At 52.0% G+C, this 68,079-nt stretch overlaps 3 protein-coding genes and 1 long non-coding RNA gene across 13 annotated transcripts in view; 2 read left to right on the forward strand and 2 right to left on the reverse strand.

Annotated features, from left to right (window-relative positions):
- Window positions 1-2,379: 2,379 nt before the first annotated feature.
- LOC308189667 (lymphocyte antigen 6E-like) lies at window positions 2,380-6,632 on the reverse strand. 2 transcript variants are annotated; one of them, XR_013946502.1, is made up of 4 exons: window positions 6,454-6,632; window positions 4,934-5,053; window positions 4,029-4,283; window positions 2,380-2,604 (listed from the first exon to the last, which is right to left on the reverse strand). XR_013946502.1 is itself a non-coding variant. In XM_080579950.1 (3 exons), the coding sequence occupies exons 1-3, from the start codon at window positions 6,506-6,508 to the stop codon at window positions 4,126-4,128; spliced, it is 333 nt and encodes a 110-aa protein (XP_080436076.1). In that variant the 5' UTR covers window positions 6,509-6,632; the 3' UTR covers window positions 3,975-4,125. The 2 variants fall into 2 exon arrangements, 1 of the variants encoding a protein (XP_080436076.1); XM_080579950.1 differs by lacking the exon at window positions 2,380-2,604 and having other exon boundaries at window positions 3,975-4,283.
- Window positions 6,633-6,864: 232 nt separating this feature from the next.
- On the forward strand, window positions 6,865-20,248 carry LOC308189668. Its single transcript, XR_013946503.1, has 3 exons — window positions 6,865-8,487; window positions 13,449-14,771; window positions 15,342-20,248. It is a non-coding gene; the product is annotated as an uncharacterized lncRNA (long non-coding RNA).
- A 146-nt stretch (window positions 20,249-20,394) lies between these two features.
- TOP1MT (DNA topoisomerase I mitochondrial) lies at window positions 20,395-42,008 on the reverse strand. 5 transcript variants are annotated; one of them, XM_080579940.1, is made up of 21 exons: window positions 41,884-42,008; window positions 40,700-40,810; window positions 40,339-40,426; window positions 40,146-40,219; window positions 39,901-39,991; window positions 38,104-38,162; window positions 35,044-35,116; window positions 33,972-34,894; window positions 31,539-31,654; window positions 29,443-29,564; window positions 28,622-28,744; window positions 27,901-28,088; window positions 27,016-27,160; window positions 25,986-26,129; window positions 25,285-25,470; window positions 24,615-24,683; window positions 23,556-23,670; window positions 22,961-23,088; window positions 22,104-22,198; window positions 21,044-21,193; window positions 20,395-20,666 (listed from the first exon to the last, which is right to left on the reverse strand). In XM_080579940.1, the coding sequence occupies exons 2-21, from the start codon at window positions 40,741-40,743 to the stop codon at window positions 20,564-20,566; spliced, it is 3,036 nt and encodes a 1,011-aa protein (XP_080436066.1). In that variant the 5' UTR covers window positions 40,744-40,810; window positions 41,884-42,008; the 3' UTR covers window positions 20,395-20,563. The 5 variants fall into 5 exon arrangements, with proteins under 5 accessions (XP_080436066.1, XP_080436068.1, XP_080436067.1 ...); XM_080579942.1 differs by lacking the exon at window positions 41,884-42,008 and adding an exon at window positions 41,537-41,869; XM_080579941.1 differs by lacking the exon at window positions 41,884-42,008 and adding an exon at window positions 41,512-41,869.
- Window positions 42,009-43,728: 1,720 nt separating this feature from the next.
- The window catches only part of RHPN1 (rhophilin Rho GTPase binding protein 1), a 26,650-nt gene continuing 2,299 nt past the window's right edge, over window positions 43,729-68,079 (forward strand). The window contains exons 1-14 of one of the 5 annotated variants that reach the window (XM_080579945.1): window positions 43,729-43,928; window positions 52,105-52,223; window positions 55,964-56,138; window positions 58,231-58,306; window positions 58,685-58,762; window positions 59,899-60,023; window positions 60,311-60,477; window positions 60,962-61,149; window positions 61,271-61,427; window positions 62,778-62,897; window positions 64,867-65,061; window positions 65,227-65,303; window positions 66,537-66,683; window positions 67,622-67,780. In XM_080579945.1, coding sequence (XP_080436071.1) covers window positions 43,753-43,928; window positions 52,105-52,223; window positions 55,964-56,138; window positions 58,231-58,306; window positions 58,685-58,762; window positions 59,899-60,023; window positions 60,311-60,477; window positions 60,962-61,149; window positions 61,271-61,427; window positions 62,778-62,897; window positions 64,867-65,061; window positions 65,227-65,303; window positions 66,537-66,683; window positions 67,622-67,780 — 1,959 coding nt within the window. In that variant the 5' untranslated portion in view covers window positions 43,729-43,752. Of the gene's footprint in view, window positions 43,929-52,104; window positions 52,224-54,109; window positions 55,734-55,963; window positions 56,139-58,230; window positions 58,307-58,684; window positions 58,763-59,898; window positions 60,024-60,310; window positions 60,478-60,961; window positions 61,150-61,270; window positions 61,428-62,777; window positions 62,898-64,866; window positions 65,062-65,226; window positions 65,304-66,536; window positions 66,684-67,621; window positions 67,781-68,079 lie in introns of those variants that run through there. The other 4 variants (XM_080579946.1, XM_080579947.1, XM_080579948.1 and 1 more) reach the window with 4 other exon arrangements.

Raw genomic sequence — 68,079 nt, forward strand, 5'->3', positions numbered from 1 at the left:
AGGCTTCCAGCAGAGCCCTCGCATCCCTTGCACGGCTGCTGGGTTTTTTTTTTTCATCCCTTGCAAATCGCTCCGGCAGCTCCAGCTCTCCGCATTCGGTAGCCAGTCCGGCGCCGCGCAGAGGCACCAGCTCCCTCTCGTGGGCTCAGCCCGGCTCTCAGCCCGTCCAAAATTTCCCAGGAAAGTGGTTTTCTTTCTTTTTATTCCCCCCTCAATTCTGAATAGCCAAATAGAAGTTTTGTCAGAATGGGCCAACTTCCATCAAGCTTCCTTTTGATACTTACAGGGTGTTTTATTTTTCCCCGTAGTTTTGCTGCCCGTTTATTTTTCCCTGTAGTTTTGCTGCCCTTTTATTTTGTCACTGATTGAAAGTAGCTGATTTGGGGAATCACCCTGAAGTGCCTAGCTGTCTGTTAATGGGCTCAGCATGGGCTGAGACACCCAACACTGAGATACATCAATGAAGGCTGTGGCGTGAGTTCCCAAAGGTTCCTTTGCTTCATAATGTTTGAAATTGAGTTTTATGAAGTCAAAAATTAAGGAAGAAAAGGAAATAACATTGCAAAAAGCTTTCTTGATCTGTGCAACAAACAAAAATGTGGCTTGGCCCCATCCAGTTCTTGGGAAACGCTCTCGTTCCAGCTTCTGACTTTGGTTTGGAAAGCTCTTGGTTTCCCTAAAAAGATGGAATTACCCCCAAAATCTTAATGTCCCAGTGGAGTACCTACACCAGCCTCCACTGGGGAGATGGCATAAATCTGGGGAGATGCCCTGATGCCTGCTGGGGACCTGCTACCTGATCTCTCCTCCCCATGTTGCAGGACCCAGCAGGTCCCACCAACATCCTGGTGATGCTCACCACCCCACAGAGCAAACGAGGTCCCAACCCCGCACCCCTCACCCTGCAAAGAGTTGGGCAACAGGTCAGTCCCACCGCTCTTCAGAAAGGTGGTTTGGGGTTTTCCTGCCTGCTGCGACACTCATCTCGGTGGCTTGGGAGGTGGTGGGACAACAGGGGCGGCTGCCAACCACGGGGAGGCTTGGATGCCCTCATCTTTGCAAGGCTTGACGGCTCCTGTTGGCTTCTAACACTCCTCCAGCCTTGCCCACACATGCACAGCTTGGCGCAGAGATAAATTTATTGTGTGGGTTTGGCTGCTGGAGGCATCAATCTGGCAGCACCGATACCGGAGGAGGAGGGGGACAAGGAGGAGGAGGGGGACAACGGCACGCTGTGGGTCTGGCCGTCCTACAGCCCGGACCCAAAGCAGCTACGTCACAGCTCCCCCTTACACCCATCTGACTAGCTCCTTAGGTATTTAAACTGCTACTAATTACCCCCAATCAGGCGTTTATGACATCATTTGTAATTGCTTATTGCTTCATGTCCCTGCTGCATGTGTGTGCCAGCCCCAGCCACGGGAAGGACTTGGTGTTTGTTTTGTGCTTCCTCTAAGTGCTGAGCTCGGGCACTTCGTTTTCCAGAGACCTCTCCCCAAAACCTTGCACCGGGCTCTGCTATCCCTTTGGGGGATGCCTGCCCCGTGTCTGGCTGGTTGGCTGTCACAATCTGTAGCATCTCTCAGCCACAGCCTGGAGTGGTCCTGTTTGCACCATGCATTGGCACAGCAAGGGGCGCAAGAAAATGCTGAAATCCCGTGGAAATAGCAAGAAACCACAGCGGGATGGGGAAACAAACTACACTACTAAGGTCCTTCTCTACCCCAAAGTGCTCTTCCCCTCCTGTCCATGTTTTTTGCTCGGACACGAGGGGATGGGTGCAGCAGTGCCCATCCTAATTTAAGTGCCCATTCTAATTTAAGTTCTTGGGATCCACCGGGTAATTTTCTGGACAGCCTCATCCTCGTGCTAACGATGGCCATCTCTCTGTGGTCCCCACCAGCTCTAATCCCTGGTCAGAACTGGTGGTTGGAAATTGCACCTGAGTCTTATTTCTCCCTCACATCACAGAGGAGGAATTGCCACCAGGGTGGTTTTGCTCTGTGGGAGGAGGGAAGGTTTGGGTGCCCTGGAGCTGCAGTGCCCTTTGCTCCCCACCTACGGCCAGGATGATTTATATGATTTATGTCCCCTTATATTCACCATAGGGTGCAAGAAAGCTTTTCTGCAGCAAAGCCAGATCAAACCAGGCAAAAACAGCCAGTTTTGCTTTAAAATAGAAAAAAAAAAAAAAAAAAAAAACAAAAAAACAACTGTGTTTTCCTGCAGGCTGCAGGGGACTCTGCCTCCTCTGCTGCAGGACGTGTAAATCCAACGCAATGAAATATTAATTATTAGAGTCTGTCCAACTGGGATTCTTCAGTGCTTTCAGAGAGCTGAATAATTCTGGCACACAGAGAAAAAAAAAATGCACACACAAAAAGTCCTTCTTTTTTAATGTGAAAATATTGTGTGTGGAGTAAATTAGAGCTTTTGAGAACTCGGACTGAGAGGCGGGAGGAGGCTCTGAGTGCTTCGGGGAGAAAAATGCAAATTCCTACACAGGCACGAAAAAAAGATCACGGTCTAATGAAGAGGTAAAGGGAGGTGCATCGCCAGCACAGCTTCTTCGGCGTGGAGATCTGCCCTCGCAGCGCGGCGTAGCTGTGAGAAGGAGGGGGCAAAGGAAAGCAGAAGTCGATTAATAAAAGAGGGCACGCATCTCTGAAGGCTCCCGTTATGCGGCTCGTCAGGAGGAGGCATTCATCCGGAGCAGCCACGGGCACCAGCCCAAGGGAGCCGCGCTTGGCACGGCTCAAAGCCCCTTTTGTCCCCCCTTGTTTACCGGGGCTGGGCTGGAAATGTCGCACGGCACCGAGCGTCATCCTTTGGCTGAGCAATGCTTGCTGATTTGCAGGCTCAAGGGGTGGTTGGAAACCAAGCCCTGGGCTGCAGCCGTGCCCTGTTTTGCCCAGGGGACTTGGTACATGGGTTCGGCATCCAAACCACAACCCCAGCTCTGAGAAGTGCTCCTCTGCCCTCTCGGCCCATCCGAGTTTATGTATTTACATTTTCTTACAAAGAGTGCTGCATGGGAGGAGGGAAAGGCATTCAGCAGCGCCTCTGGCAATGAGGAATCCCTGAGGTCCCATCATCACCATCCATTTTTCAGCTTCCTTTTACCCTCCATTATCTGCACCCTCCGGAAACATCTACATGAAATGCTTGGCCTCTCAGAAATCTGTATTCCTCTCTTATAAGCCCCTCCACTGTTCCTCACCAGCCTGACCCAAATACTTCTCATTACCCTGCAGTTGCTTTGGGGGATGTCTGAGGGATGGGTAAATGAATGACTCGGAGGAGGACACGTTGCCAAGAGGAGGGTCCTGGTGGGTCGGGTCACTTGGCTCAAAGAGCAGCAAGAAGCGAGCAAGGCAGCACGAAGAAAGGGAGGACCAAGGGCAGGGGAGATGGGGACAAAGACTGCAGAGAATATGTGAAGATAAGCATAATTCTGATAAAAACACAGCACCGTGGGCAGAGCCAACAGGAACAGGAGTGTGCCTGGTGTGTCCAGGTGCTAATGGGGTGGTGGCACCGGGATTGTCACTTTCACTACCTGGGGGCACGGAGCATGAGGCTGTATGGAGAAGGAGAGGGGTGTAAGGGAGGAAAGCTGTGGCTGAAACCTATCACAAGGTCAGGATTTTACAATCAGGGCAGGTTTTTCCTTTTCCCAGCAGCGAGTTTGCACAATTTCCCTTGAATTGGCACAGAGGGGTCATCATTTTTGGTCTCCCCTTTGCCCCTGGGCTGGGAAGCTGATGCCTGTTGTGTATCTTCCAGCTGTGCCCGAGGCGAGGTGAGGCTGCAGGAGAACCCCCCGTGAAGCTCAGCACATGGAGGAGCAGCATCGCCCTCCCCCTGGCTGCAGGGGACACAGCTCAGCCACTTCTCCACCAAGCTGCTGGGGCAACAGAGCTCAGACATGAGAAGCAGGTGAGAAGCTACAGGTTGAGAGGCAACACAGGGCAGGAGGTGGTGACCATAATGCTTTATCTACTCTGCAGCGTGCTTGGTGGCCGTACCCTCCTGGGGGAATCCATCCACGCTCTTCAGGCCATCAGGAGCCCCTTTCTCCCCACCACCAGTGAAGAAGGACACTGACACAGGACCCCCAGCATCTCAAGGACGAGCTAGCCTGGGCCCCGGGCAGGCGCTCAGGTTGCACAGGAAGGTCTGGCAGCAGTACGAGGTGTAGGTGGCCAGACCCAGGCTGAAGTTGTGGTACGGGCAGCTCCCAGAGCACTTCTTGGTGATCCTCTTCCACAGAGACAAAAAGCCTGGCCCAAAGGAGAGAGTGGTGTTAGCAATGAGGGTTTCCCAAGTGCTCCTTGAGATCATAGAGGATGGGGATGGACTAATGGGTCCTTCTGTCCCAAGGACCACACGGCCAGTGAGACCCATCCCCATCCCACCCACTGCAGCTGGGACCAGCTACACAAGGCATTCAATATCTCTGCTGGGCATTCAGCACTAGCCTCATGGCATGCATGAAACAATATTCTTGCCTGGGCTGAAAATGCATTTCCAGGCTTCTCTGGGAGAATGAAGTGGTTTTATTCCCTTCTGCTTCTCTCTAGACCTCCTCATCCATCTTGGTTACCTGCTTCATTTCATCTCCCTGTCTAACTAAAGTCTGGATTTCTTTATTCATCCCCTGAAGACTGCTTGCTTTATGTCTCAGTGTCCCCTGCTGCTTCCGAGCAGGCATAAAATAAGGAGGAAGATCCCAGCGTGTGTTGGGGAGGAGGATTTCAAATCCTGCAAACTTCAGCACTGCCATGTTGGACTCACCAGGTCTCCACCTCTCACGTGCACTTCCCAGTGACTCCTCATCCCATCCATCCACAAAGGGCAACCATAAAAACCCAGGCAAAACCCCACAACCCATTCCTGAGTCCCCATGAGAGGGGGCCCCGCCAGCACATACCGATCCCTACGGAGGCAACATTTGTCACACAGTACTCATCCTTGTCCGAGCACTTCTGGGCCTTCAGACAGCTCCAGTTGCTTTGCTCCCACTCGCAGGTGTAGCAGTACAGGGCATTTGCTGCAGGAGGAGACACGGGATATGGAAGATGAAGACAAAATGCCACCACTCCCAGCAGCAAAGATATCACCTTCTTTCCATTGACTCTTGAATGCCCAAGGGCCAGGGCACCAGGTTTGATATGATGCAAGGAGCAGGAAGGCCAGGGTCTGCTGTAGGAGTCTACAGGGATGTCCCAAGGCTTGGGTTCACCCTTTTCAGCTGCTGGAGACCCTACAAATTACACTGCTAACCAATTGGGCAGTAAGCACTTGCAGTTGCTGGTCCCATTAATTGGGACCTCCTTGGCCTGAAGAGGTCAGTCTGCCACACCTGCATCTTTGAGTGGGATTTAAAGCCCCGAAACCTGGGTTAAAACACTGATGAGAAGACTGGCATTTAACTCTTAGCTGTGTGAATTCACCCCTAAGACCCGTGCAGTCCAACATTTCATTTTTACTGCCTAGGTCTTCTAACCCGAGTTAAGGTGCTCTTGGTTTTGGTGCTGAAGACAATCTCTGTCCCTTGGGCCTTGTTAATGCTAGGAAATTTGTCAAGATCACTATTCTGGAAATTGAACCATGTTAAATGGCAGAAAAGTATTCTTAGGCCACAATGAGACAGAAATAACTATTCCAAGACATTATTTTTCCGCACCAGATAATGTGGCAAATCTCCAAGAGCTGGCAAAGCTAATTCCTCTCTAGAAAATGACGATAACATTAATTCTCTTTGGCTGCTTAAGTGACTTGTCTGGAGAGGCTGTAGGACCATGTACTTTCAGAGGGCTCAGATTTCACTTGCAATCTCTTTGTGAAATAAACTATATAATCTGTAATGCAAATAATATGTAAATGTTCCTCCCCACCCAATATCCCAGCATAAGGCTGTTGACCCCATATAACAACTTCTCCCCATCTTGACAAAAAAGCCTCTGGAATCACCACTGTAGGGTCTCTGAGATGGGAAAACGTAAGGGGCACAAGGGCAGATGCTGTAGGTCTGGCCCTGTCCCACTTCTGCTGCTAGAAGCAGTGCCACCACCTGCAGAAGCCAGGAGCTGTTGATGTGTTTTGTGATAGTGGGCTGCAGCACTTCTTCATCAAGATTTAGAAATAACCACAGTCTTACATCATCTGAACAAATAAACCCACAGGAAAATCTTTTAACAAAGACTTAAATGTGGCAACTGCTTCCTTTTTTATTTTTTAAAGTCGAGTAGTACATGAGTTCATAGAGAAATTTCCCTTGCATACGAGAAACCCTTGGCACACCCAGGCTGAGAAACCCGAAGAGAAGCACCAAGTCCTTCGGCAAGCACCAATGCAACCCCTTCCATGACTTCTTTCCCTGGCTATGAGGCCTTCTTGGCCTTCCAACACGCAATTATTCTTTGTCTAGAAGGAGCCATAATACCTTACCTTGCTCTGCACATAGGATCAAAGCCAGCACGGCAAGGAGCAAGGCCTTCATCATTTGCCAGTCGTGTCCGCAGCCCAGGAAAAGCACCCGCGTCTGGGGACAGGATATATATCTTCCCTGCGTTTGGACTGAGTGATTATGAAGACAGCAATTTTGAAAGAATGGGCAGGGATCATGTGTTATTTGACAGGATAGGAATGCATGTGGGTTGTTTTCTCACCTCGGCATTGCCTTCAGGCTGGTCAGATGGGGCCGGAGACGAGTGAAAGCACTAAGGCAATTCATTCCATTTATTGCTTTTAATACTTTGGTGTCTCCATGGTCAGACTAGCAGTGCTACTGATGTCCGAGTGGGTTTTTTTGTACTGTTCATCTCCGATCTGATCATCACGTCTGCGGCCAGATAATTCAGTGAAGGCATCTACTCAAAGCAAAATGGCAGTAAGTTGCACAAATTGATGGCTTCTTCGGGGTGGATGACTGCCAAGAGCCTTTCCAGGGTCAGATCTGGAGAACTCCCAGTACCTATAGTCAGGACAGACCTAGCTGTGTCTCCATGGTTGGCAATACAAACAGCAAAGGTTTTATAATTTCCCGTTGCCTATAAAAGCTGCTGGTTAGTTACAAAGTCCTAAATGCTCTACATCCTAGTTTTGAGAGCAGCTGCAGCAAGGAAGCAATGTCTTTGGGGTCCACACGCAGGAGCCAGCATGCTGGAGGGTGGTTTCCAGCTTTGTTACATGTGAGCAAAGGGTAAAAACATCTTTGTCATGCTTCTACATGGAACATTCGATACAAAGTCCTGCTGGATAGCAGTCAAACGTAAGATTCCCAGCCTTTACCATTTCTCTGCATGTTTATCTACTTGGGTGGAGCTGGAGATGGTAATTTCAGCCCTCCTGGGGCCTCTGGTTGACCGCCTGTCCCACTTCTGCTTCTAAGGAACAAGCCATCAGGAGGTTTGGTGCTGCAAATCAGCAGATGTCTCTGTGAGTCACCACACGCCCAGGCACCAAAGAGCAGAGAGGACAAAGCAGGAGCAGCCCCTCTGAATTAATCTGAATAAATCTGCCTGGGCACTCATCTCTCTGGTCTCCCCTTCTCCATCCTGCAAATGTTGGTCTGCAGGAAAGGGATAACAGGTATCCAGCTGTATCTGCACAACCTGGGGTTTATGAGATAGAGCTGCAGGATAAGAGACAAAGAACGTGTGAAAAGAAAAAAAAAAAGGAGCTCAGATGGACTAGAGGAGGGCAAAAATGCCTGGGGGTGAGCTCTTCAGGTCCTGGGCAGGAGAGCATATGGGTGAGGACCCCCGAAGCAGAGGTCATGTGCATCTTGCACATTCAGGGCAGCTGATAGGACTAATCATTGCTCATCATGGTGAAGGCATGACCAGAGGAAGTTCAGAAGGACAGCAAAACACACGGTATCTTCCATTTTAAGGAAAAAAAAAAAAGCGGGGTGGGGGTGGGGGAAGTATGGGTGTTTAGGGGAGGGTAATTTTCAGTTACTGTTGAGGTTTCTGCCACTGGCTTTAAACCACCGGGGCTATCAGTACTGCTGACATAGAGCAGGATTAACAGGATGGTGAAGTCAGCCCTGATAACCCCACGAAGCATTCCCCATTCCTTTCCAATGGACATTCATCTCCTGGGCGTGGAGAGGATAAGCCACATCACTTGCCCAACAGACGAAGTTCTGCCAGACTCGGGGGCTGCATGCCACCGTGGATGCCAGAGGAGGTGTGTCAGTCCTCCCAGGTGTCACAAGGCAGCAACCCAAGAGCTAGACCCATTCCAGGGAGCAAGGTTTGCCCAGCATGATTCACAGCGTGGTGTCCTCCTGCAGGGACAGCTCTTTGGCAAGATCTGGAGATCAGCCTGGGCAGCCAAGGCTGAGCATCCTGCAGCAGCAGGAGCACCCTGGCAAAGGTCTGCGTGGACAAAGAAGCAGCTTGCTCTAAGCAGATTTGACTGTTTTTTTGAGGAAGAAGGGAAAAATAATTGTTATTCTTCAATATGATTAACAAGGTACGTTAATGAATTATTATTATTATTATTTTAGGAAATAAATGGTTCTGACTTAGTTTATCCCCTCACTCCCAAAGAATGATGTTGTGAACATTTCTCTGATGCAGAACTGGAGCAGAGTCGCCTGGGGAAGGATTTCAAATATGTTCTTCACTGACTGCAGGAAGGGGGGCTGCAAGGCCATGGGAAGTGGTCTATGGTGGTCCACCAGCAGGAGTGGTTTGAGGGAAAAGTGTGGTGATAGCCAAGGGAGCACAATGGGCCACTTGGCATTCGGGGGGCTGCCCGTGGCCCACTGAGCCAGATATTTGGGAAATCACCAGCCTGGCCTCAAGTATTTCTGATGCGTATGTGAGAGGTGTGGGGGTGCCAGCACATGGCTGGCATTTCCTTGGTGGCACACGAGTGACTGAGGTTGGCATTGGCACCTGGGGTGGCCAACACATAGAGGCAGAGTGGCTGCGGCATGGAAGACAGAGCTGGGCTGGATCCAGGCAGAGAGCTGCAAAAAAGTTGTCCTGGTGTCCACCACTACAGAGCAGAAATGAGGAGGTAGAGCTGAGTTAAAGGCTTCCAAGGACCATCTCTAGCATGGATCCAAGAGGTGGGTGTAAGAGGGCCCCTTGTCAATAACCCTTGTGCCATCTCCTCTCCTGTTTCCAGACACTGCATGGGTGGTGGTAGCTGGCCCACGTTAAAACCCTGCCAAGAAATGTGCTAACAATTATATGATTAAACAATTAAACGGTGTGGATGACAGCATCCCAGACCGGGAAACATTTCCAAGCACTGTTTGTTTCCCTTGCTTAGATTCAGCTTTGGAGATTGGACATTTTCGGGCACGTGGCAGGCCTCTCATTTTGTTCTTGGCCGTGCAACATTACACTACCCCAGCTTTATTTTGCTGCCTTCTCCAATGTTCTGGCCTTTGAAACTTCTTAGGTGGAGAAGAGACGTCAACGACTGGAAGCCAGGCAGGGAGCTGCTCATCCCCCATCCCCCAGGAGCCCCATACTGGGGTCTTCTCACACCAGGCCTGCAGACAAGTGTCCATGTGTAGAACAGAGGTGAGGTGGAGTAGAAATATCATGGCTCGGACTCATGAAAGCTCTTCATAGAACTATAGAATATCCTGAGTTGTAAAGGACCCACAAGGATGGATTCCAACTCTGGCTCCTTGAGGGACTTCCTTGAATTTGTCCTGAAGTCTTTAAACTTCTTGTCCTGAAGTCTGGTCACAGCACTAGCTCTGCCAGGCCCTCATCATCACTTAACTGGCACCTCAAGAGGTTCCCAAACATCTCCACCTACCCCAGCATCCTCCCAGACCGTGCTTATTGCCACTTCCCACCCATTTGCCAACACCCCCAGGAGCCAAGCGTTGTGGGATGAAGGAGGTTCTCAGCACCAGGTATGACTGTGCCACCAAGGATTTTTCAGATGTAGATAAAACCTATCAAAGAGACACTGTCCAGGTGGTGTCATTTGTTGCTTTTGGCAGGGAGGACAATGGCTCGAAGCACACATTGCCCTTGGAGGAGAATCACAGGACGTTAGGGATTGGAAGGGACCTTGAAAGATCATCTAAAGATCAGAAGATCTGATTTTGGAAGATTTTAGAAGAGAAGCATCAGCTGTGTGTGTTTAGCATCTCTTGGGTGAGGGCAAACACCCTTGAGTCCAAGGACAGAAGCTGATCAGTAATTTTGCCTCCTGGCTCCTTCCTTCCACCTCCCTCCTCCTCCCTGTAGATTTATTCACATTTGGTCCTGCACAGCTCTTTCCTCAACTCTTCCTGGTTGTGACCACCCCAAAACCACCAAGGTGGGCTGTTACCACCCTCCCCCCGCCCCCGACGCACAGCTGTCCCCACCCCAGACAGCCGAGATGCTTCTGTGCTTAATTCCCAGGGAAGACAAGGCATTCTTGGAGCTAAACCCACCCATGGGTTTTCTGCAGACCAACATTGGCTTAAACCCTTCGTGTCCCAAATCCCTGAAGGACTCTGACCCCTTGGCATGTGGCTGCTCTTCTCCCATCTCCCATGTGCTCCCCCTTCCTGGGTGCTGTGCAGGGAGCTGGGTGCTCACCATGGGGGTCCCACCATGGCCCAAAGATACTCAGGTTCTGCTACGTATAATGGGCAGTCTGGGGCCAGGTTACACTGAGGTGGTGAAATCCTTCTGAGAACTTGCCCTTTGGCTCCCCTTCTTTGAGTCAGGGCAGGAAAATAGTGCCCCGGGGGCATCCCGGGTCTCCATTTCCCATAATACCGAGTTTTATGGTGTATCTGGGACTCCTGTACTGCCCAAATCCCAGCTGGGTCTGGATTAAGTTAAATATGGAATGATACCCGTACCTGGAGGCTGTAACAGGGGAATCCAGCGGTGGCCTCCAGGTGTCACAAGCTCCAGAGGAGGTCACCACCCTTCCAGCAGCCCTGAGGCTAGAACCATGCTGCCGAAGAGCTGACATGGAAGCATTCAGCAGCAAAACATGCAGAGTTTCAAGGGCTGTCCCACATTTGTCCATGCTGTTTAATTGTTAGCGTGGTCTTTGGCACAGTTTTGGCCTAAGACCATCTCTGGCAATTCCTGGGCAGGGTGCAGGTTTTATCACAAGTCGGATAAATTTTCCAATGGGTGTTTTGGACTCAGCCACCTTATTTTGGAGGGAGAGAGCCTGGCTGTACAGACGGATACCAGCTAATCCCAGGGCCAGGAACAGACACAGGACATTATATTTGCTAATATGCCTTCCCCATGGCATCCCGACCCTCGTCAGGACCGGAGTGCAGACAACATGCTAGTAAAACACCACTGTAAATTCATTATTTTCCAGATGCCTTTCTGTGAGCCCTCAGAAATTTCTGCCTGGTTGAAGCAGTAGGAGACATGCTCTGATTTGGGGCTGTGCAGATCAGGATCGTACCCTCCTCCTACTCACCTCCATTTGTTTAGCTCTCCGTGTAATTGCACGAACAAGCAGCCCCTGCTGCCTGCAAAACCCCGGCCCTGCTGTGAGTCAGCAATCAACAGAAATTTCCAAGATGGGTGTTATTTATTCTCTTTTATTTTATGGTGGCTGCAGAGCCCTGATGCACGAGAAGCTATAAAAGATTAATGAAGGGATCTCCTCGCCATCAAGCTCACATTAGGTTCAGGCTGGCCTGTCCATGTCTGAGCATCAGGTGTTCAGAAGATGTGCTGGGAGCAGATGGGTGAAACAACTGGAGGCACTGGGGGACCAGGATGGGCTAGGAAGCTTGCATGGGTTATTCAGCAGGAACCCAATTCCCCAGGGCATCACAGTCCATCACAGAGAAGGGACCTGTTAGCACCGACCAGAACTGTGGTTGCCAGCACCAGGAACGGGTGTCTCCCCCTGGATGCCTCATTGCAATGGCAGTGGTGACGACTGAAGCATTCACAAAAGGTGGGACAGATTCTGCAATGTGTTTTGCAGCTTTTTGTGAATTCACCTCTGGTGAATGTCTAGGTCAAAAGACAAATACAACCAGCACGTGAACCTTTCTCACCAGGGCAAATCCTGACTTTAACGTGTAAGCAGCATGTGAGATCACCCAAGTCTGTAGGGTTATGGCTCATTTGACTACCCTCTGTCTCACTGCCCAAGCAAACAACTGGGCTTGACCTGTTACCCAACGTTATTCAGGTCTCCCAAAACCACAGCAATGGGAGTGTTTCAGACCCCAGTGCACTGGAGCAGGAAGTGGGGAATCACAGAATCCTAGAATCATTAAGGTTGGAAAAGAGCTCCAAGATCATCTGGTCCAACCATCACCCTACCACCAATGTCACGCACTGAACCATGTCCCTCAGCACCACATCCAACCTTTCCTTGAACACCCCCAGGGACGGCGATGCCACCACTTCCCTGTAGGACACAGCTTCACGTAGAGCAGGGCGGTGACACACGGGAGCATTGGGCAGCAGGGCTGGGATGTCACAGCCCAGTGGGTCATGGCAGTGGGACTCACCAACCTTGGTCTTCACAACTTGAGTTATGCAAAATGTCTCATTTCTGGCACATTTGGAAGCCTCCAGGCACTGATCATTGCTGGTCTGGTTGTTACAGACTCAAGGTTGAAGCCTTGGGTTAGCACTGGGCCACTGGGAAAGCTCATTTCCCCTGAGACCTTGCAGATTTCCCTTTGGTGACCTGGCCCAAGCTCTGCTCTATTATCTATTATCTATTATTAGCTCCATTACCACGACTCTGAGCTTGGTGTGGTAACAGCAACGTCAGGGGAGCACAAGGGAAGTGGAGGAAGACCAGGGGGAAGATGCTGTGCTACTGCTACAACCTCAAATTCTTGTCTTATGGGCAAAGAAGCAGCATGCCATATGTATATATATAAATAAATATAATATATATATGTATTTACATACTTGGATACTTTTTGTTGTTGTTGTTTAATTTGTTACTCCTAAAACCAGCCTGATCTAGCTCCAGGTCTTGCATTTCTTCAGCTGACCATGGTTAAACTGTCAACAGCTCAGAGGTCTCCAATGCCAGCCTCGGCCCCATCTCTTCTCATCCGCTTGGGTCAGCGCCGTAAATACCTCACTGTATACAAAATAGTAAGTTGTTATTGCTATCTATATAAACCCACGGTTGCACCATAAAAAGATACATAAAAGAGGAACAAATTAGCCATAGCCACCTAGTCCATTAGAAAAATTGCTCTTACAGCTCAGCCAAGTAAAACAAAGCCTCAGGCAGGTCAGGACAAAGTCAGACCAATCCCGGCAAGCCTCAGTCCTGAGGCTATCCCAGTACAAAGCTTATGGCCTGCTACTAGCAGTGGCAATTCCAAATTAAGGTGCTAGGGGATAACAAACCATCTTGCCTTAGCCTCTCATAGGGGAAAAACTAGACTGAGTTATTTGGTTTTATTTACAGAATTATGTATCCTATATATTTTTTTCCTTTTCCAGCATACAGGAAGGCATTATGAGGGCAACCCAGCACAGCCCCATGGAGAAGTTCTTCCAAAGGTCACAGTATAGAAAAGAAAAGACAAAAGGAGGACTTATTTATGCATCAGAGCAGTTCGGGTTGTGCAGCCACAGTTCAGACACGCTGCTTGCTCAAGAAGCCACGCTGCACAGGCCTGGCCGGCTTTAGGGAAAGCGGAACTAAATCAAACAAACCAGTAAGAACAATTAAGGAGGACACCACATAAGCAAATGTAAATGAACCATGTCCCGTTACAGCACGGACCGCATGCCAGACTGCAAAGATGATGAGAGCTTTGCCAGCACTCCAGGACCGCTTTGGATGCTCGCATAGCACACCTTGCTACGCCAGGACGGAGTCGGGCTAGTGCTGGTTTGGTGGCCCCCATTAAAAATGTGGGGATGAAACAGAAACCTTGGCAAGACATGAAGCTGCAGCCATCCCATACAGGGTCCCAAGGAAGAGGAGCCAAGCACAATAAAAAAAAATGGGATTGTGCTACGTGCCTGCGCTAGGAAAAGCCAGGAAGAGAGGCCAGACCTCCGTGGTCCCACTCTTCACCTCTCATCCTCACCTTCAAGCCTTACCTCTGGAATGGCAGCCTCCAGAATTTGTCTTTGCAGGCAGCCAGAGCCATCTCCTGCCTGCCTTGGTGGGGAATCCTGCCAGGCTCCCAGGCTCCTGCTTGAGCAGAAGCTGCTCCCTTTCTCTGAGCCTACAGAAAGAGGGACGGTGCTAGGTCTGAAGATGCACAGGAGAGGGAGTGGTGGAGATTTAACCCCCTCAGGTTCTGCCTCTGAAATAGGACTTGTAGCACCAGGAATGAACAATGGGAAACACATTTCTGCCTGGAGGACTACCAAGAAGGAAACACCAGCCCTAAATAAAACAGGTTGCAATAATTCCCACCCAATTCTCCTTCTCTAGGGCAAACCAAGCCTTCAGGGGTTGAAGCGTCCAACTATCCCTTGATAAATGGATGGAGGAGATTACACACAAAAAAAAACAAGTTTAACAAACAAAGAGCTCATTCATGTGTAGATGACCTCTGGGAAAGGATCAGAGACTTCCTCATCTGACCCACCCTTACAGATAAATAACCTGCCCTGTGTGCAAGAGTAGGGGTGGCCTGTATGCAATCCACCAAGCTAGAAACAGCATTTTTTGGAAGGCCATCAGCTATCCACTTCGTCATCCCTCCTTTGCAAGCCTGCTCCGACACAAGACAACCCATTGGAAATTTCCCCAAACCAAGGAAATTACCCTGTTTTTGCAGAGATTTCACATCGTGCTCTTCCCAGGTTCGTGGCAGCAGAAGCAATATATGAGCCCTCTTGCAGCTGTGAAGGCAGTTATTTAAGGGCTTATTTCTGAGTCAAACTGATCACTTATAATTGCAGCCTAATCCAGGCTTGGATTAAGAATTGTAATTGAGCAATTTATTGGAATTCCTCATGCCCCAGCTTGCAGCGGCTCAGGATTAAGGTCTGGAGAAGCCTTTCTCAGAGCTTGGGATGGGCTCAGCTGGGCTGAGCTCTTCCTTAGAAGCTCTTTATTGTTCTTTCAAATAATGCATGTGCTCGGCTGGCCAACAGTATCACAATTACAGCTAAAATGAAGCTGCAGGAAGAACCAGCCTATGTGCCATCTACTCATTCCCTGTGGGACACCAGCGTTGGGCAGCAAAACCTTCCCCTCCCTGCCCCAAGTTGCACTCCATGCCAGCAAGTCTCCTCTGCAAGGCACAAATCCGATATCCTGGAGTTTTATCCTCACATTAAAAGCCCTTCCTCTGCCCCTCATTAGACTGCCCTTCATTTTATCACAGGGATCCAATTTCTCGTAGGTTAATCGTTTACTTTCCTTTGCAGCCACTCCCATTGGAGCCCGTCCCGTTGGAGCTTATTTTAAGTGGTCTGAACTTGGCTGACTGTCGATGGATGCAGAGCACAGCTGCGTAAGCCCGGGAGAGCTCCTTAAACACGTGTTTTATTTATGCCAAACCACAGCCGTGATCTCCTCCTCCTGCTAATCCAGGCTGGGAAAGGAAGCACCTCCATTCATTGCACTCGGAGGGAGAAGCTCTGAAGCACAGCAGCGGTAGGAAATGATAACGTTTAAGCGAGACTCTCACGTTGACAATATTCCCCTTTAAAGTTTCTGTTTTATTTCTCCCAGATTTTGCAGTTTCGCAACACCAGCCCTCAAGGGAAGGAGGTGGGGGAAGAGAGAAAAACCCTCTGGCAACCCTTGGGGGTTTCTCTTCCCCTCGTCCCCGCAGGGGGTTCCCACTTCTCCCACGTCTGCCCGGCTCCAGCTGTTTTGCTTTCTCCTTAATTTGATGGCTCACCGGGGAGCAGACGCAGGGGGTAGGGAGCAGTTCAGCAGCAAACTCCTCGCCGAGGAGCTCTTATCGCACCCGCTTGCCTCTCTGCACCCATTAAGATGAATCATCCGAAAGCCGCCGCTCCCACCCACCTACAAGCGAGCGACAGCCCTGTCATTAAGTAAATGAAAGAGCACATGTCATGGGCACCCACCAGGCCCCCTCTCCACCCCAGGAAGCTGTGGTGGGCAGGGGAGCAGTGCTGCCCACCCTAAAACCAGCCCCGACGGACACAGAAAGCAGGAGGCAGCTCCAGGGAACGGGAGGCCGATGTGCGGCCCTTGGCAGCGAGGATGGATAAGGTTGGCCGAGCATCAAGACGTTGACTCATCCCCAGGAGAAAGCACCACGTGGGAAGGTTTCTGATGAGCGGAGGCTCAGACCGAGGGCTTCGGTTCCTGCAAAGGGTGCCAGCGTGTCAGCTTTCTGTTCCCATCTCTCTGGGATGGATGACACAGAAGCAACAGGCGAGGCCGGAGCCCCGTTAGAGCCTCCAGCCCCAGGGTGGCTTCCCATGGTGGCAGAGGCACTGCTCGTATTCCCCCAAACCGTAGGATGAGGTGGTCCCAACACCTCCAGCCACCAGATGCCACCCCATGCAAGAGGACAGGCTGGAGAGGAGCAGGCTAAGAGGGAATCAGGTCACTGCCTTCAGCTATTTAATAGGGGGGTGGCTAGAAGGAGGGCAGAGCCAGACAATCCTCAAGGAAAACTATGAGGAAGGACAAGCAGCAGGTTAGGAGATACAGCAAGAGACATTCCAACCAGGCATACAGGAAAATAAATAAATAAATGGAAAATAATAATAATAAAAAAAAAGAAATGTTTGCCTGGGCAGTGATTAAACACCAAAATAGATGCCGAAGGAAATGGAGGAGGAAATCTCCCTCCCTGGAGCTACAAAGTTTGCCCCAAAGAAACCCAACCAAAGCTCACCCTGTTTGAGCTGGAGGTTGGACCAGAGCCCTCAGAGACCCTCCTCCCAGCCTCAGCATTTCCACGGAGAGCCTGGGAACAGCAGATGTCAGTGCAAGTCAAGAGAAACTTCCCACCGCCTCCTGCCACCCACAGGCTTGTTTTAAGGAGCAGCCGCTGCACCAGTGCTGCCCTTCAGCCATCACACGGCCTGGGAGATCCCAAGCCTGCAGGCAGGGAGACTCCGGCCACCAAGAGGCTTTTGAGAGCTGTTATGAAATGAGAGCAGCCCTGAGCCCATCCCAGTATCAGCGTGAGCAGCCAGCTTTGTTCCCGGTAAATTTGCCTTGAGGTCTCCTCCCAGCCCATATGAACAGCAGGCTTCTGTGAAAAGCCCATTAGCAGCCCAAAAAGTTACAGGGGAAGGCACCACTTCTGGTTTTGCCTGAAACCAGATCTTCCATTTCTGCATTTTTTTTCCACTTTTTTTTTTTTTAAGTGATTGCAATGAAAAACACTGAAGTTCTTTTTTTTTTTTTTTTTAAACTTTGGGCTACCAAATATCGTAGTCATCAAAGCACAGGGTTTTATGCGCCTACAAAAAAAGTCACCTCACTGGAGAAATTAAGCTGAAAGCGTCCCTGGAAGGGCCAAGACAGGCAGGGGTTACTGAGCATGCAAGCATTGCTTTGAGTCCCCAAATAAACCCCAACCCAGAGCCTGGAGGAGAAGGGTCCTGCTCTTATAGGCACATGTGATGGGGTCAAGTTCCTGCTCCTCAGGGTCCTGAGCAGTGGAAAATCCCTGGCAGAAGGGGAACTGGGCCAGACTGCTGCATTGTGTGATGTCAATAGCGAGAAACCCAGCTTCCCTGACCTGTGTCTTCCTTGGGTATGGCCAGAAGCCAGGAGGACACTCCCCAGACTTACCAGCTTCTCCCCTTAAAGCTGGTTCTGACTTATTGCATTACTCAAGCCCATAAGGAGTAAAACACGCAACCCATCTAACCTCGCTTTTGCTCCCTTAGCTTTCCCATTTTTGTTTCACTGAGCTTTTTGACAGAACTGGTCACGCCGTAGGTTGTAGTGCAAACGATGGAGGTTAACACCCTCTAGGGAAAAAACGGAGCTGCTTTATTTAAGCTCCTACAGAATAGTCAGTTATTATTTAGCTGACACTGACAAGCTCTTTCACAGCCCTGACTTCCAGAGCATGGCCAAGGAGCCTTCTGTATGACACAGAGCCCATGAAGCCACCCTGGTGCTCCTCAGCTGCTGCAGTGCAAGAGGAAAGCGCAGGGCTTGCAGCTGCATTCACTGACATCTCGATGGGTTTTGCTCCAAGCACAGCCTTTTGGAGAGAAGCAAGACGAAGGGAGGCAGCCAGGGGAGCTGCCAAGGAAAGCAGAGCTGTGTAAGCAGGCGACACAGCCAGCATCCACTGCATGGCTCCGCCATCCCACCAAAAACACGTGGAAGGAAGACCAGCCTTTCCTTCACATTAACTGCCCCAGGCAGAGGATGACGGCACTGATAGAAACCTGCCCGAGGAGAGGCCACAGACCAAGTTACTCGCTTCCCCCCAAAGCTGCAGCAGAATTTGCTTCTTTGGCGTGATTTTTCCACTGCTTCCTCAGCAGCTGTTTAGATTGCTGCAGCTGCTCTTACAACTCCTTCCCCTCACATGGTTCCCGAGCGACTTTTTCCTCTAAAAGATACTTTTAAAAATGGAAAAATCTGCTGGTCCCATGGAAACACCCACAGTGCTCATCCACTTACATCTTGCTCCTTTTTCTGCAACTGAAAATGAGTGTTTTTCCCCTCTACGGGCTTGCTAGATGGGACCTTTCCCCCACAGCTAGTGGTGATTAACCACTTGAACACTTTTTAAAGCCAGAAAGTGTTTATAACAGAGTGGGCAGGAAAATATCTCCATGCAGTGGATCCAAACTGGGTCCCTTGTGTTCGCAGGTACAAATCCAACAGAGGGGTCAAGGCACGCTTGGCAGCTCCTGTCCAGTTGATAACTGGTTTAGCTTGGTCAGAAAAAGTAAATAAATCCCCTCCCACTTCTGCCATCAGGTTGTTTCAGATCCCTGTTTTAAGATTCACTTGTCTCTTCAAACCCTAGATTAGCACTTATGGCTTGGAGAGAGAGTCCTGGTTATCAGAGTTTCATAAGCTGCCACATCTCAGCCAAGTGGCAGAGCACTGCACGTGCACTCCCCCTGCAGATGCAAGATAAAAACAGCATTGGTTTCCCTCCTGCATTTCTCCTCGTACTTGTCCCATCTGAACTAACGCACAGTAATTCTAGGGCCTCAGTTTCACATATGGGCCCTTAGGAACCGACCACAAAATGTTTTGGAGACCTGCAGGTAGGCTTTTTGCTTGAAGGCAAAGCACTTCGTATCAAAAGCCTAATCCCTGCGGACAATTGAGCATGCACACAACCAATTCCAGAGACCAAATTCCAGCTTGGACTCTGTGCATCAGCTCTCAGCAGAGCCACGTCTTGGATGAGTTGCAAGAAAGCCTCTGGCCTCCAGTCTCCCATATTCGGACAGATCACCTCCAGTTTTAATGACTCCCAACTGAAATAATAATTTAAAACAAGAACAAGTGGCTGGAAGTGAACACATGGGATGCACTTGACTGCTTTGGACTACCGCAACCTGAACATCAGCCCTGAGATGCAAGAAGATTGTGCTGCCAATGCAACAGCTTACTTACGCCTGAGATTTACTGGCACCTAGGTTAGTTGTTGCCAGGTACATGCAGATCTCACCTATTTTTTTCCTCCTGTGAAAAGCGGCCAACTGAGCAAGCACCAGCATTTTATGGAGCTGGTCCCTGCCTTCTCCACGTCCATGGGAAGGAAGCAGCCCCGTGGTGGAGATGTCACCCCACACAGGCACAGCTCCAGCAGGACTGGTGCTGCTCCCCAGCACACCCGTGTCCCACCATCGCCTGGTCCAGCCCCACAGCCAGCATCACCCCTTCCCAGTGTGAAGTTAATGGCTGAACACAGCTTATTTCTAGACCCAAATGAGACCTTCTCTCACAGACCAAGGTTTGACCACACAGGAGTGGGTTAAGGTAGATGTTGCTCATGCCAAGGGGATTTTTAGCTCTCTACCATGAAACCCACCTTCTGGCCCAGCACTTCCCGTCCCTTCCTCTCAAAGATGGAACTCCTCCTACAGCAACATTGGCTCCCTCACACAAAGTGTCTCTCTTTTGATTATGTCGGTGCAATCGCACAATTCTCTCACATCCTGAGGGCAAAATGGCACAAAACACCCTCAGATTTTTCCTTTTCCTCCCAGTGTACCCCCTGACCCAAGCCCAGGTCTTATACTGCAGCTGCCTGCTTCAGTGCTGTCATTGCCTCATATTTCCCCATCAGGCTAATTCAGAGTAGCTAAAAGTGCAGCACATCTCCATTACAGCAAGGAGATGGGATTAGACGCTGTAATCTCATTTATTGGCACTGTCAAGGCTCTCAATCTTCTTCCCAGACTCTCAAGGAGGAGGAAAGAAGAGATCCAGAGCACTTGGCAGCTCTGGAGAGGAATTAAAAGTTCACAGCAAAGTAGCTGCACTCAGAATGAGTGTCACAAGTCAGTAGTTTTAAACATCTAGTTTCTAATTGTTATACAAAAAACAATATGAAATACATAGATCAAAGTCCCTTTAGGCAAGCACCCCACATCTGCAACAACTGCTGCAGCATGTAAAAAAGTTATCAAACAGCACCAAATGAGCATGAGGTAACAGGAAAGGCGCTTTCTCAGAATTCAAAGTCCTCATCGGCCATGTCGATCGCCCAGGCAAACTTCTCCCTTTGTGTCTTGTTGTAGATCTTCTCAATGGGCACACCAAACTTCTTACACCTACAGAGAGCACAAGGCAATGAGGGGACATCCCAGGGGCTGCACAACCCATCCTACCTGGCTCCCACCATGGTAGCCCTCCCTGTTCACCTGTGCAAACTCCTTAGCTTCCCTAATTACCTTTTCACCTTGCCACTGTTGATAAAGACATGCAAAGTCTTTCTTGCCCTAAACCCAGAAGGGACATCCTGCAAATAACTGTTTGCAGGGAGGCTGCAGCTTTGGACTTCGCTCCAGCATCTCCAGAGTTTGGACAGGTCTCTCTGGCCAGCTAGAGACAAAGTTTATTCCTTTACCGCAAAGGCTCAGCCCCGTGTTTGTTCCCCAACAAGCATATTTTGTGCACATCTCTCTATAGGAGCACGCCCAAGGCTTACCAGGCTATGCTAATCCTGGGGTCCAGGTAATTCAGCTTGGACGTGCCCAGAGCTATCTGCTTGTTCTCCTCCTTGTCTGTGGCCTGGACATTCAGCTTGGCCAGCTGCTCTTTTAGACGCTCCAGCAGCTTTTTCTTCTTCTGTATATTGCTGAGGGCAGAGGAAGAGCAACACAGCAAGTTAAAGGGAAAAAGAAGCAGCAGAGGCAAAACACAGCAGTTCTCCTGGTTTGATGCTGCCTGGGAGCATGATAGGAAGCTAAGGAGCTTCAGCTCAGAGCAGTCTCTAAATTCACTCCAAGTCCTGAGCCTAGAAATAGCTCCAGAATGGCAAAGTGGAAGATGCTATGTAGTACTAACCTATCAGGTGAGAGTACTTGAGGGAAAATAAAAATCACATCTTAATTATTAGTACTAAAGTTGTGCAAGCACAAAAGCCTGCAGCCAGCAGAGACCACCTCCTCAGATCCAGACTCCGTGAGCAACGACCATCTCAGGCAGCCTGCTCTGCACCTTAGCAGCACAAGCCAAAGGCAGAAGGACAAGGAACTCCACAGTACAACATAAAATATGAGCCTCATTTCTCTTCACCAGCTGCCCTCTGTCTCTAGGCAGAAAGTCACATTTGGGCTCCGGGAAGGGGAGTAAATTTAGACAGTCCCCATGCAATGACTGCTGCAGAAATCAGATGTGTGACAATCCTCCACCCAAAAGTCTCACAAGAAAACTTGCATTATGGCCAGCTTCAACCCCAAGTCAGACATCCTATGCACCACGGCATTTGTAGGACAACCCAGCAGCTTGGGCTGAAGTCTAAGTATTCAGAGAGATGGGCCCTATCACACAGAAATGCCCCCCCCCCAAGGAACTCTTTGCGGTCCTACTGTTGCAGACAACCACAAGACCTCCACCCATCCACTAGACTCCCATGGGACAGGAGGCACCCAGTACCCAATTCAGTTCCCATGAGCTACACGTAGGGTGCTGGACCACACCATTCCCACCCACAGGTCCCAGACAGACCCCTCTGCAAACAGGAATTGTAAGGAAGATTCACTCACGCCTCTGCTTTGGCATCTTTCGTCTCTTCAAACTCATCTTCAGCTTTTTTCAGCTCTTTTTCGGCCTCCTCCAGCTGTTGCTTCTTGGCATCAATCTGTGAACGCAAACACAGAGTGAGCCAATGCTCCTGTCCTCCCTAGAGATTTCAGCTGCCTCTCCCTTACCATACCAAATTGCTCCTCAGCTTCTCATCAGCCCTGATCCAGACCTAACAACTGCCTGAGACACATGTAGATGTAGAGCTCAGGGACATGGTTTAACAGTGAACTTGGCAGTGCTAGGATAAAGGTTGGACTTTCTGATCTTAGAGATCTTTTCCAACGCAAATGGTTCTGCAATGCCAGAAAAACTCACAGCTCTTTTTCATGTTGTGCACGTCTGAGGTTGACTGGCTCGTTACAATATTGGGACCCTACTGCAAAGTCTCAAGCTCAGTGGTAGAGCGTGAACAAAAGATCTGAGGACAATTAAAAGTCAGTTTGTGGAATTTCCATAGGAGACCCATTAAATTTCAGCTGATTCTCCTACAAACAACCAAATAGGCAAATAGGAAAACTCATTTCCATAGTCCTGAGCTGTGGCATCACTAAAGGCACCCAGCTTGGTCTGAAGACACCAATCAGTGAGAAGACCTCAGTGCCACATGTGCTCCAACCAGCATTTGAGCTTATTCCACCCCTCTCCTAGGTTGTGGAGGTCTCCACACCACCACTACTTCTGGTACATTTCCTAGATGCCACACTTGATCAGTGCAATCTCTTTAGGCATCAGGTTATTCACCCTCCCTTCTCCACATCCAAGAAAGAGATCAGTGAGGTGGGAGCAGGGTAAGGGCTCTCAGTTTGATACTTCTCACCTTACTCTGGAGGTTTTGCATTGACTTCTCAAAGGTTTTTGGCGTGGACCTCTGATGGTTGCACAGGATGGCCACAGCTCGGTTAGCTCGGTTGTAGGAGAGCAGCTTTCCTGCAATGCTGTCTTCAGCTGGAAATCAAGTGCAGGATCATTATTTGTCTCCTCTCTGGGAGTTGGAAAAGACAGAGAGCAGCCCAGAACAACAGCAAGATGTTTGTCTTTCCCCATCCTTTCTCAGGAGAGAGAAATACTGGCTGTAGAAATTGGTAAAGGACACCTGAGAAGCAACAAATTTGAAAGTGCATCTCATCACTAGAAGGCAGGACAGAAATAAACACAAACAACACAAAGAAGGGGAAAAAATACAATCCTATCTTGCCTGTCGGACTACCATTGAGCAGGTAATTTAATTTTGTCACTTGGCATGGCTCCTAACCTGCTGCATGAACCCATAAGCTACATACCACCCTACAACATGGTGCATGACCAGACAAGGAGGAGCAGGCAGTTATGAGGACGGCAAGGCAATGGATGGACATCTGAGCCCACTGCCCCCACAGGGCAGCTGGGAGCAACACAAACTCTTAAAAACTCACGGTTAGTGAGGGCCTTGAGCTGCTCCTGCAGTGTGATGGAAGCGTTGTAGGTCCTGAACACTTTGGCAGTCAAACCATTCATCAGATTCTGGAGGTGTTTGTTCAAGATGACCGTCTGGAGGAGGGAGGAGAGGACAAAGTGAAGAAAAAAAGGAAGGAAGAGAACAAGCAGAAGCCAGGACAATAAATCACTTCTCAGACCATCATAAACAAACCTAAACAAACCCATTAGGCATTTAGAAAAAAACTCAAAAAACCCACACAGATCTTCCGTAACTTGCAGATCTACCTATTGGGTCAGGCCTTCAACTATTGAAGATCAGGACAAACAACACTGAAATTCACAAAGAACTTCCCTCAAATTCAACAATTTCTGCCTATTTATGTCCAAGAGGACACATTTCACATTCAATATCACATCTCACATATATCAAATCCGATATCTTTATTCTACAGAGCACACAGGGCTGCAGTCAGAGCAGAAACAGAAGATGCTAAAATGACTCATTTGGGGTTTGGAGGAAGCCTTCCTTGGAAGGAGAAAGCCCACATAACCGTATAGGAGCAGCTTCTTTAGAAGCAAGATGGACGAGTGGGTTTGTGGGCATGTGACAGAAGGGGAGCACAGGGGGCAGCAGCCCATATTTCATGCTAAAGAGGAGGTAGAAATTTTTCTAAGAGGGTTGCCTGGGAGGAGAAGGCTGCAGCACATCTCTCCAGCACCCCTATGCTCCAGCAGTCTCTCTCCCTTTTTTGTTGAGCCCCAGCAAGGCATGGAAATGTCAAGCAGCTGAGATTTGACGCCTCCAGTAATGCCCTGGGCAACATGCACGTGGGCAGGTCTTCCCAGGCTAAAAAAAACCCAAGCAGATCAGTTCCAGGAGGGAAGCAGCAGAAAAACACCTCCTTAGCAGGGATATGGGTTAGCCGTGGGCACAGGCAGACAGACGAGCCTGCATTTGGGAAAGGAGCGATGTTGCCAATGCTGAGAAGTTTGGATGTTGTGACTTTTTTTTTTTTCTATCAGTGGGGTTCAAGAGAAGAGAGGTGACAACTTACAGTGAGCCTGTCAAAGAGGTCATCTCCTGGGTCCTTGTTCTTCATGAACAGCTGCAGGTTTTTGAACACCTAGAAAGGAGGAAGGGATGGTCCTGGTCAGGGATTAGGAGCAAACTTCTCTCAGACACCTCCCTCGTCTTCATCTGTCTCCTCATCCCCTTATCCAGGTACACTGATTCGTACTCATGGAGTATGCATCCTACCATAGCGCCAACCTGCTCAATTTCAAGAACTTCCAACGAGACCTCAAACACTGGTGCCACAGACTGTTCTCTCCATCCCTGCTATCCCCGGCACTCCACTTTCCCCACAAACAGCATTAACGTTATCTCACAGGCAAAACCAAAAGCAGTGGGGACACTTTTAAGCCTTAATTCCCACTCGGTCAACTGAGGATGCACTCCAGCAGGAGGCAGGACTTCTCTCATAGTTCATGGGCTAAAACAGCCCTGAAACCCCTACCCCAAAGTTTCTACTGCCCCCTCTAGGCTAGGAGCAACATGCGTGTCCTCATCCCACAGCACCCTTGCATCTCCTGCACGTGCTGTCACAGTGGGGTTGAAACACACGGTTCAGATGCAAATTTGGGACTGACGACCACCAAGTGAACCAAGGCCCCCTTGCGCCACACCGCCACAACGGCCATGACACCCATCTCTGCCACGCTCACCGGCTTCTCCACCGACACTTTGTTGTAGTAGCGGATGGAGTCTTTCCCAAGGAAGTCAAACTCCACCACGTGCTCCTGCCCGTCCAGCTCGGGGTGCAGCTTGATGTGCTCCACGCGCAGGGAGCAGCAGCCAACTGTGTCCGCAGTCTCCCCTTCCTCTTTCTCGTTGCCAGCTCGCAGGGCCAGCTGGAAGGAGCCACAGGAGACCGTGAGTCACCCACTCCGAACCACCACAACGCCCCTTTCTAAGGTGGGCATGGACGTCAGGAAGAAAGACAAACCAAAAAGAAACCACACCACTTTCTCAGACAGTGTCTCACTGAACAGCTGCTGGGACCCTGGTGGAAACCAAGCAGTGGTTTTCTCTCCAGCAGGAGGTTGTTTTCTTATTCTATTAAACCCTAAGATATCTCCCCAAAATGAAGCCATCCAGCTCTCATGAGGGCCTTGTCAGCATCCAGAGAACACTGGTCAAGCCCAGGGAGGACAGCACAGCTCCTGCACTGCCACACAGCTGTGTCCTCACCCAAACATCTGCAGGTATTGGTAGTCATCGTCCTCCTTGATCATTGCCAGATTCCTTGCATGGAACAACTCCAGCTAGTAGTGACCAGAAGACACCAAGAAAAGAGTTGGGTGGATCAGGTGAGCTAAACCCTTGCCTCAACAGCAGTGGGGGGCCAGGGTGAGGCCACAGGTACCTTATCAATGAAGTAGAGGGCCACTGCTCTTTGTCGCTTCTTCATCTCCTTGGACTTCCAGTCGGCCTGGTACTCAGCACGGATTTTGTGGACGACGTCCTTTAACTTCTGGGCTACCTCGTACTTCTGCCAGTCCTTTTCCCCCTGGAAAAAGAGGCCAAGGCATTCCCACTCAGTACCCCATCTTATTTCCATCTCCACCAGCCAGACCCCGCTGTAGAAAACACAACCTCCAGGGTCTAAATATCACTCAAAACCCAGTGCTTTCTTGAGAAAAATCCATGAAATGAAAAATAATTAAAGCAGAAACAGCTCAGCTGGGGTTTCTGTGCCCTCTGCTGGCTGCACTGGTCTCAGGATCCTCACAAAAATCTGAGCTGTTCATAGTCTGGATGAGTCTTCCACCAGCTTGTGGCCAGCACAGGGCAGGCAAGGAGCCAACTAGTCCAGCACTGCAGAGCCATGGCCACTGACGCTTGCACACCACTAGCCCTGACTGGCACGACGTGCTTGCTTGGCTGTGCCCAACTTGCATGCGGTTTCCTTATTTGCTTTGAGGACTGGAAATAGCTTTAGGTCACCTTTCTCTCCCCGCTGTGTTCACTCCTGCCCTCCCACAGGGCTACAGATGGTGATCCCACCTCCACCCGTGCTCCGTTTGCTGGCACAAATGGACCAAACCCCATGGGCTCTTGTACCCTGTGGATCCCCTCTGCCCCTGCCCGGCTTTCAACAGCCTTCCCAGGATGCACACGAGCAGCATGGCACAGGGACAGTTCTGCCAGCAGCAATCTGTCCCTAAAAACAGGCTCAATGCTTAAAAAAAATTTATCCTTTTTCCCCCCCCAACCACAACCAAGGGCATCCCAATTAATCTAGTTTAATTAATCTAGTTTACCTCCTTTTTCTTGGAAAGGAAAGTATGTTTTTGTTGACATGCCACATCTCTTTTACCCTAGCCTTTCCACCTGGCAAAAGGCCCGTGGCCCACAAGACAACAGCCCTGCACAAACGGCAGCACCTCACTGACCTTCAGCTTGGAGCTGGGGTTCAGCATGATGTACTTTAGGGAGTTCTGGATGTTTTCGGTCCACGAGGCCAGCCAGGTGACCGTGTTGTCAAAGCGCACCTCCTTCCATTTGTGGCCCGCAGGCGGCTCGGGGATCTTGGAGTCCCTGGGGACAGAGCAAGAATAGAGCCCTCATACCAGAGAGACCACGAAGGAGAAGAAACGGGTCAGCATCTCAACCATTTCCTCACGGCAAGCAAAGGATGGTCAAGAAGCTGCAGCACTGCTTACAGAAAGCACACAGCCTGCCCCAAATTGCTCGATAACACAATCGGTCTGTAGCCTTTGGATGCTGAGGACAACAGGAGAACTTGCTGGGCTGGTGGGGACTGATTTGAATCAAGGCCACGAGGTCTTCCTGGGGGTGCACATTAAGACCAACCCAACCAACATCATCTATAGCAAATACACTCTTAACTGATTGCTACTCTTCCTCCCTCCAGTGAGAATGACCCCGATGCTTCCAGCCAGCAAAAAGGATCCGTGAAGTCAGGAAGAATGACACTTTTTTTTTAAAAGAAGCATATCAGAAGCAATACACGGTTGTCCCATCTTCAAAGAGACCACAGAAGCACTGCTGGGCTTGCAGCTGATACCCTGCTAAAGGTGCTGGCACCAATGAGAGATGGGACTGCTGACCAGCCTCCCTAGCCACCGTACATCCACAGAGAGACTAAGTCAGACCTGACTGCAAAGCGGATGTCTGGAGGTCCCAGGAGGTTATAGGAGGGCTCCAGTTGCAGCAGACAGCAAAATCCCATGGCAGCTCCATGTAGAGGAGATGTGCTGTTTATCCCAGTCCCAAAAGCAGCCCCCCAAACCTCAGCTCTTCTCTTGGCAACTCACTTGCTGCAGTTGATGACCACATCCTCTGGCATGATCCTCTTCTTGAGCATGCCCATTTTGGGGTGGTCACCACGGCCACGGAAAAGCCCCGGAGGCTCAGTTTTAAAGTTGCCTATCTTCTCCCGGTGCCCATCGAGGATGCAGTACCCGTACTCTTCCTGGATCTTGTCTGCCGCCTCCTTCAGTTTCTGAAACGAGCACCAGGCCACCATCATCCCACAAGACATAGCTGAAACCCCGTGACTTGTGCTTGCCCACCATCCTCTCCCTGAGGAGAGCAAGGCAGGAAAGACAGAGCTCAAAGGACTGGAGAAGAGGCAAGAACAAGCCCAAGTTCACTCCAAACACACAGATCATCTCCACCCACTTTGCAAACCCTCATCATGATGCTGTCCCAGCACGAGATGCTGATGAAACAAACCTTGGGTTTCATTAGTACCATATAGCAAGGGTCCACCACCTCCCTCCTTAGGGCAGGACCCCAAACCATGACCTGAGGATGACAGGCACTTTTCAAAGCCAGGAAGCATGCACTATCTGCAGAAAAGCTCAATGAAGAAGGGTGTGATGGCCCTGGAGAGATGGAGTCAGTCAAATACCAAAGAGGTCCCACATGAGGACATAACCCACAAAAAAAAAGAGGCCAGCAGGAGCTAGGACACCTCAAGCTGGTCCCAAAGCATATCAGCCAGCTCCAGATATCACAGGAAACAGTTCTCACCTGCTTCTCCTCTTTGGGGAGTGCTTTCCGTGCCTCGTTTTTGTCTACAAAGTACTTGTGGATCTCTCTGAAGTCACACTTGTCCAGGTGCTTGATTATCTTCTGCTCCTGAGTGGTCATCTCCTGAGGGAGAGATGACAGGGACTGGGTAAAGACAGTTGGCAAAAACAGCTCTGCACAGTTCTGTTGGCTACGTCCCACCCCAGAGAACAGGAAATACAGAGCTGCACACCAGTTCTTCAGAAAAATCGTAGGGAAACAGCCACACCAGCCACATCCACCCAAGGGTAGATAAAACTGCCCCAGCAGGAGGCCAGGCTGCCCTGGACACCTGAGCTGAGAAGCAAAACACAGCCAGCTTTGGGGTGGGGCAGCCTCAAACCTCTGCTGCAGGAACAAACAGTCCCAAAAGTGACTGCACGCAGATGTCAGGGTCTGAAAAAGGGGCACTGAAAGGTGAGGTAAGCGCTAGGAGGGGTCTTGCTTGTGCAAGGGGACCGAGCCATGGTGCTGCAGGATCTTGACGTTAATTCTTCAGAGAAAGGCACGCCCCCAAAAGTTTGCAAGGCTGTTTGGTAGAACCCGTGACTACTTTGCTAGATGCATCGCTTAAAGGGAGCTCAAGTGCCAACGTGAAGTGCTCAAGGATTCCTGTAGACAGCAAGCCCTAGCCCAAACCCACAAGAAGCATGGAAATAAAGAGCTAAACCTCCAAAAAACATCCCCTTCCTCCCATGCTATGCCTGCAGGTGACAGTTTTAATGCTGGGGGGTTTAATGTAAAGGATGGACAGCAAGGAAGCCCCCCTGCAGGGAAGGTACCTTCCTCCAGTCATTAAAAAAGTTGTTCTGGAAGATCTCCTTGGTGGTGTACTCGTGATCAAGCATTTTGGCATAGAAGGTAGCAATCTCCTCCGTGGCCAGGCTCAGCTTCAGGGGTTTGCCTGGGAAAAGAGAGGAACATTAGCGTCAGTTTTGGGGACAGCCCCACACCGCAGCCCCAGGAGGTCACTTGGTCAGTCCCCAATGCTCAACATTGTGCCAAAAAGGGACACGGGCTGAGAATGGACAGCGGCACCTCCATACACCAAGCAGTCTTGCCTGTGGATCAATCCCCTGAGCACTCAGCACAGCAGGAGGCTGCCAAGACTAATTTGCAATCACATTTCATTTTGTTCTCCGTGAGAGCCCGGTTTACACCGAGGTCACTGAGCCGTGAGGCTTTCGGCAGCTGTTGTGCAACAACAAGTCCCAGATTCCCGGCTTAACAAGGCAACGCAAAGGTTTGTTTTCCAACCGTGATCACTTCCAGGACCATGCTGAATAGTCAGGATCCTACTCACGGCAGTTTCATCTCAAAGCATTTCCTATGCAGATGGAGCAATCGTGGGAAGCTCAAAGAAAATATGCATGAAACGGATACAGGTGCAAGATCCTCTCGTGGTTGTCCAGTGAGTTTTGGATCATTTCTTGGAGGTGGCAAAGCCACCACCAGCCTCTCCTGAGCTCCTTGGCTGCAGCAACAAAGTCCAAAGAAGCCAGGGAACATCCTGGTTCTTCCTGGGAAGCACAACCTTCAAAACAGCTTTTCTAGGCAAGCCACAGGAAAAATGCCCTTCAGAGCTCCAGGGATGGTTCGATCCTGCCCACGCCAGGCGCTGATTTCGGGGTTTTGACCTCCACCTGCACTGCAGAGCACGGTGAGTCACAGCCTCACAGCAGCCTACGTGCACCAGCTCCCTTCCTACTCGGGGCTGTTGCCTGGGCACAAACACGGGTTTTCTTCCAGGAACGGTGACACCTTCCAGCAACCGAGCCCACGGCTCCCCAGCTGCCCAGCCAAAGCCACCAGCCTGGGCGCACACAACACAGACAGGTCTGCAAAGGAGCGGAGGCCACAGAGGAGGTCTAAACCCTACACAAACTACACGCAGCTGACAAGATTCCTCCTCACTGAGCCAGAAAACCACAGGTCTCCAACAGCCCCACCAATATCCCAGCAGTGCCCTCTGCTGACAGTGTTGCCACACACCTCATTTTCCCAAATTGGCCTTTTCTCACCCACTATGTATAAAAAAATAAAAATTAATTAAAAAAAAAAAAACACAACACAAGGAATAGGAACCCTTGGGAGAGGCTGAGACGGACCAAGACTCCATCGGACTGTGGTCCCTTCCCATCTCCAGCATCCCTTGGTTGAGTCTCATGGTCCTTCTTGCCTCCTTCCCCCACTCCAGAGGGAACAGTTTGGGGCTGGAGACAAGAGTGGGGAAGAAAAGAGTCCAACAACCTCAATGAGAAACCCAGGAAGGACAGCAGAAGCCTGGATCCATCCTGCCAACCTCTCAGCCCGTCAACGAGGCGCTGGGTTGCAGTAAGATGAAACGTGGTGGCTTTGGGGACAACACAAGGAGCCGTGACCAGGAGCTCAGAGCAGCCTGGCCAGATCCTGAAGTGTCCCGGAGGGCGAGTGACATGTCACTGAGACCATGGGACAGCGAAGCTGCAGCTCTCATCAAAAGCAAAAACACTTCTTCCCCCGTGTGCAGAGAAATAGTGCGTGAGCTGACTTAAAGCTCAAACCCAGAAAGTATGTTAATCAGGAGAAAATGCTATACATAGGCTGGGAGGGAAAAAATATATATATATATGTTCACAAAATGTACACGAGGTCTTCAGGTGATGGCATCGAGATGCATTGCTTCCCCTTGAGAAACTCAGGGTCCACGGCTGCACACCCCGCCCCAGAAAAAGCTGTGAGCAGAGGAGCAAGCCTCAGCCACGGCTGAGGATATTGCAATATTTCAGCATTTAATAATTCATGCTCTGCAGTATGCCCCCCTTATATAAGAGGAGATAACCATCTCCTTGGCCGTGCAGAGGGCAACTCCACGTGCCTCCTCCCAGGGTGGACGTACCATCGTAATAAAACTGAACATCGTCAGGCAGCGGCTCGTAGAGGGGGGCGAAGTAGGGTCCTCGGTGCTCCAGCTGCGTCCACTTCACCCCGTCGGCTGTCTTCTCCTCTTCCCACCTGGGACAGAAGCACGCAGACCCATGAGAGGCACGCAGACCCACGAGAGCGTCTCTGCTTCAGGGTTTGAGACCTTCTCCTGAGCGCTGCCACAAAACTCAAGTGAAATTCCGCCACCTTTGTCACTGCCTCAGTTTCCCCATCTCTTTCGAACACGGAAAACAACGACCTAACCAAGGGAAAAGCATCCTAAGGAGGGAAGGGATGTGCTCGGTGGGATGTGGAGGGACTCAGGGGGAGAGCAAAGGGATGGAGCCATCAGCCAAACCCATGGGGACAGCCACCAAGATCCCACCCCGGCCCACAAAGGCTGCTCAGTTTGTACTAAAGAGGCTGCAAGGGTTAAAACACACCCCAGCCCTCACTGCCTCCTTTAAAAGGCACAAAAAAAAAAAAAAAAGGGCTCAGGGGCATCCACCACCCTGTCCTGCAATCTTAATGCAAATAAGATCTTAAAGACCTCTCCCCACACCCCACAGAGCGAATAGGGTTTTAAAGGCACCACAGACCTCGGCTGCAAAATAAGGATTTAAAAAATGAATTAAAAAAAAAAAATCAAGGTACCCACCCTGAAGAGCATTTAAAAACATTAACGCTTTAAGCATGAAATTAAAAGAGAGGACTGTCTGCGGCAGAGGAAGAAGTCGTCTGGAGGAGCATTTGGGGACAGGCAGGGGATCCGCACCCCACGGCTCAGCACCAGCTGGGTGGGCAGCAGCAGGACCCAGCCTGTTAAACCCAGCATCTCCAGGAAAATGGGGATTGCAAGAGAAACAGCAAAATTTTACCCCGGGGGGAAAAAAGATAAATAAACGTGTTTCTCATTCAGCAGTGCCCCGGAAGTATTTCAGAGCTGTCTCCTCCCCGCAGGAGGAGGTTGCATCAAAAGGTGGGTAGATTGCATCAAGAAAGGCATTGCACTAGGAAAAATATATTTAAAAAAAAGATATTTAGGAAAATATAAATACGTATTATTTTATAAAATGCAACAGACTGCAGAAAACATAGCTGGAAGCACCTCTGAAAAGCAGGCATCTACAAGAGTGATTTATGATGTACGGAGCACGGGCAAGGTCTCCATCTCTCCTCCCAAATCCATGCAATCCTCCGCCCCAGCACCACCTGCACTTACCTGCTGCACATCCCCGAGCCTGCACGGAGGCCGGGGGGGACAATCCGGGGGCGAGGGACCCCCCGACCAAGCAGCGAGGTGGTGAGACGCCAGGACATGCCACCCTGTGCCCCCGGAGCTGGCGAGGCCGGTGGGTGCCACGGTTGGCCCCCCAGCATCCCACCCCAGCACCCCGCTACCCGCCGGGGCAGGGTGGCATTGCCCAAAGCATCACCAGGGAAAGTCACCAGCACCCTATTCAAAAAGGTCCAGGTTGTGGCACTCCCCACGTGTCAGGGCTGCGTAGCCTTATGGGAAGTGTAGTCCTACGTGTGTTTCGAGGCAATTCTACCACAAATCAAGTTTATGTAGCAGCTTTGCTTAAAAAACAAAACAAAAAATACAACAACAACAAAAAAACTCTTCTATTTTCAAAGGACCCTATGCCCCAAAAAAGCTGTCCCAAAGGTCCAGGATGTGGATGATGCCCATAAGCATCCCAATCTGGGATAATTGGGATAATGCCCAGCACCCCCCTGCTGCCCAGGCTCTGGGGTTTGTGACAGGCTGCAAAGCATCCAGCCCCCCCCCCCCCAAATGCCCCTTCCCTGCCTCAGGTATTGGGGGTGCTCTGGGACGCGGCGACACCAGGTGGCTAAAGCCACCGGTCTCCACCTTGAAAAAATACAGCAAAGGGACAGCATCTATCAGCCCCATCCGTGTGCTCTTTTCTGATGGTCTCCTAACCAAAAATCTTGCCTGGAACATCCAAAAAACACTGCAAAGAGAAAAAACTGCAGCCCCTTTACGACCTCCTTAACATGGCTCCCACTGATATGGCAGTGGTTTTATTGCACAGGGTTTTGTGGGTTATCTCCTTCCACCAGCCGTGAGCACATCACTTGCCTGGCTGGACACCAGCAAAGTCAGTTGAGGAGGAATATATACTCTTATAACAGCACACATCATAAAAATACCATATAAATACTATTTTGTATTTGGGACCTCCCATTCTCTCACCCCACTCCCTCCTCCTGCTCAGAGTGCTCAGCTAAGTTCAGGGCTTAGGAAAATACACCAAGCAGTTAATAAAAGGATTAATAAAAATAGAGTTTTTACAGTTTTATCCTAAGAAATAAAATTAAAAAACCCCAGTTACATTCAACTTAAACCTGCCCACAGGCCAAACACGTGCAAGACATTTACCATTTCCACTTCTTTTCTGCCTCTTTCTTTTCTTTCTCTTTTTCCTCCTTTTTAGCCTTTTTGTTTTTCTTCTCCTCTCCTTCCTCCTTAGATTTTCTTTTCCGGGTTTTCTCTGGGATCTCCTCATTTTCGCTCTTCTCTTCACTTTTCTTCCCCCTCTCCTTTTTCTCTTTTGGCTTTTTCTCCTTGGTTTTCTGCTTTTTCCCTTTCCCTGGCCCATCTCCCTTCCCTGCCTCATCTTCCTCCTTCACCTCCAGCCCAATCTCCATGCTCTCAGCCTGTCCCCATCCCTCATCCCCTTGCTCATCCACCTCCTCCTCCTTTATTCCTTTCCCATCTTCACTTTCCTTTCCCACCACATCTCTCCCCTCCATCCCTCCTGGTTCATCTCCCGCTTCTAATTCCTCATTTGTCCTTTCCAACTTTTGCTCCTCTTCCAGCATTTTTTCCTTTTTTATTTTCTTCCTCCCCATTTTCTCCTCCCCCTCCGTTTTCACCTTCTTGCGTTTCTCTGCTTTCCCCTTCTCCTGCTTTTCCTTCTCATTGCTCCTCCCCTGGGCACAGCTGCTGCCCCCTCTCTTGGCTCTTCCCTGTCCCACTCCCCAGTCTCCATTCCCATCAGCACCATCCTCATCCTTGAATCCCTCCATCATACCCCCAAGATCTTCCTCAAATTCATCCATCTTGCTCCCTCCTTTTCTCAGCAACCCCTTCTCCCTCTGCTTCCTTTGCTCTTGCTTCTTCTCTCTCTCTTTTTTCCTCTTCAGGTCTCGGGCATCCCCCTTCTGCTGTGGGACAGAGGGGTCCAGCTCCTTCTCCACCTCCTCCCTCACAGCAGTGACCCCCAGAAATAACCCTGAACCCCCAGGCTCTCCAGAAAGGGATGCAGCCATGCCAGCAACACCACCGCTTGGTCTCAGGAGCTGTAGGAAGCAATGAGAAGGGAAAAAAGGTTGATATTAGGAAAGGAGGGCAATTATCCTAAAGTCCAGGCACACAGAGGAGATGCTAAGGGACGCATCCCATTGAAGACTGTGTGTTGGGAGCCAACGGTATCCCCTAGGTTTCCTACCCCAACTCTGTCTTTGGTCTCCAAGAGCTGCTGTCCCACTGCAGGTCCCTCGCTCCAGATTTTGGGCTGTGACCTGTAACAAATGCACAGACAATTCTCATCACAGAACGGCCGAGGTTGGAGGCACTTCTGGAGGCCACCTGGTCCAGTCCCCTGCTGAAGCAGGGCCACCCAGAGCAGGCTGCTCAGGACCACATGGAACAAGAGGTCGAAAAGCAGCCCCATAAAAAGAGATCTGGGGGTTCTGGTTGGCAGCAAGTTGAAGATAAGTCCCGCGACAACCATATCCTGGGGTGCATTAAATACGGCACTGTGAGCCAGTCAAGGGAAGTGACAGTCCTGCTCCGGTGTGGCCTCGCCTCAAGCTCTGTGTGCAGTTTGGGGCACCAGTGTAACAAGGACTTAAAAACTATTAAAGAGTGTCCAAAGAAAGGCTATAAAGTTGGTGAAGGGTCTGGAGGGCAATATGTATGAGGAGCAGCTGAGGTCCCTCGGTTAGTTCAACCCCAAGCAGAGCAGGCCGAGGGGAGGCCTCATGGCGGCCTGCAGCTCCCTCACGAGGGGAGCGGAGGGGCAGGCGCTGAGCTCTGCTCTCTGGGGACAGCGACAGGACCCGAGGGAACGGCATGGAGCTGGGACAGGGGAGGGTCAGGCTGGGTGTGAGGGAAAGGTTCTGCACCCAGAGGTGGTCGGGCACTGGGACAGGCTCCCCAGGGACATGGTCATGGCACCGAGCTGCTGGAGTTCAAGAAGTGTTTGGACAGAGCTTTCAGACACGGGGCCTGGTTTTTGTGTGGTCCTGGGTGCAGCCAGGAGTTGGACTTGATGGTTCACGTGGGTCTGTGTCTTTCGAAGATCTCCAGGGAGGGAAACTCTACAACCTCTGGGCAGCCTGTGCCAGGGCTCCAGCACCAGCAGCGCTGCCTGGGGGCCAGGGGGAGCCTCCTGGGCTCCAGGCTGGGCCCGCAGCCTCCGCTGCTGGCCCCGGGCCCCCTGAGCAGAGCCCGACCTCTCACACCTCCCTGCAGGGCCGCAGGGACATGGGGGAACTCCCCCAGAGCCTCCTCCTCTCCAGGCCGAGCAGCCCCAGCTCTCACAGCCTCTCCTCACGGCAGGGGGGCTCCAGGCCCTGCCGCCCCTCATGGCCCTGTGCTGGGCTCTCCCCAGTACACCCAGGTCCCTCTGGTACTGGGGGCCCAGAACATTGGCAAGCAGCAACCTCCACCTCTTACATGCAAAAAACAGGGGACTGCTCCTGAATCAGTCTACATTTCCCTTCAAGCACAGCAGGACCCCCTGCTGCAGCAGACGGAAATATCCCAAAGCAGCCCCTGTAGAAACGCGGTGGTCCCAGGCTGCAGCTCATGGCATGACAAAGCTCAAATAAGCAGGACCACAAGGTCTCCAGATCAAAGGTGGGAGGCCTCAAGGAAACATCCCCAGGGACATTCCTGCCCAGAGAACAGGAGAGGCTCGCAGGGTTTGGTGATTAACAGCAGGATATGGAGGTGGCATCAGGCTGAGCATCATGGACATGGATGAAGAGGCAGTCTTTGGATGAGACATGTCTCCTGGGACTCTGTGGATTTGGGGACAGGCACCCTCACTCCCCTCACAAATAGGGGACCTGAGATTCAGCACGTTGGGGAACGATGCAGCCCCTTTATCACAAAAGGCCGCAGGGACCAGAAACATCCAGATTTGTAGCCACCACTGGCAGCAACATTGGTGGGGAAAACATGAATATTTCCCCTGTCAAAGAGGTCAGGTGAATTCTGGGGAGCTTTGTGGCTTGTGCCAACACCATAAAGCACCAACCTTCCCCTGTAAAATCACTTTTACCCAAGGTTTCCTCCAAGACAATGTTTCAGTAAGGAAAAGAGAGTTTTTCCATCCCTTTCTAAAAGGATGATGCTCAATTGCTGGGCTGCAGGACTTGAGAGCAACACAAGCATGGAACCTTCAAACTTGCTCAGGATGGAGGAGCAGATTCCCCAAAAAGGAGCAGCTCAGGGACCAGCACTGAGAGCCCATTCAGCACCAAGCAGGAACAGCCTTGTCCATTCATAGCAAGCCCTGGTTGCTGGCATCAACAGTTCACCATCACATTGAGCCATCAGATGTGGCCCTATTTTCAGACCCCTATGCAGAGTCATCAGTCCCAGCTCTTCACCAGAAGCTCCCCATGGCTCTCAAGCCCTATTAAACTTCTAAATGGCCCCTGCATGTCCCACCAGGCTCCTCCATGGGTGAGGATCAGACTTGAGCCAAGTTGGAGTACGGCTTTGCGGTGTAACAAATCCCTAGGAAAGAGCCCATTTTCCCACAGCCCAAGCCCCAAAGCAGCTTTGAGGAAATAATGCCAGGGAGATGGCTGAGACCGGATGCTTTTTTGGAGCGAGCATTGCACAATTTCCACTAAACTCATTAGTGCAAATAGCTTGGCAAAACACGCTCCAATCTCATTAGGAGCCAGTAGATTTGTGACTCAGAAGGCAAAGTCCTGCAGCCTTTTCGGACCGGCTCCTTCCCCAAAAGGTCTTATTAGAGGCTTCTCGCTGGACATGAAAGCCCCTGCCTCTATGAGGTGGAGAGGATTATCCTGCTAAAGGCCAGCATAATGAATTCAGGCTTCTATCTCTGCCCAGATCTAGCACAGGGCGAGGGAGAGAAACACCCTTTTCCCAAGCTTTGTGAGGCTGGTTGTCCCCCCTAGCATTTCCCCACCGCCTACCTCTGCATTTATGTAGGTATGTGCGGCCAAACGATTGCACCTTGCTGACTCGAGCATCCTTCTGTGCTTGGGGAGGTTGGATCAGGCCAGGAGCCTTCCTCACCCACCCAAAGCCCAGGATAAAGGCTCAAATCCCACTTGTGATGTTTTCTGGCAAGCTTTCAGGGTCACCAAAGGCACCAAGACATGGCCAAGCCCCATAAAGGCATCAACAGGGGGATGGTCTCAGTGATAAATGAGGGGCTGCACGACCCCACAGCAAGAAAAAAGTATAAAATTCCAGTTCTTTAGGCAGAAAAAGCCATCAAGAAAGTGGCTTGACTTACCTGGAAGAGTCCTCCAGCCCTGCTGACGACCCTTGGTGAAGGCTGGATTCAGTCTCCTCCTGAAAGAGATTCATGGCATTGATGCAGAAGTTCAAAAAGCAGAGCTGGCACGGGTACCCCAACAGCAGCATCACCCCCAGGCAATCACCCAGCCAGGTCACGGTCCCTGCATCCCAACAGCATCACCCTCCCCTTCCTCAGCCATGAGGAAACCAGGAGCTCAAAACAGCAGGCCTATACTAGCCTGACTTCCCCAGCCATGGAGGAAGCTTTAAAGTTTTATGGGGTTCAGAAACCCATATCTTATTTCATCAACACCAAAAAAAGTTTTTGTGGATTTGTTCTACAAAATACATCACCCCCCTCAGCCACCTGCTCATTAGGTATGCTGCTGTTATTGGGGACATGGGGCCAGGATGCCAAAAGGACAAGAGGGCTCCAAAAAGATGCTTCTAATCACAACTCATGTGCATCCAGGCCAGTTTATTCCACGGGAGATTAAACGGCCATTGGAGCAGATGGCAAGAGGGAAAGAGGAAGGAGGCAAAGCCATCGGTGGGAAATACAACAAGAAACAGCAGGGAAGAAAGAGAAGGAAAAAGAGCAAGAAGTAGGGAAAATGGGGACAGGATGTGGAAGAAAGTGAGCTGAGATGGGATTTGAACAGAGACCCCAAAAGTTTCCAACCAACCCTGCAGTGCCCTGAAACCCATCCCAGCCTCCTCCAGCTTTCACCTAGCATTGAGGCTCTCTCGTTAACAAATTCTGACTCCCCGAGTTTCTCTTTCCAAGGCTTTCAAGGGAGGCCAAAACCACACAGGGATTTTTCTTGAAAGCTGCTCATGAGAAGCAGCTGGGTTAACTCATTAAGTGGAAAAAAAAAAAGCCTGAGTTAATTATAGGTTGGCTATGGCAATGCGCACTTTCGTTCCCTGGGAATACTCCTGCTCTCAGGTTCACAATCCTTCAGCTGCTGTCAGCAGTCAGGAGGGGCCATTCAGGAGCCACATTCTTCCCGCACGCAAATGCCACCAGGAATGGTGGCACTACCAGGGCACCAGCCACAATGCCCTCTGGGGGTTTCACGGCTGCAGTTCAGCTCTGATCGCATCGGGAGAGATCGCTGACGTTTCCAGCAGCATTTCCAAGAAGGATGGATTGGACAGTCACCTCTCCTAGGAGGAAAGGCTGAAAGCTGGGGATGTTCAGCCTGGAGAAGAGAAGGCTCTGGGGAGACTTCTTTGAGACCTTTCAGTACTTAAAGGGGTCTTATAAAAAAGACAGAGAAGGACTCTTTGCTTGGGTAGATAATGATAGGACAAGGGAGAATGGTCTTTAATTAAAAGAGGATAGATTTAGACCAGGCATTAGGAGGAAATTCTTCACAGTGAGGGTGGTGAGGCATGGGAACAGGTTGCCAAGACAAGCTGTGGATGCCCCATCCCTGGAGGTGCTCAAGACCAGGCTGGATGGGGCCTTGGCCAGCCTGATCTGGTGGGTGACATCCCTGCCTATGGCAGGGGGTTGGAGTTAGATGATCCTTAAAGTCCCTTCCCACCCAAGCTAGCTCATGCTCTTGGTCCAGCACCAAATATGTTGGATTCAACCCCAACGCCACCCCCACCCACTAGCAGGGCACCCAAGCCTCAGTTAGTTTGTTCTTTAATTTAATTCCAGATGCCCAAAGGATCCCTTTTACGGGCTCACACCAAGCTGTAGGACACCACCCCCACACCTCCCTTGAGAGCAAACCATGCAAGGACTCCTAAATCCCTTGGCACAGAGACCACCACCTACCAACCCAGACGCAGCTGCCTCCTTCGCTCGGATCCCATCCCACTGGCTTGGGCTGAGACCTTTGCCTTCCACAGCCTCGTGCTTTAGGGAGCTTCCCGGCCAAAAAGGAGAGAAAAAGGCATGGTTTTCCCATCAGTAAAAACCCTTTCAATAACAAGAACCCCAATAGGAGGTGGGCAAAGCCCTGCAGCTCCCATCTCCTCCCCACAGCCACCTCCAGCCCTCCCATCCCGTTGGGTAGTTACCTGCTGATGATGTTCTCCTGCAGTGGTTTCTCCTTGACTTTTGCAGATTTCTTCTTCCCTTTCAGCCCAGGGGGCTTCGTGCCAGGAGAAGGGAAGAGAAGAAAGCTTGTGCAATGGGTTTGATGGCCACAAAACACCAAGGCAGGCACAAGGATCATCTCCAGAGCCCAAACTGGAAGAGGGCTGATGGTACCTGCGCCGTGCACGGAGTTTCCTCTGGCTCCTTTCCCTGGGGTGCCTTCAGCACCTCCTGCCCCTTCTCTGCCTCCCTCTTTCGCTTCCTGGGGACAACAGCAAGTTCATCCCACCAAGGCCAAGCAGGCAAAACCCCTGCAGCCCCCTTGGTGGTAAAAAAAAAAAAATAAAAAAAATAAGGTATACTACATAATCTTTATGCCCAGCAGCACCAAAAAAAAATCACCAAAATCTCTCCGAAAAGGAGATTTGAAGGGTTTCCCCTGCTGATTCTTTTAGGGATGTGCTGCCCAACAGAGCCACCAGCAGCACCATAAAGCCAGGGGGTCCCCAACCTTCCTACCCCCCATGGTGCCCACCGGTTGCTGCTGTCCTTCGCCCCGCGGGCCCTCGAGACCCCCATGGCTTTGTCACCCGCCGGCTCTGCAGGAGGGGACGCGGGGTTACGGCAGTGGTCCTGAGGTCAGGCACTGCAACGAGACGGAGATGGGTGGCAGCACCCTGGGGGAAACCCCCACAGCTCAGCCCTGAGGTCTGGAGCAATTCATGGGAGCAAGCTCAGCTTCTGCAAGAGCCCAAAAGGAGCACTGGGTGCAAAGCGTTGAGCTCAGCACCTAAAATGCTGTTAACATAGTGAAAATAAGGCTGTCCTAAAATAAAAGGGACCCCCAAACGTCAGAATCCACAGACCCATATGGGTAGATGAGGGCTTTGTGCTGGGGTGGGCTTGCACCCTCAAAGCAGCCTGGGTGGGTTATGCGCTACCCAAGGCCCTTACTACACCCTGAAAATGAGCATAATGAAAAAAAAAAAACACCACTAGATCACAACAAATAAGTAATAGTAAAACTGAGAATTTGACTCCCCCCAAAGCACGCAGCTAGGCCACCATCATGCAGCAGTCCCCTCCCCTCCTGCTCAGGGCTGGGACAGACAGACCCTTCCCCAAAATCACTCCGAATCGCCCCAAAAAAAAACTCAATGTCCGAGAGGACACAAGCAATAAAGCTCAGATTTAAGCACCACCACAGTCCTCATCCATAAAGGTCCTTCCCCACCAAGGGAACCAGGGGGATTTCCAAGGATCGAAGGGCAAGCTGCAAAGCACCATGAGATACCCCCACAAACTTCGCAGGGAATGAGAAACACGTTGAAAATTTCAGTGTTTTACCAGCTGGCAATGGGACCACGCTCACCCAGCATGGGGTGACGTGCTCAGAGCCACCCCAAGCTGGAGAAGACCTCTCTGCCTCCCCAGGGGAAACGTCCTCCAGCAGGCAGCCTCCTTTAAAGCCTCCCTCGGTGCTGATTGGAGGCCCCCAGCCCAAGGTGGGCCCTGGGAAATGAAGTTTTAGCCCCAGATCTGAGTTTCAGGAAAAAAAAAAAAAAACTCATAATTTTGGCGAGGGGATTTTGCTAGAGGGGACAAAACCCCCTTGCGTCGCTCAGCTGCGTTGCTTCAAAAATAACGCCGTACAAACATCTCCCTCCCAGGGGACACCACCCCTATAGTCAAATGATAAAATAAAACCCCAAATCTCACCTTTCTCACCTTCTTCTACCCCATCAGAGCCCCGTAGCTGGGTTCGGAGGGGTCCTTAAGCCCAGGGGGGAGGGGTGCAGAGGCTGGATCCCAAATAATGCTGCCCCCCATGGCTCTCCCCCCCTACAGCACTCCCCCATCCCACCCCTCTACCAGCCCTATTCATGCAGGCGAGCCCATTGCTTTCACCTGCCCTTGTCCCCATCAAAACTTTCCCAGCTGAGCCTCAGGAGGGTCTCTTGACCCTAACCAGCTGCCCTGCAGCAGCACCGGGGCCGGCGCAAAGGGGCCGCACCTGCTGCAGAGCCCCGTCCGCCAGGGGAGCTTTGCTTAATTGGAAGAAAAAACCCCTTTTTCCCAAAAAAAAAAAAACAAACAACTTTGGCTTTTGAGGGAATTTTGAGGCATCGCCCCGCGTTTGGGGCGAGTTAGCGGGGCCACGTGTTCCCTTGGGAAGGTGCCGGAGCGGAAACCCCCCGAGGCAGGGCTGGCTCGGGGAGAACCTCTTTGATCCCCGTTGCGCCACCCGGGGAAGAGGCGCCCAAGCCACCTTTCTGGCTGGATGAGAAAAAAAATAAAATAAAATAAAGAAGTCGTCAAGGGGTGGGAGCCGGCCCCGGGGCAGGGAGCAGGAGACGGCGGCGTGCCCGGCCTTGTTTGCTCTCCTGCTCTCCTGCCGGGTCAGGGACCGGAGTATATCGGGTTTCTTTGGGGTTTTCGTGGCAGTCCCGTGTGGGTTTGTTCAGCCCCGGCGCTGGTGAGGGTTGTCCCTGCTGGGGAAGGACGGGGTTTTGCACTGGGAAAAGCCTGTCCCTACCCAAACTCGCTTCGGTTTGCACGTACATCCCATCCAAACCCAGCCTGGGTTAAAAACCTTAATAATCGTGGCGGGTTTTACATCTTTCCCCTTTCTGGGCACCGAAGCTCTTTGCAAGGTGGGAGCAGGACGGCCCCGTATGAGACTCTACAAATGGGAAACCCACACAATAAACGGGGTCCTGCGTGGTCCGGCGATGGTCCAGGACCCTATTGATACCCGTAGGAGTTACGGTGCACAGGAGCGGCTTCATCAGCCTCATTATAGGATCAAAGCCAGACCCTGGGGCAGACCCCAGCCCCGTTCTGGGGTGACCCACGCGGTGCCAACCAGCTCAGCATCCCTACGTGGGCACCGCACCCCAGGGATCCCACAGGCACCCAGGGAACCTGTGTCTGCCCACCCCTGGGCACTTTTATTCTTTTTCAGGATGGAAATTGCCTGGAAATTCCCCCCAAACTTCCACCCGGCTCCTATCTGGGGAGAAATCCTAAAAGCCAGACCCCACCGGGGCTCAACAGGATGGCTCAGGGGGGCGAGGGCAGGGCGGGATTTGCCCCCAAAAAAAGTCAAAAAGTGGCTTTTAGGGTTATTTTTCAGGGTATTTTTGGGGGTATTTCTCAATTTTTTTTTTTTTTAAGAAATATTTTTATACATTTTTATTTATTTATTTGTTTTTTATGTATTTTAGTTTTTATCATTATTATTTATTTTATTATTATTATTATATATTTTATTATTTATTATTTTAGTTTTTATTATTTAGTATTATTATTATTTGTATTTAGTTTTTATTATTATTATTTGTATATTTTGGGGGGGGGCTCCCAGATGTGGAGGGGGCGTGGCTTCCAGCGAGGCCACGCCCCTCCCGGTGACATCACCGCGTTCTAATCCGCACCGTTGCCACGGGCGACAACCCCCCCTCCCCTCCCCGTTCTCCCCCCCTCCCACTCTACCGCTCTCCCATTGGTTAAACCCCACGCCCGTCCGCGCCGTTCCCCTTTCCCATTGGCTAGGAGCCCTCTCCGCCCCGCCCCGCCGCCCTGCTTATGCCCCGCGCCGCTCCCGGGGCCCGGCTCCGCGCTCGCTGCCGGGGCTGTGGGGGGGGGGGGGGTCCCCCAACATGGTGCCCCCTGAGGACGACGAGAGGAGCCCGGCCGGGGCTGGGGAGGGGTCTGGGGGCTTCGTCCTCCTGCGAGCCCCCAGCTGCGGCAGCGCCAGGAAGGTGAGGTTACGGGGGGGGGATTTTGGGGGGGAGATTTGGGGGGGGGGGGGGGGATTTTGGGGGGGGTCTCCCTCAAAAAGCGGTGCCCGGTGGGGTTTGGGGTTGGGGTCCTGCAGGGGTCTGCGCTGTGGGGATGGGGTGTATGGGGGGGGGTCTGTATGGACCCCAGCCTTTTTTTTGGGGGGGGGTCTTGGTGATGTGGGGGGGGTGTCTTGGTTTTTTGGGGTCCCCCCCAGCTGTCTCCCCGCTGTTTGTCACCCCCTGGATGCCTGTGAGGCTTTTAACCCCCATTCCCCCCCCCCCCCCCATTTTACCCATGCCACTTGTGGGAGCGGGTCCAGCAAGGCATCAGCTGGGTGCTCCCCCCCCCCATATCACCCATCGGCTCGGTGCCCCCCCAAAAATCCTTGTACCCCCCCAAAATGGGGAGCGATGACCCCACTGGCACCCCTTAATTAATGGGTAATAAGGGGTGCACCCAGCAGGGACCACCCATGGGTGCCACATCACCCCTCGGGTGCCCAGCTGGGCTCGCACCCTCCTGGCTTTGGGGGGGGGGGGGGCACAGCAGTGATTAAAAACTCCCCAAAAAACTTTTTTTTTTTGGGGGGGGGGAGTTTTTAAGCGCCTCTCCCGTTAGGTCCGTCCCCTGGGAGCCAGCTTGACGGACCAGCAGCGACTTTTGCCCTGCAACCGCAGCCTCCGTCCGAGGAGGCGATCTCCCAAACCTGTTCTTCGGCAGGGAGCCGCTGCCTTTCTCTTAAAATAAAAAATATATAAAAATAATAATAAGAAAAAGAAAAGCTGAGCCAGGATCTGGAGGTGGCTTTTCGTCAGCAGGGATTGAAACTGCACCCGGTGCCGAGCTGACCCCGAGCTGTGCCAGGCTGCAACCCTAAACCGGGCTGCGCTTACCCCGCTGGCAGGTGCCGCTTGCAGGGCTCCCTTTTCCTGGTTTCTCACCCGAATTTTCCGTCTGTGAGCCCTCGGTTTATTCTTTTTCCGTCCGTCGGGTGGTAGGACGGGAGAGGGTAAGACAGGAAAGCGTCACGAAGCTTTACCAAGGTGGGCAAAACTAGCAGAGGACGTGCGTGATCTGCGATTACACAGCTCCTTGTGAAAACCGCCGACCCGGCTGGGTTCCCTATCGCTTCTCTCAATTTCTGTTTAACAAGAAACTCTCAGCGTAGCCTTTTTCCAGCCGTTTTGTTTCACTCTGGCCGCGTGGGAGGCCGTGGATGCGGCCCCGCGTGTTTATCCTCGCTTTTGGGGGATCAGAGGCGCCGCGGCGGTGCCCGCGTTTGCTGGGGTTGGCGTCGTGGGGCCGGAGGTTTCACACATCTGTTTCCTGCTGGCTCCCTGCCCCGGCTCCCGGGGCACACAGGCAGCCTCGCCGCGGCTGCACCTTCCCAAAAATACAAGCTTTGGGTCAGGTTTGTGGGGGTTAAGCCCTTTAAAAAAAACCTAGCGCCCCATTTCCCCTGTTTTTTCCCCATTAGCCGACGGTCGGGGCACTCGGGGAAGTTTAAAACCTTAATCCTCTGCTCTTTTTTTTTTTAAAGGCCGTGTGATGTAACCATCTTCCCAACAAAGGTTTTAGGGGTTTTAGTCTCCCACAGAAAAACAGCTTTCGGCCGGAGTGCTTCATGAGATTAATTCCGTGATAAGGACTTTTTTTGGTATAAATAGGCCAGAAGGGAGCAAAAACCTGGGAAGGGCCCTACCTGTCGCCGTGCTCTAGCAGCCCATGCTTTCTGAAATGACTTTTAGCCGGCAGGAAAAGGAAATAGGGGGGAAAAATACTGCTGGCTGGCAGCTCTGCCTCCAGTGGAATAGCAGGGCTTTCGCACGGCGGCTCAGAGTTATTTTGGAAGTTAAACAGAGCTTGCCCTATTCCCCCAGCGAGCTTCGTGGCTGCTGGGCCGCGCAGAAACGCCTCTTTTTAGGGACGAGCCTCTTTTTAGGGACGAGCCTGTGTGCGTGGGTATGGCAGGAGAGGATATTGCTCCCGGGAGCGGGTGGAAGTTGGTGCCTGCCCTGTTTGTGTGCCGGAGAAAACTCCGAGGATGAGAGCGGCTTGAGACCGTGCTGTGTGCCCGGCGTGCAGGGTTGGGGTCACAGCCCTGGGCGCCTCGGCCTGAATGTCTGTAGGATTCGGTTGCTTGGTTTTTTTGGCAATTCGGTTTGTGTGCAGGTACCTGGCTCCGGTTCCTACTCCCGAGCAAATCCTGCAGCGCGCCGTAAGGCGAGCTGGGCGAGTTGGCTGGGCACACCTCCAGCAGGGAGGCAGCTTTACACTCGATAACTCGCACGGGGTCACCCCCCTGCTTGCTCCATGCTCCCAAAACAGCTCTTTGGGGTCAGCAATAAGGCAAGCCCAGCACCGGCGTGGCTTCGGTACTGCCTACGAATCCTGGTCCTGCCCGGAGGCATCCCCCTTTGGACGAGGGGACAGAAGCGCAGCAAGGCGTCGTGAGCTATCTGGAGCGTGCCTCTCGTGGCTGTCGGGTGTCAGGCCACGATATCACAGTCTTGTTTTGGAGCCTTGCTTGGCTTTGGCTCTGAAATGCTTTTTGTTTCTTTTATTCTGACCCTGCCCTTTTAATTCTGACCCTACAGTTCTTGGTGCGTGCGGAAGTAGAGCCCCGGGTGGCTTTTTTGAGTAGGAGGCGGTGAGATGAAGGTGGGTCACGGAGAGCCAGGCTCCTGGCGCTTACACCCTGAGCCTTATCCTCAAGGAGAATTTGGTGCAGGGAGGGAATAGAAACGGCACTGGAGAGGTCAAGGGATTGAAATCTCCGCGGATCATCCCGGTGAAATCACCACGGATCACCCAGCAGAAGTCAAACCCTGTCCTGCTGCTCCCCTGGGGAAGGGTCGAGCGGTAACGCTCCTGGTGCCTTCTGGCTTCCTCCCTTAAACGTATAATCAGTTCCCTGGGAGGGATAATTTATAAAATAAAGAAACTTAAGGCTTTAAGGAACGTATGCGGCAGTCTGGGGTAACGAAAATGCTGAAGGCAGCCGAGACCTCAGGGCATGTAGCGGAGCAGGTTGTGCATCACGGGTCGCTTTGCTAACTGCAGCGGGGCTGGGCTTTCTGTGTTCCTGGTATTTGACATCCCCTGCCTCGGTTTAAGCAGTGGAAGGGCCTAATCCTGCCCTGGGTCCAGGATCCTCAGTCGTATGCCTGCCAACGGCATCGCCCTGCAGTGAAGGGGTGGATCTGAGCCTGTGTTACCTGCCTCTGAGTACTGTGACTGCAGCAGGGACGTGCTGCTCATTTTTAAACTTGTTTTAAAATACTTTCAGCTTTTTCCTGCTGTTCCCTGGTCCGTGGAGAGCCTCTTGTGATCCAGCCAAGCTCTCCTGGGAGCTGTTGCTGCGGTTCCTGTTGGGGCTGTACCTAAACTCGCGGCCGCAGACCCCGTTCCCGCTTCTCTTTTTGCCAGATCCACTCCTGGCTTGTGTCACCGTGCTCTGAGCTCCTCTGGACGGGGATGCAGCAGGATCTGCCTTTCCTTTTTTCTTGCTCGTAACGGTACCAGCACATCCTAGGGCTGTCTTTTTCCTTTCTGACAGTGTCCTTTGATCGCTTCATGTGCTCTTTTTGTTCTTCCCCAGTCACTTCTAGCTACCAGGCTCCCGTTCTTCTACCCGAAATGAAAGAGAAAAGAGAAATTAGTACTTTAGCACACGCCTTTGTTCTTTGGACTTGCTGGCCTCCACCTCTTCCCACAAGTGCTTGGCGTTGCCTGTAACTGTCCGGAACAAAGCTGGGAGGCAATAGCCCTGGTTTTGCACCCAGGTCAGGAAACAAAGCTCTAGGTGTGCCCCGTCATCCAGGGACACATCCAGGCTTCATCTCCCCGCGTTTATTGGAGCCACGAGGAGCAAAGTGCACCAGATGATCACCTCCAAACAAACTTTCCCGAAGGACTTGCTGGGAGGAGGCAGCCTAACCGCGTAATTGCCCTATTTAACACCCCGAATGGGTGCTCCTGAGCTGAAAGGAGGAGTTGCTGGCACCTTTACACCACCCCTACACGTTCCCAAAAACTTTGATGTCCCTCTGGGGGGAGTTTTGTCTTTGCCTTCGCGTTAGGAGGCGCGGGTCGAGCGCTCTCTGCCACCTTTGCATGCTGAAGGTTGAACGTAACGTTATTTGGCCGATGACTTCGGGGCATAAAATGCCCTTGCTTATTATTATTGCAATAATTCTGCCCATAATCCTGCTTTGTCATGGGCAGTGATCTTTGGAGCGGGACACAGCCTGGGTAATTCGGTGGCACGCACCTCGCTCGCTTTCAGGGCTTTCGCAACGAGCGCCGCGCTCTCTGCGCCCGCAGGCTGTGCCCTTCCCGGGCTGCTCTGTGATTTATGGCCCCTCGTTGGAAGAGCTGTGTGCTGGCTTTCCCTAGTTTCAAGCTTTCACAGAGAAAGGCTGAGAAATCCCACGTTCGGCCTGGCCCCCTCGTAGGCACCCAACTTTGCTCCGGCGTTGATGTCCCTGGGTGCGCCCAAGAGGATAACCGAAACACCCCCTCTTGCTTCCGACCTTGAAAGGGTCGATCTCAAGAGCTTGCGCAAGGAATTAAGCGAGGAAAATCCTTTTTGTGACTTAACAGCGGGTTTTGGGTTTCTCTTTGCATGCCCTCTTATGTAAGGCATTCTTAAATCCATCCCGACTTATTTAGGAACTCCGGTTTTAAGCCTTCGGGTGCAGCTTGAAGAGGGCAGGCACGGCTCTGAAGGCCAGCTGTGGCTCCTCGCGCCAAATTCGCAAAGGGTGAGGAAGGAAAGCAAGGCACGGGGAGACCAGATGAAGTCCCTGAGGGCGGCGAGTCTCGGGATCCTGACTTGACATCCGCGTGAGGCTTGGGTGTTACGACAGGGGCGCCGGTACCTGCCTTTCCTGTACCTTTCTGCAGCTGGAGAGGAGCCCGGATGGGAACCGATAACCATCTCGCTAAATCCGATCGAGGAGACAGCGTTCAGGTGGGGAAAAAAAAAAGAAACCAAAAAAAAAAAACCCTTGTGGCTGTACAAACGGCTCCGTATCTCGCTTGGGGAGAAGTCTGGGCAAATCCTGACATCCTGGCCGCCGTCGGAGCGTGTTCGCTCCCCGGCCACATCAGGGCTTGCGGGAGTTCCTGGAGAGCTCCTTTGTTCCTGGGTGGAAAGCCAAAAATGATCGATGACTGTCAGGGTTTGCTGCTGTGTCTGCAGGCTTGAGGAAGGTCTCGTTCATCAGCTTCGGTGTCCCGAGCTTTGACACGGCGGTGACCTGAATTTTGTCCTGTGGGGTTGTCTCAAGCTTGACCTGGGAGAAGTGGGGAGCTGCCAAGCCGATTAGTTACACCCCCATAATTACATTTTCAATTTCTGAATGTCCTGTAGAGCCCTCCTAGCATCTCCTTATACCATGCCACGTCTCACTACTTGTTTTTCCCTAATTTCTTCTCATCTTGCCTCCAGACGAGGTGTCCCTTCTGCAAGGTTTTTGAGTGGTCCTAGTGCTTCTTCCATCCTTTCTCAGCTCCTCTGGCCTCCTGCCCATGTAATTCACGCAGTCCTTGCTCCTCTTTTCCCCCAGCACCATCTGAAAAGCCTCTGGCTAATTTCAGCCAAACCTTTGCAGGAGGTGAGGGCATCTCGAAGGTGATGGAAGCTCCTGGAGGAGGAAGAGCTCGAGGCAGGGGCGAGATGCTTTCCGCCTCCCTCCCACACGCAGGACAGGACAGGATGCTCAGCCCTGGTTCTTTGTCACCTGCTGCCAAGGCTGTTTGGGTTTTGGGTGGGTTTTTATGGCTTTAGAGGCTTAAAACAGAGGGAACCTGCTCACCAGCGTGTATTTGGAAATATTTACTAATGCTTTCGGTGCAACAAGCGTATGCAGCTCTCATCTGGAAACCCAAGGGGCTGTTGAAAATCTTAAGCACCACCTTTCCTTTAATGCTTTTTTTTTTTCCGGGACATCCGATACACAGGGTAGTGTCTCGTGCTGTCTGGAGAAGCAACATTCCCAGAATCATAAAATATCCTGAGCTGGAAGGGATGCACGAGGATCATCGAGCCCAATACCGGAGGCATGATGTTTGCAATCAGCCCTTAAATGATTTAAAAAACAAAACAAAATGAACAAATAAAAAAAAACTGAACAAATAACACCAGGACTCATGAATTATCTTGGACTTTGTCTGCACAAGCAGCTATTTCCCAGCAGAGAGTTTGGTGCCGTCTCCTTTGCTCTGAGAGCCTCTGGGTGCTCAGATTTGAGGAGTTTTCGCTTATTTTGCAGGACGGGTGGAGAGAACTTCCCCCGGGGAGAACCCGGAGGTGGCCCTTTCAGAGCAACCTCTTGTGTTTTGCCCCTGAGCGTCTCAGACCTGGGATTTGTGCAGCTGTTTTCCTTTAACATCCCCCGTAATTGCTTTTGCAGAATAATCGTGGCTTCGTGCTTTCGGGCCGGCCCTTCAACTTGGGCAAATTTGTGGATTACTGTAAAGGACTAAGCCTGCAGATTTACGGACCAGATGGAGCGCCTCTGATTCCTCGGTCTCCGATGTATCAATTAGGAGCTCAAATCTTTCACTTAAACGACAGAGGCGATGTTAATCCCAGGCCCTTTTCAAGCTGGGCACCTGTTATTGGATGTCAAATATGAGAAATGAGTTCCCAGAAAGCTGAAATCCATGAAAATGCAAAGTTTTTCATTCCCTGCTTGCTGGTCGAAGCTGCTCTTGTACTGTTCCCCCTCTTCCACGCCTTTCTGGCGTCCCAGAAAAATAATTTGAATAAAGCATCCCAGAAAAATAATTTGAATAAAGCATCCCAGAAAAATAATTTGAATAAATACTTTGGAAATAGGTTAGTGTTACCTAGGGAAGACTTAGAGTGTTTTTTGGAGGTCTTAGCAAGCATCGTCCTGGCTTGCTGGATTAAAGACTGCTGCAACCCATCCTGGAGGATGGGGTGAGACCTGGGGAAGCCCCCCAGGATTTTGGCTACGTGGGGGAAAAAAAATGATCTGAGAGTTTGGGGGCAGGAGGGGAGCAGGTAGCGTTGGGGCTCTGTTGAGTCCCTAGGGTGGCAAAATCCTGGTGTAGGGACAAGGGGGCCCCCAGCAGTGGTGGCGCAGGTAAAGCACAGGGCAGCAGGATAAGGCTACAGCAAAGGGAGAGGTTTTCTAAATTCAGGGGGTGAAGCGGTGGCTCTGAGAGATTTCTTTTGGTGCTACAGTGGGTCTCAGCTGGTCTTGGAGGAATCTGCCTGCTGCGAGAGGTGGGTCCTGCAGCAGGATGGAGGGAAGCTGCCGCATCCCCATGCTTTATGCTGGCTCTGGAGCCTCCATCCTCTTAAACTGCCCAGCCTCGTGCCCTTTTTCTGTTAGGTGTATATAATTTGCACCCAGGCATCTCTTAGTTTCATTCTTCTCGCGTAATAAAAGCCACCTCCGGGCAGATTTTTGTGGTGCTGGACGTGGGGCTATGCTCCTCGGGGCATCCCTCCTGCCCCCGTGGGGCGCAGGGATGCTGCCATCTGCTAGCTCCTGAACCCGGAGATTAAACGTCCGAGGGAAGCCTGAGGAAGGAGGCAGGGATGGGATTAATTCGCTGCTGTGTGCAGCTCGTGTCTCCGGCCTGCGAACTTTTGACTTGCTTCCCCTCCGTCCCCTGCAGCCGGCGGGAGGTGGGAGCTCCGGCAGACACAGCGTCACGTCTGTCTGTGAGCTCGAGGGGTATTTCAGCTTGTCTGCACCCCCCCCCAGGACATCTGGTTTCACTCCTGGGTTGCGTCCACACGGCCAGACCCTGGCGAGGAGCTGCTTCATTCCTCTATCCCTTCTCTGTTGTACTTGAAGCCTCTGCTGAATAACTTAGGGGGGGAAAAACACCGTAAGCAACGGGTTTTATTAGATAATAAAATATTTTTTCGAGTGGCTCTGCTGCCTGTCCCCAGGTGTAGCAATGATGCGTATTATCCCGTATAACAAATCTGATTTTTTTTTTTTCCTGTCGAAAAGCATCAGTCCTGGACGAACCCAGAGCCTCTGCGTGCAGCAGGGCTGGTGGGGCGATGCGGGAGCGTGCTGGAGGGGGGCATCTGGAGATGGAGGTGGGATGGGAACAGCTGCCACCGTGCCGTGGTGTAGAGCCCGTGTCCCTCTCTCTCAGCAGGGCTGCGACCCCTTCGCCCAGACCCAGCGCAGCAAGCTGCAGCACCGCCGGGCGCGGATCAACCAGCAGATCAACAAGGAGATGCGGATGCGCGCCGGGGCAGAAAACCTCTTCAGGTGAGTCCCCGGAGCATCCCTCCGGCCCTGGGGCTTGGCTGGAGGTGGTGGCAGTGCCGTGTCACTGCGCAGGGGAGGGCTTGCAGCTCTTTTATCCACCTCTGTCTCACTGCCGCGACCCATTGCGTGTCCAGGAAGCACCTGCAGGCCGCTTGCTCCAAGGGATGTTTCTGGATTGTCAGCTGTTTGTTTTTCCCCTCCCCGCTACGAGGCAAGTCCAAGGCTTTTAGGACAAGGCTTTTTTTTTTCTTTAAACCCGTCTGCAAGTGTGGATCAGTCCCTGAATGGCTGCTTTCCGCCCTGGGGAGGCTCGTTCTGGCCATACCCTGCTTGGGGTTTGCTTAGTCTTCCCCTTGGCTTTGCAGCTCTCGCCCTGGAAACGCCTGCCCTCTGCTCAGCGCGGTGCTGATGCTTAATGAAAAGTGGTGATTTAAAGCCCTGGAAGCCTGTTACGAGGCAGGGTGCAAGGAAGGGGACAGATGTTGGACTGGGATTGAGTTCTGAGTGCAGGCATCCTGCGTGACACCCCCAGTAAGTGGGTCAAATCCAGCTTCATTTTAAAAAAAAAAAAAAAAGCTGTTTCAGTAATTCCTCCTGAGCAGAATCTGTCTGAAAACTCACACCTTGTTGCATATTGATACAGCCCAGCAGCTCTCCCTGCCGCTGGCAGGATGCATTTATGGCATGGTGCAAAAACCAGTCCCTGTGCAGGGCTTTTAGGCTTCAACTGGTCCAGCACAAGTAGAGCCAGCGCATCGCTGCCATCCCCAGAGAGTGGTCGTGATGAAACCATGATACGCTACCCCCATTTTTATTTTGTATATATGTAACTTAGACAAGAGTTCTGTAGAATTATATGTATTTCTTTAACCTGCCCATGACCTTTTTTTATAGCTTTGTGTGGAACTAAGTATCAAGTTCCTGTGGTGCAAGGTGGGCAGACTTCTTAATATAAGAAAATATCCTTCTCTTTTTTTTTTTTCCTGCTTATTTTGCAACTTTGGTGTTGATTTCTCTCCCCACCCCCAGCAATAAAATAAAACTTGTTTTGAATTTGAATAATTGAATGTCAGTCTGTGCCTGTTGTACCTGAAAGAAAAGTTACTGGTGCTCTGCCGAGCTACAGCAAGTAACGGGGTTTTATAGGACAGCAGGGATACCCTGGAGGATGGCGAGGTTCAAGCCCCGTTATCCCTCTGCTTTAGCCAGGCTGGCTGTTAGGGACCGTAATTCATCTAATTAAAAAGGCCTTGACATCCCCGTGTGTGCCACTCCATGCAACTCCCCTTTGTTATAATAATAATAATAATAAAAAAGCCCTGGAAATGTGCTGCCTCAGCAGGATCGCGCCTGGGTTTTGGTGCGAAGAGCGTGCATCAGAGCTGCTCTGCTTCCTCCCTCGCCGGGAAGCGAGCAAAAATGTGATGCAAAACCCATCTTAATTACTTGTCCAGGGAGGGGAGGGATCGTTCTCTGCCAGGGCAGAGGCAGAATGCACTGATGGGGCCCTTTTTTTTTGGCTGGATCAGCAATTTGAGTGTCCTTCGGTGGTAATGATGTTTCCTCCTTCCCTCCCTCAAGTCTGTTTTGCAGCTGAGTAAGGGTTGGATTTGGGGGTGCTCTGGCTTTCAAAATCTGGGGATCTTGGGGAATCGGGGGAAAAAATCAAGTTTGTGCCTGAAATTAAAAGCCAGGAGAGGAGGATTATAAGTTTAAAAAGATTATTGCTCAAAAGCTGTTGAGTTGCACTGAGAAATTTCCTTGATATCTATCTACTAGGTCAGTGATGTGCCCAGCCCGGAGCAGCGTTTGCAGCTTTGCCTCTGCACTTCCAACTTAAATAAAAAAATAAAAAAACACCCTCAATGCTTTAAAGAAAATAATTTTCTCAGCTGTTTTGCTCAGCCTGTCAGTCCCCTTTCCTGAGAGGCCGCCACGAATGGTGCATTGGAAAAATGCACGTGGTGTTTGCTCAGCAGCACGAGGGGTTTGTTTGCTGGATAAATGCATGGGCACAGAGGCAGGGGAAACCCTTCCCTTTTCTTGCCCAAATACTGGGGCACGGCAAAGCAATCAGGAAGATAAAGGTGTCGCCAGTAAACCCATTTTTTCCAAATAACTCAAAAATCTTTGCTCAATGTTAGCTGAGCAAACAGGTGATGACTGCACTGAGGTTGAGCAAGATCTGGGCTCTGCGTGCCCGTAGGGAGATCAGCGCTTGCTCCAGGGAATACCAAAGCCTCCGTCAGCACAAGTTTGCTCCTGGCAAACAATTGCTTGTTCCCAAAATTGCCTCTCGGAGAGGTGCCGTGCTCTGCGTTGCTCCAAACAGCACCTGCGGAGTGCAAAGAGAAGTGCCCCAAAGCAACACCAGGCTTTCAGCTGCTCGCTCTGAACGTGAACCAAGCAAAACTGTCCTGGAGAAGCTCACACGTGTGTGTAAAGTCAGGCTTTGCAGGCTGCGAAGTCCTTTTTTCTTTTTTTTCCTGCAGAGCAGGAGTGAAGCAGCATTCAGAAATCCGTCGTGTGCGTGCAAACGTCACCTCGGTGTCACCGGGCTGCGAGTCAGCAAAAATCAGCTGTTGTAACTGAAGGGGGAAAAATAAATCTGGTGCCAACCGAGAGCAAGAATAGGAAAGTGTTCAACTATCTGGAGGAAAATTGTAGTGACAGCAGCACTGCACCTCGGTCCTGGAGGAGGTGGGATGCGTGGAGGACTGAAACGATGGCGCAGTGCCGATGTATAGGGGAAGAGGGGGCTTGCTGTGCAGATGCGGTACGGGGGACTGCAGAAATGCCAAAGGATGTTTAAACGGAAGTGGCTGCGGAGATCTTTGGACCTGCTCTGCCTCTGCTTTGTTTGTTTAAAATAATAAAAAATCCATCGGTCTTGGGGAATCCCAGCAAGGGAGGTACAGGGGAGGAGACTCTAAAGTGCTATCACCCTAAAGAAAAGCAGCAGAGCTCTTTATGGCCGGGTCAGGGCGAGGCCCCTGAAGGACGCTGTCGATTAAAAATAAATCAAAAGCAACGTGCTCTGGAAAAGCTGGGGGGAAAAAAGCATTGTGGTGTGTTTTTACTGCGGTGTAAAAGCCCTGGTGTTTTTACTGCGTCCCTTGGGGGCTTGCCGTGATTTAGGGCGGGCAGCCAGAGCCCCTTTCGGCCAACAACTGCACGTTGCTGGCTGCGTGGCTGCTGGGTTATCTCTCCCTGCTTTCCTTGGGAGCTGATAAGGAGGGTATAATCAGCCTGGGAGTTTGGCTTGCTGGGAGCAGGCAGCTCGCTGCAGCTGAAATCAATCCTCGGTGTTTACAACTCCTGCTGTGCAGAGGGAGGGAGGGCAGGTCCCACGCTGCTAATGGGCGAGCACAGCAAGCCTGGCTCTTGCAGAATGGTTATTTCCACCCAAAACAAAGTTCTTCCTCTGGTCTAACCATAAAAACGTGGATTTTATTTGGTGTGGGAGGCCAACGCTGAGCGCTCGTAACCAAACCTGAAGCTGCGCTGGAGGTGGGAGCCTGGATGGGGCTCACGGAGGGGCTGGGTGAAATGAGAGCGGGCACCCCCCAAGAAAAAAACACCCAAAGACCCCAAATTTTTCTCTGCGTCACAAAGGGTTGGATGGAAGTAGCTGGTTGTGAAGGCCCAGCCCTCTGGGATGGTTTGGGTGGATGCGCGTGGCAGGGAAGAGGCGATGGTGTCGTCCCTTTGGGTAACTTTATCCCCGTTTATCGACGCAGCCAGGCTTTTACGGGGAGGTTTGATCCGTGCTGTGTTGTCCTGCAGAGCCACCAGTAACCACAAGGTCAAGGAGACAGTTGCCTTGGAGCTGAGCTACGTCAACTCCAACCTCCAGCTGCTGAAGGAGGAGCTGGAGGAGCTGAATAGCTGCATGGATGTCTACCAGAACGACAGGTAGGCGCTTCGTGCACTGGTGGCTGGGGAACAAGAGAGGGCTGGGGCATGGGACAGACTGGCCAGGAACAGTTTTTCAACCTGGGAACATCCACATTTCATCTACAAAGCTTCCAGGAGACCAACCTCAAGAGCTTTTCCCAAAAGATCCTTAAAGCAGGTGTTTGGATATTTATGGTGTGTCCTTTGGATGCAGATGTCCCAAAAGCAGGAAAAATAGATCAGAAACAACCATCATCCCTTACCTTGTCCAGCTGACCTAAGCATCCCCCACAGCACGATGTCTTCCAGTAGGGGATTTAATAGCAATTAACACTTTGGCTTCTCCTGGGATGGTTTATTTTCCCATCAAGGGTAGGAGTTTCTTCCCCCTCTTTCTGCAATTAGACCTTGCTGTCGCCTTGAAATGCTCACCCAGCCGCCTTGTGCCTGACTTGGGTAATCCCAGCACACTCAGCAGTGATTTGTGGGGTTAAAAAAGCAGAAATCCCCCAGGCATTAAAGCCCAGGGATGCTGCAGCAACGTGGAGCCACGGATATTCCTCCTGGTATATCCGTGTGATTTGCCCAGTGCCTGGTCCTCCCTGGGGAGCATTGCTCTGCTGCTAGGGGCAGAAGGAGGTGCGGAGGGCATCAGTGGCTCCATCCTGCTTGCTGCAATGCAGGACGAGGGCAGTCTGGAGGTGTGATTGATGCTTTAGGGTCGCAGAGAGCAAGAGCTGCCTTTACTATAGAGAAAATACCCTGGGATGCACTGGGAAATGCATTTCCAGCAGGTCAAGGGGGGAGATCAGAGGTGCCTCCAAACTCAACCACTCTGACCCTAAGAAAGATCGAGGATCCTGTATCTCCAGCACCCTTGGGTGCTTGCTGCACCCAGAGGGGCTTCTGCAGTCTCTGAACGTGACCCTGGATGGTTTTCATCTTCCCCAGCAATGGGCTGGTGATGTGGGGTTGTTGGGTTTGGACTCCGGGGATGCTCAGCTTTTGCAGCCTTCCACGTGTTTGTTTGCTGTGGTTTAAAAACAAAATAGCAGCAGCAACCCCAAAACCCTGCCCAGGCCAAACAAAAGCTCCTTTCTTTGCTCTGGGCATTGGGTTCGAGCGGAAATCTTGTTAGAGAATGAGTGATAATGGCTTTTCAGCACTAATTATAGCTCTCGAAGCTGTTTATTCGGGGAGTATGAATAGACCAGAATGTGGGTGCAACCTCTGCCCTGCTCCCCAGTTTTTGCCCTCCGTGGCCTGTGATGTGCTAATGCACGTTTCTGCTAATGTGCAGTTTCTGCAGATAACGAGATGGGCCTGTTGTGCAAACCTGGGCTGGTGAGGGCCTGATCCTGCCCGACCTGCCTCTCGTCTTGCCTTCAGAGAGCCCAGTGCGAGCTGTGGATACCATCAAGGGTTCTCGCCTGCCGTCCGTATACAGCAGCCAGATGATGGGACCAGCTGTGGAGCTCTTTGCAGAGCAATAATGCTGTAATTTTCTGCACATTCAAGAGCCTCGAAGACCATTTCTTTACTTTTTGGCAGCAAAAACATCAAAATATCAGCTAAAGCCCACAAAAGATGGTCCTTCCTGGTTGTCATCCTGCCGCTGTGTAGCATTCCTTCCTCGGTTTGGCACAAATTCCCCGTTTTAACGGTGGAAAACAAACCACTCCCAGCTGGGTGTTACCAATGTCATCCTAATCTTCAGTGTTTTACAGTATCGACCTGTCTGCCCGATAAGAGCTATTATTAGACGGCTGCTTTTAATAGCAAATTTCAATATCAGGCGGAGCTGCGCTCCTGAGCCTGTCCTTATCAGCGACAGAGCCCAGATTAGCACGTAGGAGCTCATGAATCCGTGACCTGTGCTCGCATCACACCCGTTTCCCAAGGGCTGTTAATTAAAGCAGCTACGTCACCGCAGCCTATTTGATTGCTCTTGTATAAAATAAAAGCAGAAAGTAAAGCAATATGGTAGATTTGGGGTTATTAGCATGCTTTTTCCTTGCAAAGCGCGTCCTTCTGCTGTGCAGAATTGGGTTCTCGTCTAGTTTTGCCCTTCAAAAAACCAGCCACCAAAGAGGTTGTTTTCTTCTTCCAGTGAGTCCATCAGCGTCCCTATGATTCCCTTGGGCCTGAAGGAGACGAAGGAGCTGGATTTGCTGCTGCCACTAAAGGTGAGCATCAGGCTTTGCAATGACGGCTGATGAAGGGAAGCAGACTTGCACTTCGGAGATGTTTCTGCACGTGGGCATGATGGGGAGCTGTAGAGGAGATGCTGCAGCGGCTGCAAACGTTTTCCTTTTTGGAACGGTTCCATACTTAGGGGGATGAGGAGGACTTAAAACGGTGGAAAAAGGGTTACAGGGTCTGGAGCAACGGACAAGTCAATGTGTTTTGCCTGGGCTGGAGAGCAGGAGCTGGGCGGAGAGGAGATCCCTTTTTTCTTGCAGGAAAAGCCGGCAAGTCGCTTATACAGAATCGCCAGAAGTCACCCTTTAAATCTTGAATATCCTTTTTCAAGAGTTGATTCAGGATTTTCTGTCCCCATCCAGGATTTCATCAGCGAGCACTACGGAGAGGAGGGGACCTTGTTCGAAAAGGAAATCAAAGAGTTCATGGAGCTGCGGCAGGTCGGTGTCCCTCGGCGTGCAGAGTCTTGCTTTGGCTTGTTGAGGAATGCTCGTTGGAGGTGCTGTGTTTTGCTCTGGGTCCCCTCGTGCTCCCTCCAAACTGCACGCTTGTCCTCGCGTCTCGGGGGTGCTGGAAGCCTGCGGCATGCGCTGAGCACCCCGGCTTCGGTTCATAGATTGCAAAATAGTACAGACGTTTCAGTAATTGTTTGCTGTCCCTGTGAGTGAGTCCTTTAATGACCTGATAACCTAGAACGAACAGCAATAAAAATACAGTGCCGTCCATTATTAATGTTTGATGAATAGTTCACCCCCGGCAAGGCTAAATGACTGCTCTCTCTCCAGCTAACACGCAGCATAGCGCTTGGAGAAGAGGAAATGTAGAGCAATCCGGTAAAGGTGAACTTTATCCTCTCCTACAAAGCAGCTCTCCTAAGTAACCTCAGTTTTGCCTTGCCGTCCAGCTTTGATCTTAAGAGCGGAAAGGAAAAGCTTTCCCAGGCTTTGTGGAGGTCCCAATCCTGCTCGCTGGGCTGCGGGAGGGGTGCCCTGGAAAGGCACAAGCTGGGGAAAGGCTCGTGACTGAACCTAGGAGAGCTCTGGCACGCCTCCCCGTGTCGAGTCAAAAGCCCAAACGCTTTCCTATTATGAAATCGTATTTCTTCCCTAGCGTTAATTCCATCAGACTTTGCATGAGTTTGTGCCTTTAAAAAAAAAAAAGGCAAATCCCAGCTCGGTTTAGGTGAGCACGGCTGGATCGTGCCCTGCTCCCGGGCTGCTGGCTCCGGTCTGGGTGCCCCAACCCGGTGTCCCCCCCAGCCTTTCCCGTGCCAGCAGTCAGGCTGTCTCCTTTCAACCTGCCGAAAAGCAGGGAAGCCACAGGAAAAGGGCTTCTTTTTCAGCGTTAATACAATCCCGCCCCTTGCCTGCTTGTGTTAGGGGGGTCCGGACGGGCTCAGCTCCAGGCTGTTCCCCCATCCCCTTCAATCTTGCACCCCTTTGGGTCGCATTTTTCCCACCCGAGCTGTAGTTCATAGGGTTTCCCAGCATGTACAGCTCCCTGAATCTCATCTTTCCCTCCTGTTCTCCTCTCTTCCCCCCCTGACGTGTCTCTTCCCCCTCTCCCGTCCCCGCAGGCGATGCGCACCCCCAGCCGGAACGAGGCCGGGCTCGAGCTCCTCATGGAGTATTACAACCAGCTCTACTTCCTCGACAGCCGCTTCTTCCCCCCCAGCAAAAGCCTGGGGGTCTTCTTCCACTGGTTGGTGCAGCTTTTCCCATCCAGCCCCTGCTAACTCGGGGTTGAGCAGGGAGGGAAGCGCGGCCAGGCTCCCTCCCCACCGTGCCGGGGTCTTCGTCTCGGGCAGGTCCTCCTGAGCTCCATCACCAACGTGAAGAGCTGGGTTTCCTTCTTGCTTTCGGCTCGATGACGTTGCCTTGGGTGGATGGGTTGAAGGAGGCAAGGCTCAAAAGCTCGTCCTCAAGTGGGAGCAGTGTGAGGGACGGCCGTGATGCCCTCGTCCCCGTGTTGACTCTTCCCTTCCCCAGGTACGACTCCCTGACGGGGGTCCCGTCCCACCAGCGGGCGCTGGCCTTCGAGAAGGGCAGCGTCCTCTTCAATATCGGAGCCCTGCACACCCAGATCGGGGCACGGCAGGACCGTGCCACCCTGCCGGGGCTCAACCAGGCTATCGATGCCTTCCAGAAGGCGGCCGGTAGGTGGGCTCCCCTTCCCTATCCCCTTGGCGGAGCTGACATTTCCCCGGGGCAGGAATAACGTCAAGAAGTGGAGCTGTTGGGCAAAGAGGGATGGGGGAGTCTCCAAGGGACTGCATCTGGGGCTTTTGAGGAGAAAAGCTGCAGGTCCGAGGGTGGGTTAGGTGGCAAGGTAGCACCCCTTGGAGTTTTTCCCTGGAGTAGCATCGCCAGTTGCAGTGAGAGGTTTGAGCTCAGTGAGCATCTTCGTGGCTTTTCTCCTGGTCGAGGTGGGAAGGGACCTCTGGGTCCATCTGGATCAACGCCACCTCCAGCAGGGTGCCCACCACCGCGTCCTGGTGGCTTTTGGAAGATCTCCAGGGATTTGAGACTCCACAACCCCGTCTGAGCAACCCCTGCCATTGCTCGTAGAGAAACCTTCATGCTCCGAACCCTCCGCGCTTGTAAGCCCGAGAGCTCCCTGCAGCTTCTCCCCTTGTGCAGGTGCCTTTAACTACTTGAAGGAAAACTTCTCCAACGCTCCCAGCCTGGACATGAGCGCGGCTTCCCTCACCATGCTGGTGCGGCTGATGATCGCCCAGGTCCAGGAGTGCGTCTTCGAGAAGGTGACCTTGCTGCGTGCCCAGAAGGACTTTCTGACGTGGTTGCAGCTCGCCCAAGAGGCAGCCAGGGTAAGGACACCCCACAGAACCCTTTAAAAAGCCCAGGGGTGACAACCTGCTGTCACTGCCACACAACAGATGAGCTGGATTCCAACCTTTGGGTCATCAACTTGGGTTTTGACTCCCGCAGGTGGAAGACGCCTACTCGCTGGTGCACCAGACAATGACCCAGGCCCACGTGAAGGATTACGTGCCCTTCTCTTGGACCACCATGGTCCAGGTCAAGTCGGAGCATTTCAAGGCCCTCTCCCACTACTTCTCTGCCACTGCCCTCTGCGACTGCCCCGGTGAGTGCTGTGTCTTCTCGTAGCAGCCTGGCATTGGCAGAAAGAGGGGAAAAAGGGCTTCTGTAGAAGACCAGGATGCCAAACCTAGAGTTTTTGGGATGCTCTGAGCTGCTGATCACGTTGACTGATGCAGTGATTCATGCGCAGAGCAGCTGTCCCCCATATTTCTCCTTCTGGCTTGCACAGTGCTTGCAAAGTCCTTCCAAAAAAGCCAACAAAAAGGTGCTGTAGGGATGTCACCCCCTGTGCCCTTTGGGGCTGGGTGGGTGTCCTCAGCCGGGCAGCTTTCAGAGCCACCTGGTCCACGTGGAAGGCCAGCCAGGGGCTTCAAAAACATAAAAATAAGCTCTCCCATACCAGGAAATTGCTGAACTACTTGAATTAAATTGCCAGCTTGTGGCTGGCTGCCCTGGGTGTCTGTGTGCAGCGTGCCTGTACCCGAGCTGGGTGACGTGGCTCCGGGGAGCCAGCTGGAGCAGGATGCGACCCATAATCTCCATCTGCTCTGTCACCACCGCCCATACGAGCGATTTTGGGTCAGGCTGAGGGTTTGGGGGCGGGCAGCTGATGCACGCAGCGACCTGCGGCATCGAGCCACCGTGTGGTGGGGTGGCTGGGGACGAGCAGGCTGGAGGGCTTCTCGAGGTCGTCTTCTAAGGTAGGTTCATCTTTTTGGCCATCTTCGTCTCCGTGAGCCTGGGAGGGGTGCCGGGCTCGAAACCACCGAGGCTTGTGCATTGCAGAAGCAGGGGTGAGCGAGCAGAGCTGCTGGGGGAGAGATGGTGGGGCACCTGGGGATGGAGACAAGCGGCAGAGGATAGTGGTGGGTCCAAGGGATGGGGCAGACCTCTCCCCTGAAACTCTGAAGCTCTTTGAATACCATCAGGCACTGGGGGGAAGCACAAATCTGCAGGAGATCCCTAATCTGGGGGGTTTGTTTTGCACCAGCACCCTGTTGAGATCTCCTGTGCCCACTCACTGCCTCTCCAAGCGTGCTCGGGCCCCGTTGTTGAGAATAACGAATCCTTTGCCCCCGTAACTGGCTGGCAATTAACTCCTTATGCTGAAGTTTAATTGCTTGGAGCTGCTGGGTGCCGATGCCAGGGATGCTCCCTGCGCTTTGGCATCTCCTGTAGCTAGGACCAGCAAGTCCATGGGGATTTCTTGGTTGCTTGTGCCCAGGAGAGGAGGCTGCCACGTAACCCTGAGCTCCCTGCGAGCCCAAGGAGATGGGGAACAGCTCTGGATGGAAATAATGGTGTAAAAGTCATGCGCACAGGACCCGGAGCGGTGCTTGGAACAAAATGCCCTGACTTTTCCCTGTGTCCTCCTCCCCTTTGTGTCTCCCAGCGGCATCTGATGCTGAGCTGCCGGAGCACAAGAAGGCTTTTATCCAGTTCCACATCACCATGCCGGAGGGGCCGTCGCTCCGTGTCCTGCTGCAGGATCCTGAAGAAAGAAGGAAGCTAGGTAAGTACATCTATCCCTGGGGCAGAGCACAGGTCTGGGTGATGAAAGCCCGAATCCCTATAGGAACAGGATTCATAAAGGCGCCACGAGGTTTTGGGGGATCTGTCTATGCAAAGACAACTTTTATTGGGTTTTCTTTGAAAAGAGCCTCTCCTGGAGAGGCAGGAAAGCATCACGGTTCCCTGTTAAGGTGCTGGGGACAGCCCGATGTGCTTGTGTTGACCCATCTGGCCAAATGTGACAGTAAAACCCCGGGCACCGAGGTATCCTGAGCCAGGTAACATCACCCAACGCAGCACAGAGAAATCTGTTGGGACCTGGAGCTCCTGGAAGAAGCCTGGCTTGGGCTTGCAGCTGCCTTGACTTGACAAGGAGAAGCAGTGACGGCTGGGGGTGGTTTTTTTAGCTGCGTCAAAAGGCTTGGGAGACGAGAGCTTCCTCCCACGCGGATTTTCAGCTTCAGGGAAGAGACAGAGCATTGCTTATTCAGCTGAAGTCGTGTTTTAGCAGCCCTCCCGAAGAGGCAGGAGCGAGAGCGAGCTCAGTGCCCTGCTTCTGGGGCGTCAGCTTCTGCTCGCCTCCTCCACAAGCTGCCTCTTGGGCTTCTTTTTCCAAACAATCTCCATTCAGCGTGTGAAAAAATGAACGTGTGCAGGTCCCAGGCTCAGCTCTGGTTTGAATCTGGAGGGAGGGAGGATACTTGCAGCATTAAAACCATGTCCCTGGAAGGATATCTTTTCCCCTTCCCTTGCCTTATAGTTTTATAACACCATGCTTTATTCCACCATCTTCAATAAGCTGGAGCCAGCAGCTTGCACAACTTCTGTGCCTGACCTGTATTTCGGTAATCTCTTGCTATCTTATCTCTTCATTATCAGTGTAAATAGCAGCAGTTAGCGATAAGCCATTAAAACCTCCTTGCCGTAGCGTTTTCTTGCCCACGAGTGGGGCTGGCTGGGGGTGCTTGGATAGAACATGATTGATGCGTGAGATGAGATTATTTTGGGGAGAGTCGTTTCCTCCCTGTTTTTCATCCAGCCTCGAAATGTTCCCTCGATTGCGACATCTTGCACAAAGCAGCCTGATGGGCTCTGGTCCCCGTGGCTCTGGAGCAAACACCATCATTTTCCCTGCCTTATGTTGCCACCGTGTGTCCTAAATCTGGAAATGCTACAGGCACACGTGTTTCGATGATACATCCATCTATCTAAATATATTTATCCTTTTCTCTAGCATTTAGAAGCGTTGGGTACGGGTGCCTTCGTCTCAGTCTCTCGCAAAGGGGATGTTTGTAGGATACTCGTAGGTCATTTATTCGCGAGGCTTTGGGATTTCATCGATTCTGGTCGTGTTTTGGCCGCACTCTCTTCACAATTTGTTTTCGCGAGGGTGGAAGCACCTTGAAGGCTGGTGGAGAGGAAGGAAGTGAGAAGAGGGCACCGGAGAGGGTGGAAAGGACCTGCAGGGCAGGGCGAAGAGTGTGCTTAGCCTAGAAAAGAGGGAGCTGCAGCAGATCTTCCCGAAGCTAAAACGCTGTCACCGGGAGGACGGGGCTCGATTGTCCTTTGTACCCCCGGGGGATACAAGGTGAGGGAGAGAAGTTAATTTGCGGAGATTTAGGTTAAGCGATAGGAGGAACTTCGGGGGCGGCGGAGCCCGGTGCCAGCCTCCCTCTCGCTCCTTCGCCGGAGGTTTTTTGGGAACATCTGCCAGCCCCCGTCTCCGGCGCCGGGGGAGCGAAGTAGGTCACCCTTCAAGGTCCCTTCCCGGCCCTCCGTCGGGGGGCTCGAGCTGACGGCTGGGACCTACCCCATTTAGAGCCCGTTGGCAGGCTGCGAACGTGACGGGGCCGTCCCTGAGTCACGGCGGGTGACACAGCCACGGAGGCTGCCTTCGTCCGTGGGCAGCCGAGCGAGCGAGAGCACCGCCGGTCCGCATCCGGGCTCTGCATCCCCTCCGCTTCCCGCAGGCAAAGCTCACCTGAAGAAAGCCATCATGAAGCACGAGGAGGCCATGAGGATCCACGGCTTGTGCAAGATCCTGCGGAAGATGGACATCCTCCAGGAGGTCCTCTCCTTCGCCCACAAGCGCTCGCTGAGCAAATACTCTGAAATTGACCACGAGGAGGACTTCTTTGAAACTGGGGATGCTCCAGATATTCTCCGTAAGTGTATTTTTATTATTTTTTTTTTTCCTTGCTGGTGGGAGTGAGGGCTGCGGGATTTTATGGCTTGCACCAGCCCCGCTCGGGGAGCGGGATGCGGAGGCAGCAGCTGCCGCTTCGCTCCTGCCTGACGGGGTGTTTGTGCTCTCCTCTCCTTACCGCTAGCCAAAACGCATCAGAAGCCAGAGATCAAACCGCCCAACTTCTCCCAGGTGAAGGTGACCGACCTCTTCCACAGGCTGGTACGTACGGCTGCGAGACCGGGTGGCCCCGCAGGACCAGGTGTCACCTCCTCCCCTGAATGCTCTGCTTTCCTGCTCCCCTTCCTCCCCGTGCAGCTGCTCTCCGAGCAGGACGAGCCGTCTCCTTGCACACAGGACCCAGGCAGGAGGAAGGGTGGAAGGGCGCGGATCTGTCTGTGCAAGACTAAATGGGTCAAAACTCATTACATTCCCCGAAAAATCTTCCTTGCGCTGTGATGTGAAGCTCCTCTGGTGCACGGGAAGCAGGCACGGGCACTTTGGGTGGGCTTTGGTCCAAGCAGGACCGAAGGGACTGTTTCGTGGAAGCTTTTTTGGGAGCAGAACAGGTTGAGGATAGAGTTGCCCTTGGGGTAAACACTGCTCTGTCTTAGGTATGTGACCAGCACCAGCTGGGAAGCACTGGGAGAATCCCATGGGGTATTTATCCATCCCTTCCTAGGGCTTATGGGGTCCTGGGGAGCAGGGCTGAGCTTTGGGGCTGCTGTGGCTGTGCTGTCCCTGTCCCTCAGGTGCCCCAAGGACACACAGCACCCTGGGAAGAGGCTGGGCTGGTTGGGATGTAACCAGGATCTCTGCTCTTGGACAACCCGAGTGTAGGGCAGGCGGGTATATCCTGCTCCTGAGAGAACAGGAAAGGTTTTTGGAGTGGTCTGACCCCGAAGAGGCGACCCACCCCAATGCCGTGCGCCCTGCTGCATCTCCCAGAGCCAGGCTGGGGTGAAAACCTCACCCCTTCATCCCCGCTTTGGTGATGAGTTTTATTTCCAGAAGGGGGGAACTAAGGGTCCTGCTCTGCACCGTAGCTTTCTGTTTTGTTTGCTCCAGGATTGCAATGTCTAAAATGATTCTGGCTCCTTGACCTCGGTGAGACCCCCTCCTCCTGCCTTGCAAGGAGGATGTCCCGACCCAAGCCGGCTGAAGGGTTGGAGCAGAGACCTCCTGCGATCCTTTCCAACCTGCACAAGTCTGCATTGCTGCTCACAAAGCCACCCTCTGACGAGCACTCCTAGCAGTTCTCACTTTATAGTGCATAAATCTGGTGGTTTTGATATGCAGGAAGATTAAAAGGCTGGGCAGGCTCAAAACTTCATCCCCAAAGAAAAGCAAAAGCCAGGCTTTCTTGCCCTGCCTCCTCGATGGCAAAGGCTGCATGTCCCCGGGGCGTTGCTCTTGCACCGAAAGGTGCTTTCCCTGTTTCTGCTTTGACCCCAGGGGCCCCTCTCGGTTTTCTCGGCCAAAAACAAGTGGTACCCGGTGCGGAGAGTCCACCTGAGGAGAGGAGAGAACGGCTTTGGGTTCACGCTGCGGGGAGACTCCCCCGTCCTCATCGCCGGCGTCATCCCAGGGGGCTGTGCTGCTGTGAGTACCCGGGGGATGCTGGAGGTGGGGGACCCCCCAGTTTGGGGATGTGATGTTGGATGGAACAAGATGGCAAGCCCGAAACACGAATTATCTCCGTGAAAACTCAGTGTGTGATGTATCAGGAGTGACCTTGTTTTCTACCAGAGGCTCAGTGGAGCATCCTGGTGGGATGCCCGAGCGGTCCCCCACTCTCTGGGCGCTGCACAGCACCAACTGTGCCGCCGAAGCTCAGCATCTCCACAACAACAGGCTCCTTAGCAGCAGGATCACGTCCCTTTTGGGGAGCCTAAAAGCTTCTTAAAGAAGATCTGAGCCCTCAGCGTGTCCACCAGGCCGCTAACGCTCGTTGCACTGAGCTGGGGTGGGATTGCACTCCGGATAGACACCGAAATGTGGCCACAGGGACAAGTTTCCAAACCTCCACTTCATCTGGGCCAGCGTGTCCTGGCTCGGGGTTGCTCCTGGCTGTAATGTCCCAATAGTCCTAGCTTTGCCTTAAGCATTTCAAGAGCCTTGTTCAATCCTGACACATGAAACGGGTGCGTAAGACCTCGCTAAGCCTGCTCTGTTTTCCCAAGGCTCAAGGCTTGCGGGTGCTGATTTTTGTTTTCTGGAGACCTGTAGCGTTCAACTCCTATCGGTGAGTCAGAGTCGGACGTGCTCTTGTCGCAGGGCTGGGAGTTTATTGTGTGCTGGATGTGGCAGCTGCAAAAGAAATCCTTAGCCCGTGGGCATTTTCCCTACAGCAAAGCAGCTGTAAGACCATTAGGATGATGAGGCTTTGGCTGTCGGCTGAGGGCAGACCCCCACCATCCCCACGGCTCATCTCTCTGCAGGATTGGGACCTGCTGTGGGGGGGGGAGGAAAGCGAGCAGACCTGATGCTGCAGCATCTATGAGCAAAAATGAGTGCACCCTCTCTTTTCCCCCCCACAGGAAGCCGGGCTGAAGGAGGGCGACTACATCATCTCGGTGAGCGGCAAGGACTGCAAGTGGTCCAAGCACGCCGAGGTGGTGCAGCTGCTGAAGAGCACTGGCGAGGAGGGTGTGGAGATCGGCGTGATAACTCTGCAGGGCTCGGAGGGGCCGAGAGCTGTAAGTCACGTCCCAAGCCTTTTTGGGGGGGGGGAAACTGCAGCTCTGGAGGGAGCTACGGGCTGCATAAACCAGGCTCCGCTCCCTCTCCAGCGCAGCAAGTTCATTTGCAGCTGGCCTAGGAAATATAAAGCAGGCAGCAGCTTGCGGGGATGGCAAGCTTTGTCGTTTCACTCTTAGCCTCGAGCTAGGCGCCGAAGCAAGCTGCTCTGCAGGGGACAGAGGTTTCCCACTGTCCCGGGGCAGGGCTGAGGCCAAGCCATCAGCGTTCGCACCCCCAGCTCGGTGCTTCCCTGGCT

The sequence above is a fragment of the Anser brachyrhynchus genome, assembly GCF_964034855.1.
Source record: "Anser brachyrhynchus genome assembly, chromosome: 2".
In the NCBI taxonomy this organism is placed as follows: domain Eukaryota; kingdom Metazoa; phylum Chordata; class Aves; order Anseriformes; family Anatidae; genus Anser; species Anser brachyrhynchus.

Excerpts from the sequence above, each read along its gene's own strand:
- LOC308189667 (XM_080579950.1), bottom strand. The coding sequence starts at position 6,508 with ATGATGAAGGCCTTGCTCCTTGCCGTGCTGGCTTTGATCCTATGTGCA. Across the intron at positions 5,054-6,453 it reads GATCCTATGTGCAGAGCAAG|CAAATGCCCTGTACTGCTAC; the intron begins GTAAGGTATTAT and ends CTCCTCCTGCAG. Across the intron at positions 4,284-4,933 it reads TGTTGCCTCCGTAGGGATCG|GCTTTTTGTCTCTGTGGAAG; the intron begins GTATGTGCTGGC and ends CCTTTGGGCCAG.
- TOP1MT (XM_080579940.1), bottom strand. The coding sequence starts at position 40,743 with ATGGGGGTCTCGAGGGCCCGCGGGGCGAAGGACAGCAGCAACCG. Across the intron at positions 38,163-39,900 it reads AGGCAGCTGCGTCTGGGTTG|GAGGAGACTGAATCCAGCCT; the intron begins GTAGGTGGTGGT and ends AATCTCTTTCAG. Across the intron at positions 28,745-29,442 it reads TTTTTAATGACTGGAGGAAG|GAGATGACCACTCAGGAGCA; the intron begins GTACCTTCCCTG and ends TCTCTCCCTCAG.